At 38.2% G+C, this 72,089-nt stretch overlaps 1 protein-coding gene and 1 pseudogene across 2 annotated transcripts; both read left to right on the forward strand.

Annotated features, from left to right (window-relative positions):
* Nucleotides 1-10,625: 10,625 nt before the first annotated feature.
* LOC149243710 (organic cation/carnitine transporter 4 pseudogene) lies at nucleotides 10,626-11,502 on the forward strand (annotated as a pseudogene).
* Nucleotides 11,503-27,837: 16,335 nt separating this feature from the next.
* LOC149243711 (sugar transporter ERD6-like 16) lies at nucleotides 27,838-34,497 on the forward strand. 2 transcript variants are annotated; one of them, XM_089374602.1, is made up of 18 exons: nucleotides 27,841-28,497; nucleotides 29,242-29,304; nucleotides 29,554-29,643; nucleotides 29,811-29,870; nucleotides 30,067-30,132; nucleotides 30,250-30,315; nucleotides 30,505-30,580; nucleotides 30,782-30,846; nucleotides 31,220-31,312; nucleotides 31,518-31,598; nucleotides 31,693-31,777; nucleotides 31,887-31,933; nucleotides 32,207-32,269; nucleotides 32,376-32,435; nucleotides 32,978-33,040; nucleotides 33,164-33,223; nucleotides 33,375-33,489; nucleotides 33,693-34,497. In XM_089374602.1, the coding sequence occupies exons 1-18, from the start codon at nucleotides 28,282-28,284 to the stop codon at nucleotides 33,839-33,841; spliced, it is 1,518 nt and encodes a 505-aa protein (XP_089230728.1). In that variant the 5' UTR covers nucleotides 27,841-28,281; the 3' UTR covers nucleotides 33,842-34,497. The 2 variants fall into 2 exon arrangements, with proteins under 2 accessions (XP_089230729.1, XP_089230728.1); XM_089374603.1 differs by lacking the exons at nucleotides 30,505-30,580; nucleotides 30,782-30,846 and having other exon boundaries at nucleotides 27,838-28,497.
* The last annotated feature ends 37,592 nt before the right edge of the window (nucleotides 34,498-72,089 follow it).

The raw sequence follows: 72,089 nt of genomic DNA on the forward strand, positions 1-72,089 counted from the left end.
TTTTTGTAGATGATTTCAAAGTCATAACCCAACATCTTTGTGACCCATTTTTGTATTTCTTCAGAGGATAATCTTTGTTCTAAAAAGTATTTAAGGCTATCATGATCCGTTTTTACCTTGAAGTGTCTTCCCATTAGGTAGGGTCGCCATTTCTTAAGTGCATGTAGTATTTCCAACATTTCCTTCTCATAAATAGCTTTGTGTAAATACTTTCCCTTGATTGGATGACTTTTGAAAGCAATGGGTCTTTCATCTTGCATTAAAATAGCACCAATTCCATTTCCTGAAGCATCACATTCCACAATAAAGGTTTTTGTGAAGTTTGGTGTAGCTAAGACTGGTGCTTGGCACATTGCCTCTTTAAGATGTTCGAAGGCCTTTGTTGCTTCTGGAGTCCATGAAAATGCATCTGTCTTCAAAAATGTTGTTAGAGGTGCTGCTATTTTCCCATAATTCTTAACAAACTTGCGATAATACCCTGCCAACCTGAGAAATCCTCACAAATGATTTATGGATGTGGGGATTTTCCATTCCTTAATGGCTTTAATTTTTCTAGAGTCTACCTTAACTCCTTCATGAGATACAATATGACCCAGATATTCCACCTCTTGTAATCCAAAGGAACATTTTTTATCTTTTTGCATATAATTGTTTCTCCTCCAATAGTTGTAGCATCCTATCAACATGTTCAACATGATCCTTCCAAGACTTGTTGTAGATTAGTATATCATCAAAAAATACTGACACAAATTTTCTAAGGAAGGGTTTGAAAATGGAATTCATCAAACCTTGAAATGTAGAAGGTGCATTGGTAAGGCCAAAAGGCATGACCAAAAATTCATAGTGACCCTCATGAGTTCTAAATGCTGTTTTCGGAATGTCTTGAGTCTTCATTTCGATTTGATGATATCCTGAACGAAGATCTAACTTGGTGAAGTAAATTGATCCATGAAATTCATCCAATAATTCATCAATGACAGGAATGGGAACTTATCTTTAATAGTGAGCTTGTTGAGCTCCCTATAATATGGACACATGCGTCATGATCCATCCTTCTTGTGCACCAATACTACTGGAGTAGATAAAGAACTTTGGCTAGGTTGAATTATACCAGCCTCAAACATTTATGCAACCATACATTCAATTTCACTCTTTTGGGCATAGGGATATCTATACGGCCTGATGTTTGGAGGAACACTTCCTGGAATCAAATGAATAGCATGATCTTGATCACAAATAGGTGGGAGACCTTTGGGAGTCTCAAATACCTTGGAATGATTGTCCAACATTTTTTGGAGATCTGGAGAAATAGATGATTTCGATGTGGAAACATCTAGCGAACATAATTGTGCAATTACACCTCGTTGTTCCTTTTTTAGAAGCTTTTTCATACAGTTAGAGCTGATTATCTTTCCCAGTTTCCCTGCAATACCCCTTAATTCAACTTTCTTTCCTTTTGCATAAAATTTCATGAAAAGTTCTTGAAAGTTAAAAGCTATTGTTCCCAAGGATTGTAGCCATTGGACTCCTAGTACAACATCAGCACCTCCCATTGGAATGGAAAGCATTGGGCTATTCAATACATATTCTCCCATGGATAGCTTGATATTATGGCACTTTCCAGAGAAATTTATCATTCCTCCATTTGCAACCATCACTTGACACTTTGGTGCTAGTTATAGGAAGCAATTCAATTCTTTTGCTATCTTACAATGAATAAAATTGTGGGTACTTCCTGAATCAATCAACACTATTACCTTTTTCTTCTTGATATGTCCTTCTATCTTGATGGTTTGAGGAGTGGTAATTCTAGCCAATGCATTACAAGATATGGTCGGATTCATTTCTTCCTTATATAGGCTTTGTTCTTGGAGTATATCCTCTTTTTTTGACCTTTCTTGTTCATTTTCTTCTTTCTCTTCACAATCTATGTAGAATAATTTCTTCTCAGTACACTTATGACCTTTAGTGTATTTGCTATCACAATTGTAACAAAGCCCTTTTTCTCTTTTTTCTTCCAATTGTTGTGGTGTCAACCTTCTAGGTTGTGGAAAGCTAGGGGCAACAACACTCCCATCTTTATAGTTGTGAGTGGTAGCCTTCCTGGTTGCCATAATTTTGCTTTCCATTTTTCTTGCTAACCTGAATGCCTTCTCTAATGAATCAGGTTCCCAAAGGCGAACATCATGTTGGATATTATCCTTTAAAGTCCCTATGAACACATCAATCCTATGCTCCTCTGGAATATTTTTTACCCTTATGTTCAATTTTTGGAACTCCTCAATGTGCTCCATCATTGAACCCTTTTGTTTGAGACTTATCAATTGGCTAAAAAAGGTGTTTCTTTTTGTATCCTCATAGTGTGTTTTCATTTCTTCCGTAAAAATTGCCCAAGTGACAATTTGTTTACGAGAGCAAAGCCATTGGTACCATACAAACTGATTTGATTCCAAATATAAAGTTGCAATATGTACCTTTTGTGTGTTTTGCACATTATTGAGATCGAAAAATTGCTCTATCTGTAGTATCCATGTTGCGGGATCCTTGCCATCAAACTTCCTCATATATATTTTTGGAATATGGTGGGTCTTCGATCCAACATTAGAGTCTATGAAATCATATTAACATTTCTTTTTTTCTCATCATGAGTTTCCTTTACTACCCTTTCACCATTAGTGACCATTTCTTGTAGTAGCTTATTCAAATTTATCTTCAATTCTTCCATCTTAGCATCCATGCCATCCATCTTAGCATCCATGCCATTCATCTTAGCTTCCATGTCATCCATATTAGCTTGTACGCCTTTCTTTAAACCATCCATCTTAGCTTCCACACCATATATCTTAGCTTCTACATCTTTCTTTAAACCATCCATCTTAGATTTTGTTACTTTTTGTGCGAGTGACATTTCTTGCACTTGGTCTCATAATTTTGATATATCATGTTTCATTTCTTCCTCTTCTTCATGAGTCATGCTAGAGCTTTCAGGTTGCTTACTAGGTGTTTGCATTTTCTTTCCTCGGGGCATCAATTACCGATAATAATACTTTACTATGCCCTTTGAATTCCTTCAAACTAATTTTCCAAACCAAGCTTATGCAAAATTTTAAAAAAAACCTACACACCTTTCTTCCCTTGTAGGAGCTCGATATTGAATCTGATGTATCTCTGTAATTTTGGATCATCCAATTCTGAAATTGCGATCTGCAGTAGCCCTCTGTGTCCTCTTTCCAATGCCACTAGTCTGATTGAATTTAGATTCTCCAAGGCAGAGTTATGCACAATCTCCCAAGATGACCTGATTATAGACATTTCCAGAAGAGCGAACTTGTATGAAGTGCCACGTGTCACTATTTTGATTTTAGTAGCTGAAAAATATACACAGGAAACTACAGTTTGTCCTCTTTCTGTGAACTTTTACGAAATGTCATTCTAATACTCAAAACAAAAGTTATGATGATTTTCCCTAGGTCACCTGTTTGGAATGAAATTTAGGAGTCTGCAAAAAGACCAACTTCCTCGGATCATATCTCTGCAAATATTGCGCGAAAAGCTCTGAAATTCGGACCCAAGGTTCAACACGATTTCACCTCAAATGGTTTTTTTTCTCTTCTGAAATTTTGTTGAATTATTTTTTTAGCGAAAAATGCCATGATGACCTATTTGGAGTAGCGAAACCCTAGAATCCAAAGCTTTGATACCAAATGTTATGAAACCAGCTCACAAAAAGATAGAAAAGATAGTTGAACGCCTTAGAATTCAGCCTCTTCGAGGGGGCAACCTCCTTTACATTACACAAATGAATAATTCTTTGATGATACAAATGACAAAACCTCCTTTCTATATATAGGAGTCTAAAGGTCACAATATAACCAAGCCGATTTAACAATAATAATATAAAGGCACAAAAATAACAATAGAGGGATTCTATGGGGCACAGTAATAACAATATGGGGACAATAGGGGCACAACAATACTAATAGGGGATACAACTACAATAGTAATGGGGCATCACTAGTATTATAGGGACCTAACATATGATATGATTTGGAGGTGTTTGAATACCCCAAGAAGATACACTTACGACTCCTTGCACCACGTTGGTTTCTATGTACTTTTGGTATCAATGCATATTAGGAGGAATCAAAGACCCTTAGATGCTTTACCGAAGGAATGTGGCCATACCACATTTCATAAGGAGTCTTGTTTCTAATAGCATTATATGGACATCTTTTCTTTACATATACAACACATAGAACTGCATCAGCCCAAAACATCAATTTTACATTCTTGAAAAACATCATGGAACGTACCATATTTAAGATTGTCTATTCTTTCTTTCAGCTACTCCGTTCTATTGGGGATTATAAGGCACAGTTGTTTGATGTTTGATCCCCTGCTAGCGAAGATAGTTTTCAAATTCATTTGAAGTGTATTCTTTTCCATTATCAATGTGAATAGAGCCAATATGAGATTGTGCATAATTTTCAATCCATGTATGAAAGTTCTTGAATGTTTGAAAAACATCATATTTGTTCTTCAATAAATAAACCCAACACATTCTGGTGTAGTCATCAATAAATGTCATCTTATATTTATTCCCATTTGCAGAAGGAACAAGTATTGGACCACATAAATCTGAATGAATGAGTTCAAGTTTTCTATGTGCTCTGGAATGTGAATCATGAAAAGACTGTTTTCTATGCTTTCCTAGAATGAAAGCATCACATTGCTTAAGTTTCCTAGGAATTGTAGGCAAACCAGTGACACCATTTTTCTTCAACAAGCGAAGGCTATCATAGTTCAAGTGTCCAAATCTAGCATATCATAATAAACTTGATGGAAATGTACCTTCATCATATTGAGAATTGTATGAGAAATTGTGTGCACAAGCAGAGGTACCTTGCAGCTTGAGAAGCCTTTATTCTTCTATCCCCATCATGACAAGTGACTGATCTAATGCTTTTCTCACCTCAACCTTTCCATCAAACATATGAATAGAGTGTCCTTGCTGGCAGATGTGGACCAAGGACAACAAGTTTCTCCTCAGTTGTGGGAGATGTAAAACATCATGCAGAACAAAGTCTGGAAGACCAGGCAATTTGAGTCTAATTGTGCCAAGCCTTGATGCCTTGAGTTTTGATTTGTCTGCAAAATATACTACTCCATCAACATTGTCAGTAAATTCTTCAAAAAAATCTCTTCTAAAAGTCATGTGGCAAGTTGCTCTTGAATCAAGCAACCAATCATTTTTCCAAGAAGCAAGTGAAGCATTAAACAAGTCTCCATTTACTCCAATATTACAATGTGCCACAACATAGTGAGTGGATTCAAGTGCTTTACCTTTCTCTTTGTCATTGGTTTTACCTTTGGGCTGATTTCTTTCTTGCTCAATTTTATCCCAAGGAAACTTGCATGTCGATGCATCATGTGATCCATCTCTATTACATCTCTGCCATGCTCCTGAGGCCTGAACCCACCTTCCATACACTGCCATATGCGTTTTCTATTCCCTGCCTGAACGTTGGCCCAAATGTTTTTGGGTAAACGACTCATCTCCACCCATATTCCACGAACAATCGGCCTCCATACTCATATCCTCTGCATACTCTGTGCATCATTGACGTAAAACGTTGTGGTGTTGAATGTGTTGAATGCTGTCGACTCTATTGAATGTTGGTGACTCCACTCCATTGTGCGTCCCTCCAAACAATCGACCCTTCGACCCTCCATTGGCACAAACAGTCAGCCCTCCGAATAGTTGACCATTCGTCAATGGTGCATACCTTCTTCTATGTGATATTTAAACAATTAAATGCTTTGGTTTGGCTATTGAAGTCGTTGCTGCATTCAATAGTGCATTAAACTTTGGTCCCATTTCCGGGATACCATGAAATTCTTTACTAGTTATATGCATTAGACTCTGCTTCTGTTGTCGTTGAAGTTTAAGAGCTGTGGAAGATGGTGGAAGATGAAAACCACTTCCTTTTAGATTGCCCAACTCTTACTCACATCACTTCTCAATTCCCTAACATTTGTCACACTTCCAATATTCTTGACTTGTTAAGTCAACACAATTATAGCGATTTCAGAGTGCTTATTTCCCTTCTTTTTGATCATAGAAACAAGATTTTGAAGAATCACAATAAGTTTCGTTTTCTTTTCTTGAGGTTTGATAGATCGCATTGGTCTTAGTGGACGTTAATCATCATCATCATCAATAAATTCGTTTTCTATTATTAAATATTTATTTTATTTTATTTTATTTATTTATAAAAATAAAATAAAATAAATAAATAAATATTCTTCTAAAAAGTAATTCATATAGCTATTCCTAATAGCTAGTTCACCCAATGACTAGTTCTTATTCTATGATTAAATTTTTTTTGTAAGCTTGGTAGGACTACATCTTCATCATGTCCAACTTGTCACCCTGATTGGGGAGATAGTACAAGATTTGAACCCAAGACTTCGGGTTTAGTGAGACTTAATTTCCACCACCATTACCAATCGAACTACCCCAAGGAGACATTCTATGATTAAATATTAATTTAATCTATTTTAATTAATTTAATTTGATTTGATTTAATATTAATTTAATATCTAAAAAAATAGTAATAAAATATTTTTTCGGCTAATTTCTATCGACTAACATGAGGATTCATTTGTACTATTTAAACATTTGAAAAGATTGATTTTTTCACTAAACCATATTAGATGGTTAGAAATGTCAACTAAATCTCAACGATTTAATTAATTCGAAAAATAATCTTATTATCAATATAAATCATAAAAATCTTAAATCTTAAATATTAAATTTTTGTATATTTAATAAAGTTTGTATTTATCATTAATAAAATATTTATTACGCCGTAAGGCGTTCCCTCTGAGAGGAACTCCCCTCCGTGCCGCGGTGTCTCGTTATGGGCCCTTAGATCGATTGTTAAACGATGGAATAAACTCCAACCATTAGATCATCGGCCTTTTTAGAAACCAAGCGTTAGCGAAGAGAGGCCAAGCGTCTGTGGATGGATGAGAGAGGACAACAATCTGAGGCGCCTCGATCCCCTTCGATCTGAACATCAGGGAGCTCTATGAAGCGGATCATGTCCCTTGACGAAGATGGCAGGGTGTGGTGAGGAGAGCCGTCCATCCATTCGGCGGTGAAGAAGGTGACAGAAAAGCCATGGTACACAGTCAGCCGAATATTCACACCAGTTCTTCACTTGATCGCTCTACTTTGTGGTCACTCATTTCATGGCTCCTCGGCATTCTCGTTCTCTGTTGGCGAAAGCTTTCTTATTCTTTATTCTTATTCTTTCCCCCGTTGCAATTTCCACAGGGCTTTGCATTGCAATCAGCCATGCAATTCAAAGAAAAACCAAATATTCTTGCAGCAGATGTCTTCCCTGTACCTCTGGGCCCATGAAAAAGATAAAAGGGTGCAATCTTATCTTTGTTAATTGCACTGGAAAGAGCTTGAGCAATAATGCTCTGCCCAACCAGTTCCTCGAAAGACTTGGGACTGTACTTTTGACTCAAGCTTCTATTCACTAACATGTTTTCGTTAGTCCTCATCTGTAAGGATTCCTCTTCTGTCTCATATTCACTAATCCCTGACTTTCTGGTCCTGTGATGAGTTTTGATGAGAGGATGGAGATCTAGCTCACTGAAATGTCTGTTGTTTACATGGGGAGAATCACCATAATCGTCCAGAGGCGAGTCCAAGGTTAAAACATTCGTGTGGGGGGGGATCTGACCAATGGGGTTTCATCCTTTGAATAGGAGCAATCCGAGGAAGAAAAATCTGTAACATATTCAAATTGAATAGGTTCTTGATAGTGCAGAGTACTAGCAGAATCAGAGAGTGATTTTCTCCTATTGGCAACCAGCACACCACATGAAAACCTCTTCCCTCTGATGCCCTTCAATTTTTTACCTCTACCATTTCGCCTTCTAGACCAGGACCAAGGAAGTCTGCATCCATTTCTTGAAATTGTTTGACAACCCCCAAACTCTTCAACATTTCTTTGTATATCGATGTTGTTTTGCAGATTTTCCTCCCTTAAAGTTTTATGATCATAAGGCCCAATGTAAGGGTCTATAGTATAAGCCCCATTGTCATCTAAAACAAGTTCGAAGCTTTCTTCTTTGCAAGTATTAGCGGGAGAACTAATCAATGAAAAATCATCTTCATCTACAGGCAGTGTAAACTCATGGAAGGAATTCAGAGCTGCAGGATGGTTTTCATCGGTAAATCCCTGGTATATTTTGAATGATCTTGAAGATGTAGATTTGCTCTTTCCAGCAACAAGTTTTCTTTTCTGAAAGTACTTGGGATTTTTTCGGTTGCTTTTCCTTCTATGATATTTGAGTGCACCTTCAGCATCGAGATCCTCTACCAGAGTACTTCCACCAACAAATTCTCTTTTTGAACTCTTAATATTTTGTATGATTTTCTGTACTGTATCATGTATGCTGTTTTTATCAGAAGTTGTCAAGTTGGTATCAGACACTTTTCCTTCTTGTAAGGCCATGGAACTCATTTATATTGAAGCAGTTAAAGATAATTTTGCATAGGTTATTCACATTAAGGACTGTAGCCTTTCAATTGTTCATCACAGACCAACATTATCAGAATTCAGTCACAAGTCTGGTGTCGAGATAAATTTGCCACGTCACCTGATTTTCAAATACAAAAACAGATATCTTAGAATACCCAAAATAGGAAAGCTTATTTCCATTCCAAAATCTACTGTGCTTTTTGGCTTCTCTAAGCTCAGGTTTCTACTTTATGCCTGCAAGTTTCCTCATTCACTCAGTTTTATCTACGTTAAGATACCCATGAGTTCATGGACTCTCATTATGATGTTTTGATCTATTAATTCGTCGCAGAAATCCATCTTGTTTTATCTTACTTAGTGGTACAATTCCATCTTTACTTCGTAAAATTCCTGGATGTACCAATTTCAATGATTTTGAATAATTAAGACTGACACATCAAGGAGTTCTGGTTCAAAATCTCTCAAGTTAGACTCAGTTTCAGAATTCCAAGTCATATAATACGCACACCTAAACAGTTTAAAAGCATTAAAGTTTTATCGGAAATTTAAGGTTGAAAAGGCTTTCTGATGAGATTCTAGCTTTAGGAAAATCTGTGCAAAGATAGAATTTCAGTGCCATGGATGGAGAAAGTCAAAGTTATCCTCTACCGCCAGCTTAGACGCCATCAAATATTCCAAAAATTGAGGACTTCCTGTGAAAGTTCACGCTTTCCCTTCATCATTAATAGAGCAAGCAGCAAGAGCTTATCATTTCCCATGCACATGTACATATTATTCATAATGATCCCTATCCATGATTAATACATAGCAGTTACGATGACTCTACCACTCAATATAACTTCCAATTGCAGGGAATAGCACTAAGAAAAGAAAAGAAAAAAACCCTGCAACACAGAAATTGGATGAAAAATTCTATTATCTATAATAAACTCTTTGTGAGTTCATAACACACAGATTATCCTTGAAATGAGAAAAAACCAATAACTTCCCTTTTTGATTCGGAAAGAGTAGGCAGGTTGCCTACTTGAATTTTGAATTTGAATGATGATATTCTCAAAATCAATGCCCAAGCCAGCACCATTGAATTATAATTGCTAATGTGACTAACTATATATATATATATATATATATATATATATATATATATATATATATATATATATATATATATATATATATATATATATATATATATATATAGCACGATTTCCATCTCTACCACTTAATATAAGATTTGGAAATGGTGGCCATCAACTACTCCATCACCATTAGCAGGCATGCATTTAATAATATTCAAATTAAATTTTGTGCAGGCCTAATGGAGTCATGCAGTTTAAATAAACAAGAGAGAACTCTTGTTAAATTAATTAATAGAAAATGCTGGTTGGTGGCAGAATGCAAGGTCATTTTAAGATCAGGAAGGTGACTTTCGTTGTATTGTGGATTTGTGTTGGTTTATTAATCACTTATTCTGATTCATATATGTTGATCTCATTATCTATATGATCCGAATATAAAAAGCAGAGGATTCCTGAGAATAGAGAATATATTCATTAGTTTATAATTTATGTTCTAGCATTATTTGGCTAGCTGACCAAGTCATTTGGACATGGCTTTGCCCTGGTTGCAGGTATTCTTCAAAGTGATCCACTAGTGCAAGTGTTTATCATAGATCTCCACAAAAACAGTGAAGTGTTTATCATAGATCTTTATCATAGATCTCAACAAAAACAGTGAAGTGTTTATCATAGATCTTCACAAAAACTATTAACAGTTAATCCATATGGATATAATTTCGAAAACAGTTTGGGATACAAAATTCAATTCATTACGCCATAAGGCGTTTCCCTTTGAAATGAATTGCCCCAGCCGATGTCGTGTCTTATTGTTGACCAAGTTTGGGATACAAAATTCAATTCATTACGCCGTAAGGCGTTTCCCTTTGAAATGAATTGCCCCAGCCGATGCCGTGTCTTATTGTTGACCGTAGATTTGTGGTGTTAGACGATTGAAGGAAGTTTGGTCGTTGATCCTCACACTGTCCTTTTGTCTCCCAACCCAATGGCCTCTATGTCTTCTGAGTTATTGTTCGGGCGGTGGCAGATTAAGCATTTCTTTCTGTCGAGCCTCGCACGGACACTGGAGGCCTTTCCTACGATGGTCATGATTTTCGCCGACTATGAACCCCATTGGCATTGCAATGGAGGGAAAACCCCAGAGGATTTCCTTTCCGTGAAGCCAAGGTTCGAATCCTGCAGCCCGACGGGATCTATATGCTCCATGGACCGGGCCTCATGGGACTGGGACGGAGGCCCCGGGGTTTTGACGGTCTGCGGATGGGATCTCGTCTGCGGCCAGAAATACAAAGTTGGGTTTCTGCAGTCTGCGTTCTTTGTCGGGTGTTTGCTCGGTAATTGATATTTTCAGCCCCTGTGCGCTTTTATATTTGACGGCTGATCGCCATTAAGAGTTTCTTTCAGTTTCTGATTTATTTTTTTATACAGGTGCAGGGATATCTGGGCATCTATCGGATTCTTCGCTGGGGCGTGAGGGTGTCCTGAAGTTGGTCTGCATCTGCAATGCCATTTTTGGTTTCTTGACAGCAATGTCGCCGAATTTCTAGGTTTATTTAATTCTCCGTCTATTGATGGGAATTAGCAATGGTGGCCTGGGGTTGTCATCGTTCTTCTTGGCGATGGAAGCCGTCGGACCGTCCAAGAGAGCACCGGTTGGCATGTCGACTTTCTACTTCTTTTCTCTCGGCATAGCAGTGCTGCCGGCTCTGTCCTACTTTTCTAGCAACTGGAGATATCTGTACGTCGCGGGTTCGATTCCCTCGGCCGTGTATTGCATCTTCGTTCTGCCATTCGTTTGGGAGTCCCCGCAGTGGTACCTGGTGAAGGGCAGGCTGAAAGAAGCCATGGGCATCATGAGATAATAATCATCATCCCTCCATGATTCACATTATAGAAATAATAATTGACATTATCCACATACACAACTCTTGTGATGCATCTTTCTCATATGCTCAGGTCATTTTTTGAAATAAGTGTACTCATCCAATGATGGAGACTCAACACGCATGAGGTACATTAGTCATTTATTCATAAGAATATTTTTCATTTAGTATATTGGGATGTAAAGATTGTGGGTTGAAGTTGGAAATGAATCATGATGCTTGGAAGTTATACCACTACAACAAAACCAGCGATTAGCGTCCCTTTTTACTTCTTTTTTTGCATCTAGAGCCCATTTTTGGTGCTATTTGCATCCATTTATCAAATATGGTGCAAAACTTGACACAAAATTTGCATCAAGTTTTGCACCAAATCTTACACCAAGTTTAGCACCAGGTATTGCAATAGGTTTTGCACCACGTTTTGCACCAAATTTTATGCCAAGTTTTGCGTCATCCTTTGCACCAGGTTTTGTTCCAAGTTTTGCATCAATTTTGTCATCTATTTTTGTTTGACATACTTTTGCATCCTCATTTGCATCCACTTTTTGCACCTACACTTGCATCAACTTTTGCATCGACTTTTGCATCCTTTTTTGCATCCTTTTTTAAATCATTTTTTGCATCCATTTTTTCATCCATTTGTGCATCACTTTTGCGCCACGTTTTACATCGAGTTTTGTGTCTAGTTTTGCATATAATTTTGCATCTACTTTTGTTGCATCCACTTTTCCATCTTGTTTGGCATCCATATTTACATCCTCTTTTGCATCTATTATTGTACCCACTATTGCATCTAATATTTTTGTGCCACAATTGGCGCCTAGTTTGGCACCTCCTTTTGCACCCACTTTTGATTATAATTTTGCATCCACGTTTGCATCCTCATTTGCATCTAGGTTTTCATCAACTACTACATCTATTTTTGCATCCCTTTTTGTATCCATTTTTGGACCAGGATTTGCATCTACTTTTGCATCGACTTCTATTGCATCCACTTTTGCATACAATTTTGCATCCACTGTTACACCCATTTTAAATTTCACTTTTTGCATCCCTTTTTACATCTTCATTTGCATCATACTTTGATTCTTTTTTTTTCATCTATCATTACATCCACTTTTGTTATGCCATAATTTGCACCATGTTTTGCACTCACTATTGTATCCACGTTTGCTTCCAATTTTGCATCCATGTTCACATCCTCTTTTGCATCAAATATTGCATCTATTTTTGCATCCACTTTTGTGTCATGTTTATGCATTGGGTTTTGCATCTCGTTTTGTATCTACTTTTGCATCTACTTCCATTGTATCCATTTTTTTCATCCAATTTTGTTTTGCCTGTTGCATCAATGTTTGCTTCCACTTTTACATCCATTTTTGCATCTTATTTTGCATATTTTTTGTCTATTGTTACATCCACTTTTGTTGCACCATATCTTGCGCCTACCATTGCAACCACATTTGCTTCCACGTTTGCATCCACATTTGCATCCTCTTTTGTGTTCAAGTTTGCATCAGATATTGTGTATGTTTTTGCATCCCCTATTGTATCCACTTTTGTTTCATCCATTTTTGCATCTACTTTTGTGTCCGTTGTTGCATCCACATTTGTTTCACCACAGTTTGTGCCAAGTTTTACACCTACCATTGGACCCATGTTTGCTTCCACTTTTGCCTTCATGTTTGCATCCAAGTTTGCATTGACAACTGCATCTACTTTTGCATCCACTTTTGTGTTAGGTTTTTCATGTTGTTGTGCATCTACTTATGTTGTATCCACTTTTCATCCAATTTTACTTCTATTGTTGCCCCCATTTCTATGTTCGCTTTTGCATCCCTTTTCCAACACTCATCATATTTTCTGCATTGATGATATTCCTTATGGCATTGACAATTATGAACAATTGATGACAATGTCAATAATATTGACAATGATGAAAATGAAGATGATGGCGATGACATGAATTGTGATTATGATGATAAAGACGATAGTGGTTACAATGACATTAATGATGATGATGGCAATGATTATGATGATGACGACGCTAATGACCTTGGCGAATATTCCCAATTTTAGATGTTGTCATTGTCATAATCATAAGCATTATCTTTGGTGTCATCATCATCATTTTCATCTAGGTCATCATCAAAAACAATAATGGCATGAATGATGATGATGATTACAACAATGTTGATAGAAATTACATTAATGATGATGATGGGGATGATAAAAATGACAATGACTATGATAATGGTGGTGATGATGATGATCATCGATCATCTCTCAAAAATAGAGTTGTTATTTCTCTTACGTATATCAATGTGTCCTAAACAACCCTTTTCTAGCACTGATCACATTTTTTGGGTTGATGATATTTCTTACAACGTCTATAATTATAAACAATTGCAAACAATGTCCATAATGATGATGATGATGGAGCTGATGATGATGGCATGAATGGTGATTATGATGATAATGTAATGATGGCAATAACGATGACAAGGATGATGGTGATGATGATGACAATGATTATGATAATGAGAATGAACAATTACTAGTTTCACTACCATCTTCTGGATACATATTACTATCATACTTTTTAAATTTTCTGTCTCTCTTGAGGTATCTTACTATAATGGTGTTGTCAACACTAGAAAGATATCTTGTTGTAATGGTGGTTCTAATGTTAGCACTAGCAAAGTTTTTGTTAAATTTTGGTTAAAAAAAATCGATTTATGCAATTATTTTGACAATCTATGTAAAAAAGTAAATAACATCCAATTATTTTGACTGTAGTCCCATTGATTATCATGAATTCACCAGTCTGAAGACCATCTTCTACATACATATTATTATTAAACTTTTTGCATTATATCCCTCTTATATCTTGTTGTAATGGCAGTATTAGCACTAAAAAAATATCTTGTTGTAATGGTGATGTTAGTATTAGCACTAAAAAAATCACTAAATTTTGGTAAAAAAAAGTTTATCATTTATTTATTTTTAATTTGGGAAATTTTTGTTTTTATTTTTTTTGTTTTTAATTCTATTTTTATGCAGTAATATTTTTTTTGGTTGAATTTTGGTAGTAACTAGTTTTTGGTCGAATCATATGTATTAACCATGTTCTTTATGCTACAAGTCTAATTGTTGGGACAAAATTGCTCTTTCAAATAAGTTGCAAAAGCTATTTTACATCCATTGTTGCACCCATGTTTACACCCACTTTTACATCCCTTTTTGCATCCTATTTTTCATCTTCATTTGCTTCTTTTTTGCATCTATCATTACATCTACTTTTGTTGTGACAAAATTTGTTCCATGTTTTGCACATACTGTTGTACCCACGTTTGCTTCCAATTTTGCATCCATCTTCACATCCTCTTTTGCATAAAATATTTCATCTATTTTTGCATCCACTTTTGTGTTGGGTTTTGCATCTCATTTTGTATCTTCTTTTGCATGTACTTCCATTTCATCCATATTTTGCATCCAATTTTGTTTCTCATGTTGCACCCGTGTTTGCATCCACTTTTACATCCCTTATAGCATCTTGTCTTGCATCTAAGTTTGCATATTTTTTTGTGTCTATTATTACATCCACCTTTTTTGTGCTATTATTTGTGCCATATCTTATGCCTATCATTGCAACCCACATTTTCTTCCACTATTGCATCCTCTTTTGTGTCCAAGTTTGCATCAAATATTGTTTATGTTTTTTGCATCCCATTTCGAATTTACTTTTACATCCGCTTTTGATTTGTCTAGTTTTGCAACTAATTTTGTGTTCACTATTGCACCCATGTTTGGCCCATGTTTACATCCCTTTTTTCATCCAAGTTTTCCTCCTTTTTGCATTCAAGTTAGTGTCCCTTTTTTTTTACATTCATTGGAGTATCCACATTTGTTTCACCACAATTCATGCTAAGTTTTATGCCTACTATTGTGCCCATGTTTTCTTCCACTTTTTCATCCATGTTTGAGTCCTATTTTGTGTTCAAGTTTGTATGAACTATTGCATCTACTTTTTCATCCACTTTTGTTCAATTTTTTTGTCTTGTTCTGCATCTACTTATGTTGTGTCCACTCTTCATCCAAATTTACGTCTATTTTTACCCCCATTTTTTTGTTTACTTTTGCATCCATTTTCCAACACACATCATATCTTTTGCATTGATTATATTTCTTATGACATTGAAAATTATGAACAACTGATGACAATGTCAATAATTATAACGATGATGATAATGAAGATGATGACGATGACATGAATTGCGATTGTTATGATAATGACAATGATGATAAAGACGATGGGAGTTATAATGACAATGATGATGATGCTAATGACCTTGGCCATTCCTCCCAATTTTTAAATGTTATCATGGTAAAAATCATAATAATTATCTTTGGCGTCATCTTCCAAGTCATCATCATCTGATCATCATTATCATTATTTTCATCTTGGTCATAATCAAGAACAATAATGACATGAATGATGATTATGATGTTCATGATGAAGATGACAAAAATTATGATAAAACTTATATTAGTTATGATGATGGGGATGATGACAATTATAATGACGATGATAATGGTAGTGATGTTGATGATCATCAATCATTTCTAAAAAATAAAGTGGTTATTTTTCTTTCATATATCATGTGTCCTAAGGTTGGTGATATTTCTTATGATACCTATAATTATGAACAATTGACGACAATATACAAAATCATAATGATGATGATGATCATGAAGAAGACATGAATGGTGATTATGATGATAATGAAATGATGAAAATAATGATCACATTGATGGTGGTGATGATGGCAATAATGAAGATGATGACCCTCCCTCTAAACTAGCGAGGTACTCATAATGAGACAAAAAAGTACTCTCAAGTTGAAATATTCATATAAGAAGGGATCTAGATTGATAAGCATCAATGATGATTTACATCATCATAGCCAAAATTTTCAAAATAGTAAGGCCTTGACTAACAAGTTTATCTCTCCATTAGATCAGAGCACAATGTTGGGAGGCATAAATTTGGACACCACTGCCTTTCAAGGCACTTACCCCACCAAGATGTTTACCAGGTATGTCCTCACATGATCATTTCCTAATCCACTATCATAATATTTGACACCAGAAAATGTCAATCCTCATGACTATTCTTATCTTGGATTAATGTACTTGACTTATGGCGATTAGTCCTAGTCAATGTCCAAATTCTCAAAGAATATTGGTCCCAGATGTTTATCCAATCCACCATTATCCCTACTAGTGCCTTTACTAGGCTTACGATTGTTAATCCTAGCCATAGTACATGACACATGGATAACATGGTGTCTACCCTCACTCCCTCTCAACCAGGGAGGAAACATCCACAAGCATAAGATTTTCTCAAGAATACCCATCATTTCCGTAGAGAATAACATCATTAATTTGTTTTCATCACATGACGACTTTATGACTAAGCATTCATAGATTTGTGGCAAAATATTTCCCCTTTTGTATTTGTGATGAAATACAATAAAAAAGTGAAAGCCAAAATCATTAAACATACACTATATTGATTTATCTAAGTCTAAACTCTAAGGTTGAAGTGAAAATTCATGTAAATCTTATATCTATGAGTTGTGCCAAACTTATGAAAACCTTATTCCCTAAGTCCTATATATAAGAAAATGAAAAAGAAAGAAAAATAAGGGCCAATAAATGGTAACTCATGTATTCACTCCCTCTTTGGAAAATATATGAATATATACACTCCTAGTCACACTTGATCACATGTATGTGATGGTTAAATCATGAATTCTTCTTTTCTCCTTGCATTTTCACTTCATCATTTAAGCACCTAATTGAGGATCTAAGGAATATTTGTTTCCTAAGGCTTTCATGTCTACTCTTGGTTTACTTATGTCACACTACTGTCAATTTATGTGACAGAGTGAAATACATAAGTTTGTGGAGTTATTATAGAGGTGTATTGAGTTCGTAACCACACACACATGTATTACATCTCATTGATCCACATGTGTGGGTTGGAAACTCATTTCTTGACAACTTTAATGGAGACTACTTTGTGACTTTAATGGTATAGCTTACAAAATATCTTGTTAAACATTTCGATTCATTCTTTCTTTTCCTCGAGACACTTATAATATTGAAGTCTCTCCCAACAATCCATGGAGATGGGGAGTATAAATTACTTGTGCTAGAAATAGAATTGAGAAATAGAGGTTTTCCATTTGCGATATTGGAGTCATAGACATTGGATACATGGTAGTAGTCCTCAATGTCAATTAACTAAAATTGTATTGTCATAATGCGAAAAGAGGTAAACATATTGGTAACCTTGATGTCTTAATCATTTCAAATAATAACCATTCCACCCAAGTATCTCTAAGCATCAATCACTACTACTTGGAAATTCCTCCCCCATTTTCTAATTATATGAGGTTGAACCTCACTTAATATTTTTGCTTCTTATATCAACATTATTTATGGGTGCTTTGCATACCATTTTTCTTTTAGGAGTTTGTTTTCGCTTACTATTGACGCCCCTCATGTTCCAAGACTATTTTCATCAAAAATTTACATAGAAAGAAAGTATAAAGTGACTAAAAAGAAACATGTCTCAAGATTTAAGTGCTTGGACAATTCCACTTCATGACTCCTATATTTCCTTAACCTGGGACCAAATGGTGAACTTGATGGCCTTAAGGGAAATTGATCAATGAAAATCTAAAAAAGAGGTGATTTTTGACTTTATCACATACAATTTAATATACTAAAAAAAATATCCATAACAATTTCATCAATCAATGAATCATTAAAAAAAATATCCAAAACAATTTCATCAAGCAAAGAATCATTGCATTATAAAATACAATCTATAAACATTTTGGGAAAGTTTTGCTAAAACATGCTTAAAAATCAGCATATTTAATATTAATATTTAACAATAATATGGACAATAACACATTTTGATAAATTAAATAACATATTATCAAGCCTAAAAAATGTCACTAACTGAAAACTACAAAGCATGCAACTAATGGAAGTGACCACTCAAGGCCACCACAAGACAATTAATCTATTAAGACCAAGATTAATGGGGACAAAGATCTATAAAGGACAAAGGAAAACCTGTTTTAACTTTATTGTTTTATTAGCCTGGTTCAAGATGAACATTTCAAGATATCATGAAGAACATAATTAGTTTTATTGCATTAAGAAAACCCAAGCACATTCTATAACTTAGCAAGAAAGAGATGTATAACACCCATCTCAGCAACACGACACATGACATTAAGTTACTTTACTATATATAATTTAAACTCCTATCATAAAATCACAAATTTAGCATGAATGGAATGTTTAAAATCCATTTTTATAAAAACAAAATATAATTTTTCTTATAGAAAAATATACCAAAAACTAAATATATTTTTCTAGAAAAAAAAAATACTAAAACTAAATATATATTTAAAAAAAAACTAAAACATAAGCAAACTAGAATTTGAATTTGACATTCTTGGTCACTTTCGGAAACATATGGTGGAATGTATTCTCTTTATCCTCATCTTTAGCTTTTTCCTAAAAAATAAAAGCATACAAAAGTGGGAAAGAGCCATAAAGCATGGGGAAGCTTTTTCCTAAGCACAAAAGCATCTAAAAAGTGGAAAATTCCTTTTTTATATGAGGAAACATTATTCACCCAAAAGATTTTTCCCAAATTGAACTAATGAGGAATTTTGGAAATCTTCATAGCCTCCACTTTCCTATATATTAGAGGCTTGGCCATTGAAAAAATGATGGGAAAAATGATGGGAATTTTGTATTGTCACGCTCTTGAGATCTGTCTTAAGAGGGAGAGTTTTGGAGCTATGAGTTGGGGGAGGTGATGTTGCAACTATATCTGATTGTTGTAACTTTCCTCCAACTCCTTTATTCATATAGATCAGTTGTTCTTCCTTCCATATGTTTCTATTCATTCTTTACTTCTTCTATTTAACTAATTTATGCATGGGTTTTTGGTTTATATTTATTTATTCAATAATATTTATATGTTTTTTATAGTTTTGATTATTAAGATATTATGTTGTGAAGGTTGCTTTATTCTCTCTCTTATGTGTAGGACCAAGCTTTGGAGCTAGCTAGGAGTGCTTCTTGGTTATACGAAAAACTCCAAGAAGACCTGCATGCGAGGACTCACAAGAATTCATTCTAAGAAGACCTGCATGCGAGGACTCACAAGAATTCATTCTCTTTTTCTTAATCTATACTCTACATCTTGATCTACTAAGAATCCTAAGCCTTAGAACAACCTTTCTCTTAATTGGTTTGTCCTAGGTTTCTGAGATAAACTGAGAGGGTTTTGTTTTCATCTAACCATGCATTAAATCCTACAGCAAAATGATATTTATAAAATTTAATATATTTCACTATGTAAATGAGCTTAGTAAAATGAACCCATAGAGGTGGTCATAAATGGAAATAAAAGTAAAACTCTAAACAAGAAGCCAAAAGTGGATTTAACCATGGATGAAAAATTGGGAGTAGAATTAGATGTTAAACTAGCCATCAAAACAATATGCAAACAATGACACAAAAAGGTTTTTAAAGTAAAATTAAAAAAGGGTGCAACACTAGACACAAAGAAGGGAACAAAATAGGGCATATGAAAGGATACCGAATTGGGTGCAAACAAGGATGCAAAAATGGACACCAAAATGAGGATGCAAAGAATGGTGTAAAATTAGGATGCAAAAAGGATGTAAGAAAAGACACAAAACAAGATGCAAAATGGGACTAAAAAATGGTGAAACCAAGGATGTCAAAGATGATGCATAACTAGATGAAAATTCCAACTAAAATCTAGGTGCAAAATGAGATGCAAATGTGGACACAAAATGTGGTAGAAAAAAGGATGCAAATTTGGAAGCCAAAAAGGATGAAAAACTAGATACCAAAAAGGATGCAAATTTGGACATAAAAAATGGTGCAAAATTGGACACAAAAGAAGAAAAAATGGTGCAAAAATGGGCATAAAAATGGCTCAATTTTGGATGCAAATTGAGATGCAACATTGGATGTAAAATGATGCAACAAATCATTCAAAACTTGGTGCAAAAACAAATGCAAAAGTAGACGAAAAAATGGCTCAAAAGTGAACGTAACAATAGACACAAAATGGGATGCAAAGGTGGATGCAATATATGGTTCAACATAGGATGCAAATTTAGATGCTCAAAATGATGAAAAATTGGATGCAAGAAATGGTGTTAAAAATGATGCTAAATTGGATGCAACAAATGATGCAAAATATGGTGCAAAATAGGATGCAAAAAAGGGAGATAAATAAAATGCAAAAGTGGATGCAAAAAATGGTGCAAAAATGCATGTGAAATTTGGCACTAAATCAGATTCAACATATGGTGCAAAATTGGATGGAAAAGATGGTGTAAAAAAAGGCAGAAAAATTGGCACAAAAATAGATGTAAAAATAAGTACAAAATTAGAAGCAAAAGATGGCATAAGACCAGATGCAAAAATTGGCACAAATTGGATGTAAAAAAGGCGCTAAATAAGATTTCAAAGATGGTGTAAAAATCGATGCAAATTATGACACAAAAATAGAAGCAAAGAATTCCACAAAAGAGGAAGCAAAAAATGATGCAAAAATAGATGCAAAAAAAGGCACAAAACTAGAAGCAAAACCTGTTGTAAAACCAAATGAAAATCTTGGTGCAAAATATGATGCAGAAAATGATGGAAAATTTGGCGTAAAAAAGATGCAAAATTTGGTGCAAAAAAGGACGCTTTAAAAATTGTACAATAGAGCCAGATTTAGCACCAGGTTGCTCATCCCAATTGAGAAAAAAATGCACTAGAATCTGGTGCTAAATCTGGCGCAAATTGCCTGTTTTGTTGTAGTGTACTTGTTGCATTATTTCATTTTTGTGGTTATATCCTCCTTCTAGTGAAGTGTAACCATATAGGGACTTGTCCAACCTCATTAAGAATAATAAGACTAAATAAATTAAAATAGAGTGGCTATATCATTTCATACTCAACACCTTCCATGCATCCCTTTTTTCCATTCTCCTGTCTTTTAACCTACTTAGTGTCATTAGTTTGCAAGTTTCTTACTTGTCTCATTAAACCGATCGAGTATGATGTGTAAGGGTGTCCCTCCATCATCAAAGTTGAAATTTTGCTCATATCCACCAAAATAAAATAAAAAATAAAACTTTACAAAAACAAAAATAAAAAAAATAACCACACAAAACATTAAAATAATATTTGTTAAATAAATTAAATCCCTCTAAACTCATGTTAGATTTATATTTAAAATTTATCTAAATTAATTCTATTGGAAAAAATGGTGTCCATTTTCCCTGCAGTTCAACCTCGCACTTTATTTCATTTCATAAAAAATGAACACCACTCCATTCAAGTACAGCCTTTGACATGTTACAAAAATTGAAAGATCCATATAACCAGCATCCATATGCTCTTAATCTGTGCTGCTATGAAGCCTTCACATGGGTCCCCTCGACCTAAAATTATTTAATGAGAAAGTTCAAAGGGGAGGTGCATTTTCGAACGGGCTCGCCTTTTAACAACCTGCGGATCCTCACTTGATTGTCCGTGCTGCACTAATTTGTTTATCCTGTCGCACAAAAATTCTGTTTTCAATGACAAATTTTACAAGTAATAATAATGTTTTAAGATACAGTGAGCGTTTACAATGATTCAGTGCATGCTTTAACGACGTTTTAGGAGCTAGCCATGGGAGATTTCAGAAGACTATGCTGCTGCTGATGCCTAGAGAGGTTTGTCTATTTTGTTCATGTGTGAAGTCTCGAGGAGACTGCATTTGTAGTTGGGACACTGTTGCCTGCACCTTAAAGGCCTGCTTAGACCTTCATAAACAAAGTTACATTCAAATGAAGCATGCCAACCGAGCCAACATACTAAATAAGTAGCTTCCACTAGGTATTTAGTCATATATTCTCTGTTTGATATGTACTTATTTATTTTTTATTTTTCAACTTGAAAGGGTGTACCTAATGTCTGTGCATATCCTTCTTACTTCCAGAACACCTAGAATAGGTTACATCATTTGCATTATCAAAAGTAGAATCACAACACACGCAAACAAATACATACGCCCACCAAGCACAAGAAAATAGTGTGATGGCTATCAACTTTTTTAAATCAAACTTGTAATAATCTCAATAATAAATCTAATGTTCTTTAGAGAAGACCTGCTACTCTAGTTTTCGTTGGGTTTCGTACAGTTTATAGTGTATCATAAGGAAATACATTTCTTGAAGGGATTGCATCAGAAGGCTCAACGGACCTTTGAGCATTTTTGTAGGGGTTTATGTTATCCAATCATTAAAATTTTTGATAAAATTAGTCTGGACTATCCACATGCCTATTTTTTTCAATAAATTTGAAGAAGTGCATGTTTTTGCTTTAATAATATGTATACTCCTAAATTTTCTGAACTGTAGTTTTGTGGGCCAATTGTTTTCTGTATTGTACGGTATCCACATTTGAATTCAGATTCTATCTTGATAACTATCATTTCTTAGTATGTTTTTATGAATATATTGCATTGTAAGTGTTTTCTCTTCTTACATTGGACAAGAGAATACGACTGTCTTTGACAATGTGAAGTTGTGGAAGATGCAAAACTTCCCTTGCTTTACATGAGCCAACTTGACCTTCAATAGAAATGTTGCTGAACACAATGAGAAGTTTCATGCTTCTTTAGAGAGCATCCCGAAAGGCTTGTGTAATTCCTGCTTTGTTTTGGTTGATGCCTTGCTGAGGAATCATTGAGACTCATCATGGTTTTGTGGTCCAATCAGAACCTATTCAATACTCACCTTCGTTGACTATATTAGTCGAACACAAACCCTGTCAAAACTCTCAAGCCAGTAGGGCTCGGGCACAATGTTAGTTCCTCAATATGGTGATCAAAGTCTGTCTTCAACATTACAATTGTCTTCACGCATCCTTTTTCTAAATGAATCTATATTACATGCGCTTGAAGAACTAGCTTTGAAGTCTCTATTCTCAGGCAATGTTCAGGTCTAAGTTCATGTAGGCAATTCTATGTTGAAATTATACTTGCATACCAGAATCTTATATTGGCGGAAGACCATTACTCAAATGTTTGCCAAAAAGAGAACCCATTTTGACACACCACCTATGCAGGGGAAGAAGCTTCACAAGTGTTTGGGCTCCTTTTCTCTATCATGGCTGGGGAAGTAGCCAAGAGTAAATATCTCTACAGGCATGAAGTCCAATAAAAATAATGTATAAGACATATTTGACAACCAACAATTGCATCTAAAATGAAAAATATGTTCCCGGCCTTTCAGAAAATGTGGAGTCTAGCAGAATGTGAGGCCGTCATTATCATCGAAATTCCAACCAGATATGAATCTTTCAGTCTTATGGTATTATGGGACAATAACATCACTGATATATGAACTATATATCAAGCTTTTAATCCTAAAATATAAGTGATGGATGCTTCATTACAAAGCCTAGAAGTCTTCTTTCAAATGTAACAATTGGATGATGCACAGAAGTTGATGCTAATAGAAGTCCGTATGGAGTGACCAACCCATAACATGGTGGTGGGCTCTTGTATGAGAAGCCTTCTTTCAAATATAACAACTGAATGATGCACAGAAGTTGATGCTAAAAGAAGTCAGTATGGAGCGACCAACCCTTAACATGGCGGTGGGCTCTTGTACGAGACTTAGTCAACTCAAATTCACCTCCTACACAAACTTTGATATGCTTCAAGCAAGAAATGCAAGATAGGTTATACCTGAAGGGGAAAGCAGAGGAAATCATGAAGCAATGGATTCATGTAAGGCAAGTACCTAGTCAAAGGCATCAAACAATATTTTTGATGGCTTCAAGTCCATGGTGACGAATTGGAAGTTTCTCGACTCACTTCTCAGAGGACTCTCAACCAAAATATCCAAAGAAAAATGGACCTGCTTAGTATAAATGCTTTGGAGAATGCTTTACAAGTAGCTTTCGAGTTTGAGGCCAAAGCTTCAGAAGAAAATGTACTAAGCCTCCACCAACTAAAGTAAGGTTCTCGAAGCCTTATCTTTTAGAACCGTCTCTATTAGTAACTCAGAGTAGCCTTTAAATCAGGGAAATGATTACACAATAGATAAAATTGGCCAGCGCTTATCAAAAATTCCATCCAGCCAGATAGTCGATGCTCAATCCTACTTTATATTTTCTAAGTGCAACCAATAACTCCATGAGGATAACATGATCCCTATTTAGCAAATACACCCCCTGCCTGCTCAAATGGTTGGTACCTATAATCATAGCCCTGTATGGATAAAAATGATGACTACGAGTTACATTGGCTCGATACATTGATGGCAGTTTCTTTAGCTTTGCCAACAATCATTGTACTCTAGTATAGACTAAATGGACACTGGAATTTCCGTTATCCAGAAGATCGAATCTTACCCAAGGAATTCACAAAAGTTGTTGCCAACCCACAACTGGTTGAAAATAATCTCCATCATCATAACCAACTTTATGCCCATAATATGCACAAATGGTAACACATGATACATCTCCCAAACCAATGGAGTCCAACTAAAGTCTAATCCGAGATCCTCCATTCTCAACACTTTATACATAAAAAAACTTGTTTGTAATCGACCTCTCTTTGCACTTTTTGGGGCAATTGCTAGTTATATTAAGTTACTTGAAAAATCGGTCTCCTACAATGTATTTTAGGTATTAGAGGAGGGAAATGGTTATTTCCATTAATTGAGGAATCATTTAGGCAATTTCAGTCTTGTAGAAAAGATTTGTGTTGGTTCAACCTGGGCTTGAAACTTTTTTGTTGTCATCTAATTAATGAATGCATTAGGTTGACCATAACAAAATATCCATTTTCAGAATACACATTATCGTCCACCCTTGCTTTCAACAATGCCCATTCACATGTCGCTATTCTTCCCCACTCTATGCCTTACCACTCTATGCCTTACGGCGTTTCCTTTGCAACATAAGGTGCAAATGCTAATATAAATTTTATTTTAAAAATAAATTTATTATATATAAATTATTTAAAAATAAAAAATCTAAGCCATGAGTATTCTCAACATTTTTTTTCGTGTCCCTAATAAATTATATTACATTGTAATGACACTCACTGCTCCGACTACACTAATTATCACTTCAAAACACTCTTGAGTACAATAATTATCACTTTAATTTTTTGGAATATCCTTGCTATGTCGGTTTTACGAAAATGATGAAGGTTTATGTAAGTATAATTTTACATTGTACCGCCGCTCACTATCCTGAGTGCAATAATTATCGCTTCATTTTTTTGTAATGTTCCTATTATATCTATTTTACCAATGATGAAGCATATCTGTTTTACCAATGATGAAGGTTTACCTAAATTGAATTTGCTGGAAGAACATATTGATCATCACTGTCCAGCGCACAATTAACACGCGGAAGGATTCACTTGCCCCATTTAATCGGAGTCCTCTAAGGAGAGGAGGAATTGTCTCCTCTAAGGAGAGGAGGAATTGTCTGGACCACCAAAAATGGTAGGAATTTGGACAAATTTTTTTTAAAAATTTATAGTGTTTTTGATGTTGGCAATGGATTCAGCACCATCAAAAACTTCTAAAACACCTAAAATTTTGAAGTTTAACGACCATAACTTGAATTTATAAAAATCCTTGCCGAATTTTTTTTAAATATATCCAAAATTTCCATCTTTCCAAACCTAGTTAAACTACGGCCCTTTATCAATTGGTTGGCAGTATGACACGGTACATTTCAATTATTCAGCACCTACCCCTTCCTAAAATATATTTTCAACTCAACACCATATTCAGCACCCCACTAGTTCCGCTCTGACATCAGATATTATATATTCAAAGCGACGGTGCCGAGGCACTTTGGAAAGGTGAGGGAATCGTCATATTATTGGATTGAGAATTGGACTTTACATTAAATGGTTTGTCATTTTTATCCTGATAGTAGATGTTGGTGGAATAGAATATTTTTGAAGTCCCGTGAATTTTAACAAAATTAAATAGTTAACTTCAATTGTTGTTAATCAAATTTTAAACAGGTAACTTTGATTCTTATTTATTTATTTTTAATCAATTTTAAAATATCGTTAATTATATTTTGAAATTATAAAATTAGTATAGATTTATTTTAATCACGGATTTGATATGAGTTTAGAAGAATTAAATTATTTCAACAGTAAATTTGTTTTAATAGAGTGCAAAAAAACAATGTGTAATTTTTTATTGTTTAAATTTTTCAATATTCATAATAATTTTTTCTTTTTTTCTTTTTTATTATAGTAAATATTTCATTTTTTATTTAAAGAATATTTTATTTTTATGGTAAGCGAGACACTTATCAACTCCAAGTAAGGTAAAGACATAATTACACAAAGATTCAACATAGATGATAGGTTAGATATAGATGATGGTAACCTTGTAGGAATTTCAAACCTGAAACATTATTAAATTTGACAATTTCTGCAACTTTTATTTGACTAATTTTTTCTCTACATTTGATAAATAAATCACCCCACACAATTTTTACCTATCAACTTTAAAAAAAAAATTATTATATTTAAAATTATTATTTTAATAATTTTAATAAAAAATATAAAAAATACAAAGAATTTACCCGTCAAATTCCATTTCCATCTACCCATCAAATTCCATTTCCATCTGCTGGTTGGTTGGGAAAATGTTAGACTCTTCCATTTTTTACTGTGACATTGTGTGTTTTTTAATCATTCCATAATACTTTCCTTGTGCCATACAATATGAGCAGAATACACGCTAGCACCCATTGGGATGAGCAGATCAGATATTTTTGCTGGTCATTATCCTGTCTTATGTCATGTCAATTAACAGGAACCAACAAGTTGAAGTTATGAGAATCTAAATCTAATTTCTTGGTGCCAATGGAAACTTTAAAGCCCATCGGCATTTATAATTTGAAGTCATAAGTTGAAATGATGAAAATCTAAATCTAAATCTAATTCATTGAGACTTGTTACAACTAGCTGCGAATAGAATTCCCAAATCCAATCTCCAATCGCTTTGCATATTTTAGTTGAGTAGATTGATGTGGAATTTAATTTTCATTACTGGTCAAAATCATGTACGTACCTTTATGACAAATCAACTTTCGTGAAGCATCAATTGCTTAAAAACCAACTGGAAGCCATTAGAATTCTCTGTATTTCAAATACCGGACCAAATCAGATTTGGGCTTTTTAATGTCTTTGAATTCTATTGCGTGTACTTATACAATATATTAATGTGAAACTTCGTCTACTTCTGAACAAGGCGGGCCGTTACCAATAATATACATCGTCTCGAACAGGTTTCAAAATACTTGTAGGCTCCAGGCTGTGATATATATCTGGTGCTTTAAGCAGAGACGGACGTGATATTTACTCAGACAGCTGAGCTGGATTCCAGTGCCTTTATTCATATTCTATGTGGGAACCATACTATAAATCAAGGGTCATTCAGAGCTTTCCATGGGTTTTCCCTCCTTGAAACGACGTTGGGTTCTAAGTATACCTGGCCTCATTTCTCTACCAGAATTGTCAGGCTTTTCTGGTTCAATAAGTTCATTTTGTTTTGAAGATCAGCTGTGAGGCTGAGTGTGATCGCTGCAATGACGATCAGAATAGATTTAGAGGATGGAAAATTGAGCGAACAAGGAGATATCAGCAAGCCACTGATTCCATCCGAGGAGAAGACTGAAGGCAGAAAGAAGGACAAGACCGAAGAAACAAAGAGTTTCACTGCGAGAAGCGATGGAGGGTCGATTGCGACTGTGTTGTTCAGCACATTTGTTGTTGTGATGGGCTCCCTGGAGTTTGGATATTGTGTAAGTACATTCTTATTAGTGCATGAACATGGTGTAATCTCATTTGGATATTAAAATAGCACAAACGCATTTGAAAATTATAGTAGCACAAAACCATCTAAACCTAGGTCTTATATGCAGCTTCAAGGTGCCAAGTTCAGGGTTGGGTGTCTCCAATTTTGATATTTCATGCCCAAGTCTGATATGCCCCAAGGTGACCAAACTAAGATGAGCCACAACCTCAATCCTTGCAAAGGTGTTCATCACATCAGGATTCAGGCTTGCATGGGGTGTGCTAGTTTTGATAATCAATGCACCCAATGCACAGTTTGAATTCAATCCAAAAATACAGACATAACTGTTGATGGATCCCAAACTCCACTCATGCTAAAGAGCACCAACATGGGGATTTACATAGAAATATCTAGAGTAGAAATTGATATTGCAGAAGCCTAATGGTGAGAAATTAAGAAATAAGGTTGATGGTTTGAAGGTTAAGAGTAGAGCTTGATGGTATGAATTTGTGTCGGTAGTTTGTCTGCTGAGAATAATGCATCTTCATATATTTAGAGGAGGCATTATAATGAGTTAAAAGTAGCAAATGTATCACCCATTAACAGATACAGAGGTCATAGAGTTGGGGAGACAGAGGACACCCATGACATTGGAGATTGATTTATTAACTCTTATTGAGCAATTATGGGTTCATGTGATATGCTAAGGATGATATGGGCTTACATTGTAATGCTTCTTGGTGCTATGCAGGTGGGCTTCTCTTCTCCCACTCAGTCTGCAATGATAGAAGAACTTGGCTTAACCCTGTCTCAGGTGCCTTTTACTGACCCAAATCCCTTCATCTTTTTCTCTTTTCTATTTTTTAAGAAATTATAAAACTATAATGAATATGGTACTGTATCTTGACATGGTAGCTAAACTAGATATAACCCATGAAATTGGTAGTTTACCGTAGTCCCTACAGCTTATTGAACCATTATCTCAAATCTTCTCAGATCTGTAAATGCTGCTGCTACTACAATGCATTTTGGTCTAAAATAATCTTTTGACCTTTTTATGCAGTATTCTACCTTTGGTTCCCTACTGACTATAGGTGCCATGGTAGGCGCCATTGTGAGTGGTCGCATTGCAGACTACTTGGGTCGGAAAGGGGTAAGTTCTTTGGTTACCGTTATAACTCCTAACCATCATGGCGATCAGATATTAAGAGATACCTTTCAGGATTGTTCTGGTTCGAAGCGATGAAATTGGTAGTGGAGTCCCATTAATATTCTATAGCTGCGTTTCAGAACTAAACTCCTAATGACTTCTGAGTGCAGGCATTGAGGGTCTGTTCAGTCTCATATATCGTTGGGTGGCTCATTATATTCTTTTCAAAGGTTTGTTAGGATCCCTATTCAGCTTAATAGTTCTTTCATTCACTATTTCTTTATGAATAATGATATTTAACAGTTCATAACTTTCTTCACGCGTGTGCTTTCAAAGGGCAGGATACCAGGACAATATTGAAATTAGGACTATTATCTTCTCTTAGGAAATATGCTTTCTAAGAACTTATATTCTATTCTTATACAGGAGGCGTTCCAATTAGACATTGGAAGACTGATTGTGGGATATGGAGTTGGCCTTACTTCCTTTACTGTATGTTCCTGAACTTGATTAAATGTGCCATATTCTCATAAGTATGGATAAGTTGACAGTTTTAGCTTTTTCAGACAGATCAATCACAACTCATCCATTTTTTTATTCTTTTGACAGGTTCCAGTCTATATAGCTGAAATAACTCCCAAAAACTTGAGGGGAGGGCTGACAACTACAAATCAGGTTTGAACATTTCATCCACTTTAACTTGTTTAGTTCAATGTAAAGAGGTCAAAAAACTGTCAAAATGGACACCATTTTGCTAATGAGAATTTGGAAGTAAAATGCAACAGTTCATCATGGAAAAAAAGGAAGACGGCTAAATCAGAAAATATAAAATTGAGCATCATTTTCTTCTCGCTTTTGTGGCAGTTATCCATTACCACTGGTACTTTGGTAGTATATTTGCTTGGGATGCTGGTTGAATGGCGCCTTCTTGCCATCATGGGTATATATCCTTGACCATCTTCTTCCTATGAAACAGAGCAATATAGTATGGCAAATAAAGGTCTCTGAGATGTAGGTTAGACTTTGATAGATCTATGATCCACATAGCCCTAAAACAATATCTAAGAGACTCTGAAAAGAGGGCCCTCACAATTTGGAGAAGGACAAGACTGGTGTACTCATATTTGATTTGTGTCGGCAGGAATTATCCCATGTGTTCTTGTAATATTGGGCCTTTTCTTTATTCCGGAGTCCCCAAGGTGGTTGGTGAGTACTTTTATTTCCTATGGTTGGATTATGGCAAGCAATGATGTTAAAGTGCATTGCAATGTACTGTTTCAGATTGGTCACTTTGTATGGTTTTACCATACTTTTGTTCCATCTAAAATGGATGATTAATTATACTACAAGCTATGCTACATTTATGTAACAAATACTTAGAAACGTGACATGTCAATTTATTTATCGAGGAAAATGCACAATAGCAAAGGATCCAATACACACGTGACAGTACATAACCGATAAAATGGCGCATCTGAGAAAGTTCACCAATTCAGTTGTACTTTGTACTTGGGATTTACATAACAATTTTTTGTGTCTATGCTAATTAGAGTATTTGATTATTTTTGGTCTATTGCAGGCTAAGGTTGGCAAGAACGAAGAGTTTGAAGCAGCATTGCAAGCCCTTCGTGGAAAGGATTGTGATGTTTCAAGCGAAGCAGCTGAAATCAGGGTGCTTACTTTACTTTAAGTGTTACATTTATAAATTGTTGTTCGTCAGTCAGCTTAGAAAATTCAACAAAAATATGCTAATCTTGATTGAAGTGAGTGGTCACGGAATAAGCTTGGAGGTAATTAATTTCACACAAATCCGAAATTGGGAAATGATTTTAAACACGTTTTATTCATTCCTCTTAGAATACTGCTCTATTGTTCAGGAATTTGTGGCAGAGTTAGAGAGACTCCCTAAGGCCAGCATAAAGGACTTATTCCAACGCAGATATGCACATTCTATTATTGTGAGTAGAATTCCTCTTAACAATATAGTTTGCAAAATTTGTGACTAATGATTTATCAGAGTTATCTTAGTCATTATCAACACTTTATGTACAGGTTGGAGTTGGTTTGATGGTGTTCCAGCAATTGGCGGGAATCAATGCAATCATTTTTTATGCCAGTGAAATTTTCCAAGCTGCTGGTAAGAAATTACAACTGGCTGTTGGTTTTGCTGTGAATTTAAGATATGTATGCTTAGTTCTATAGGTACCATTCTTCAGTTTCTTGATTGTTTATGATTTGTATTATAGGCTTTTCATCGGGTCATGCCGCATCTGTTGCTGTAGCTGCCCTCCAGGTGACTAGCTTCTCCTTCACATTTTTTGGATAGATTTTGTTTTAGTATGAGCTAAAACTTCCTTCTTCAGATGAAATAGTTCTGAATATAGCTTTGTTTCCAAACCATATTTTTTCCATATCGATTATTTGGCACGTTTTCTGTCTATGCTACCGCCGGATCAATAGAAAAGACACAGGAATACTTCAAGATGCTACATTGAGTTATGCTGTTTGTACATGCAACATATGCTTGAATAGTGGTCTAATAAATTGGTACCCTTCAATTTTCTAGGTTCCAATGACAGCAGTGGGTGCACTACTGTTAGATAAATCAGGAAGACGACCACTTTTGATGGTATGTACTGACATGGTGACTAAAGTCTAATATCAACGTTCCAAAGACTGAATACTAAATATATTCTTTTCTTTCAAACAATAAACTGAAGATAATGTATTTTTAGGTCTCTGCTGGAGGGATGAGCATAGCTTGCTTCCTGGTAGGATTGTCATTCTATGTACAGGTCTGTCTCAAACTTTTCATCTCTTTTACACAGAGTGAATGCCATTTTCTTTTATGCAAGTCTTTCATAGGCCAAACCTGTAACCTTTGTGCTGTGTGAATTTAACTTCAGAGATACATCCATTTTCTAATTTTAAGAAAGTAATAAGCTATCTTTCTGTGCCAATATCCCCTGAGAAACTGAAATAACAACATATCTTGCATGCTCTGCAATAATGAAACTAACATAAAAAATAATCTAAACAGGGGTGGTATTAGAGGAAACTATACAATGTTGTAAAATGGCATGAGACTTGCCTTTCATGTAAGGAATGACCTCAAACATTTTACATGTCCTTAAAAAGTTAATTAAGGAAGTGTTCCTGTTCTATCTGAAAAATATCTTTTCCAATATAAGGTTCCTTTCTAAAAATAAAATCTATGTCAATCGAGCATCCTAGATAGTTGATGAACGGCATCGTTGTAACTGAGTCATTTATCTGAGTTAAAAGATATCTAGATGATTGATAAGAATTCTTCGGCCTTTCATTCTATCTGTAACAGGATCATGGAGTAAGCACACATCTTGCAACCATCGTGAGTACATTGGCCCTAGGTGGCCTCCTGGTGAGTTCAGGCTTAGGCTAATAGGCCATGACAGGTGGAATTCTTCTTTTAATACATTTTCTCTTGCTGATATAACAGTATGTTTAGCAGCTCCTTATTCTATGTTTCGTTTACTTTGATCAGTCTTATATTGCAACATACTCTTTGGGCATGGGCGGAATTCCTTGGATCATAATGTCCGAGGTGAGCACCGAAAGGAACCGAAACTAATAAACTGGAGAATAAACACGAGTAAAAATAGACATTCTGCTATGTTTTATTTGCCAATACTGTATTTACAACTTAATCTCATTTCTGTCATGTACTCGATTGTGTTTGTTTTGGATGGGTTCAGATATTTCCAATAAATATGAAGGGCATCGCTGGAAGTTTGGTGACCCTTGTCAGTTGGCTTGGCTCCTGGGTTATTACCATCACCTTCAACTCTTTTCTTTCCTGGAGTGCAGCAGGTAATCAGGATTCTTCCATGATATCCTCCAATTATTTGCAGTAAGAGCCACTTAAAAGTTAAAATGTTAAGAAACACTCTCCTTTTGTATATGTCAAATACATGGATATGTTTATATATGTCTGCGTTTGTTTTGGGGTTTGAGTTATAATAACGATGAAATTTTAGAATATACTGAATTTGTCTTCGTTGGTGTCTTTGTAGGTTCATTCTTCATCTTCTCTGTGATGTCTGCCTGTACAGTTTTCTTCGTTGCATATCTTTTACCAGAGACGAAGGGGCAAACATTAGAAGAAATACAGATCTCATTCCGATCATTTTTCAGAAGAGGAGCTATTGAAGCGATTGTGTAATCTGCAATCAATCTCTTCCACCATTCTTTTTATCAGTTGGAGAACATAATAACATCTTGCCAAGAAATACTATAGACAAACATGTATAGTGACCATATGAGATGATCAAATCGGAAATTGGTCTCACAGAAAAGTGGCTTTTGAGGTCCAGAGACCCTCATTTCAGTCTCCTATATAAGGTCAGCACCGTTTGAATTCCATACCTACAACCTAGGTTCTGTTACCTCCTTGATTGTTTCTTTGAATCATAATATCGCCATCGGTTGTACTTGCACGAAGTGAGTTTCAATGAAGATTATAAGGAAAGAACCTTCATATTCCAATCAAAAGAAAGATGTGCAAAATATATTTCTCTTCAAAGAGTTTGAGATGGTTTTACATTCCTGAATAAAAAAAATGTTTGGATTGGATCAAGTACACTAATTCTAACCATGGACCCCTATACAAGTGTTGGCGCTTACAGGCTTTGGAAGATGGAGGGGATTCATGTCATATGATTGAGGGGTAAACCAAAGTATTGATGTAAAAGCTGGTGGAAGGTTAAAAATTGTGATCTTCATAATTCATAATAGTAAGACTCGATCTCACCTTCTGAATGCTACAAAGATCCCATATGCAAAGAAACTCCTTTTCTTCAGATACTGAAGAGTTTTCAATTCTTGGCGTCTGGATATCTCTTAATGCTAGGTTTTAACTAGGAAGGTGAATTGGAATAACTATCAGTTTTCTAGGTTCCATTATTCAAGTTCAGATGTCTTGTACTCATTTTGTTCTTCATTTGGGTTCCTGCACCATTTCAACTACACATAAAACTACCTGGGTTAAATTTCTTAACTACCCATCCCCAATATCTTGGTCTGGCATTTTAGTTAAAAAAACCCATACACAGGTTGTTCGTATTGTACCATCCCAATCATGTTTGCAAGAATTTTTTATGGGGTTACGACCCTTCTAGTTGAGAGTCCAGAGAGGCTCCTGTGTATCCATTTGTGTAAGAAGCTCCTAACCTTGTTTGCAGTTCTGACACGTCTGTCGTTTATACACTGGTTCAACTAACTTTTCCACAGCATCATGGTATTAACTTTTATTCATGGCTACGGTTTCAGGAGGGCAAGGCCGAGGCTCCTTTGGGAAACCCTCTGCGTCACCCCCTTCATCGTCTAATCCAACGGTCTCTTACATCATCAACCCTTGACTTGTTATCCCATTCCTCCATTTCGCAATGATAAACGTGCAGGATAGCTGACACCATATGCTTTACGATGCCATTTTATTGGACTCACTTAGCTTTTAACATTATGCAATGGTAGAGTACTAAATGTTGTAAACGTGGATAATAATTGCTGTTTAAAGTGAATCTATAAGAAAACTCAATTTCTAAGGAACGTTTAATCATGTGGATTTTTCAAAAATGTATAAAAATATCTTATGCCAAAGTCTTGGGAAAATAAATTGTTCACGAAATGATTTAAGCTAAACTCCTTTGACCAATAAATTTCAAGTTGATAGCTATAATGATTTGGGTTTCTTAAAATGTACAAAAACAACTTATGACAAAATTTAATGACCAAAGTTTTTATTATTCAATATAACTAAAAAATAAAATAATGAAAATCTAATTTATTGCAAGTTATTACTAGTTATTTATCAATTCACACTGGCAAAGTGTTATGAATTCCAAGAATATGATGGCTAACAAAGTTTTTTGAGGAAAGAAAAATCAACAATTTTCTATTAAATAAAAATATGCTTACATATAGTATGCATATATAGAATATGTGTAAGAAAAATCTCCATATTACATATGATTGATATTAAGATACAAGGCTTCCAGGCCCCTCAAAGAAATTCCATAGGGAGCACCATATATAGCTCAACAATGGGAAGTCATATATCATTCGAGCAACACTGGAAGACACTGACAGTTAAACAAGTAGGAAGATACTTTGACCGACAATATAATCAACGTCGGAAGATACTCTGATCGACAAGAACATATTGACGTCAATAAATACTTTGACCGACAAGAAAAGCTTGAAGATGCTCTGACATGCTTGTGAAAATTTCAGGCATCCAGGCCTACAGGAAAAACACCCATTACAATGTAGGTTAAAAAAACCTCAGCTCACAAGCATAAAATAAAAAGGTCTTAAGGCGTGTCATCAAAATCTTGAAGGTATAAACAACAAGGCCAAACCCTAGACAGAGCAAGAGAGAGTCCTGAATGTTTCATAGCCCACAAAGTCAACAACATCCCTGAACACCCATGATCGGAGAGTACAACGTCCCTGTCGGAAAAAAACACCACTAGTATCCCTTGCACCAACACGTCCAGAAACATGCACTCGATGCATCCCAAAGGTGACACGAATCGACAACATGAGAACAAGGGAATGGCGGCAACTCGAGCCACCCCCAACCACATAGCGAGACAAAGGGTGACTCTGAAACAAACAAGCATTAGAATGGCAGCCGCGACGTCAAATTACCCAAGCCGAAAAAGAATGACGGGATCCACTCCAACAAAGCGTATATGTGACAACAACAATGACCCATGGCGCACCAGATTCAACACCCTGCAAAATGGCGACAAGAGACAGGGTACATTCGTGGCTAGGGTTCCCCAACCGCCTCGAGCCGACTTCCCGTGATGGCTAAAAAGGTTTGCTAATGTTAATGCTTTTAAGACTAGCATATACCAAGAATATAAAATAAAATAAAATTTAGGTTGCAAAACTAACATGAATATAAGAGAATGAATTTCATTATATTTTTTCACAATATCAATCATATTGATCATTAATATTGATATAAAAGTTCATTGAAGTTTAATCTATTTAAATGACATTTAGCATATATAATTTTTTATCGGTCTTAAATTATGTTGTTACTAGTGTTAGTTTATGATAAAATTCAAAATACTTTTAATGATCCAAGTCTATTAGAATTGGACAAAATCCCTAATATCATTAGTCAACTATGCATAGAGCATGAATAAGCATCAATCAATTATGCATAGAACTTGAATAGTATTGAGACTCTAATCATAAGTGATTTTTTCTGTCATATTGTTATCAAATTTGTGACCATAAATGTTTTCTAAATAATAGATGACTTTGTAATACCATTACTCACATAATTTATATAAATAAATCACAAAGTTGACTATGGAATATATCTTACCTAATCAGAGCGAGTTAAAATTACCTACAAATATAAGAGAGTGGTTAAAGAGTCTTGAGCATGCCATGGACATACAAAGTGCATTCAAATTTAAGAGAGGTCCAAAGAATAGTTAATTAATTCCAAATTTTAATGCAAATCCATGTATTTGCGATATTAATATTTAAATTATATATCCTTTAACTTTTATAAACGCTACTAATCTATAAAGGTTCTATATATGCTTGTTGGCATCCCGTTTTGCCAATTTGGGATTTCTACATGACATTGGAGGTTGCATGCCCCGTTTTCGAGCTACACATTATGTTGGTAAATAATGCACAAGTTGTTTGTGCATTACACATAGGGGTGTCTTGGATGTCTTCACATAAATGAGTTTTGCAATTGTTGTGCCACTTTATATATATATATATATATATATATATATATATATATATATATATATATATATATAGGCTATTACAAAGTGGCACAACTATTGCAAAGCACATTTATTTGAAAGCATGCAAGAAATCTTTGTGTGTAATAATGAACAAGTAGCTTGTGTATTGTTTACCAACATAATGTGTAGTTCAAAAATGAGGCCTGCAACCTTAGTTGGGGTCACTAGTTGTTGTTACTAGGTGCTAAATGCGATTATGGATAATGATAGATATTGATATAGTTGTAGATAAGGAGTGATAAGGAGAAATGTATGTAATGTTTCTCTTAGAAAGAAATGGAATAGGCTATGTGTTGGTTTCCTCTTTCAAAAATTTTGAGAATTTTTATTTCTATGCATTATTTCTATTGAGTATTATCTTTATGAATAATGAATGAATGTCTAATGTAGGTTTATGGTTCATGTTTGGTTTCTTTTTTTATTTTTTTCTTTTTCGCATGTGGTTCACGACCACCCTGGTCAGTGAGTGATCGCTACGTCCATGGGAAAATCTGGGTGATTAATTTGGGCTAATCGCCCCTCGGCCTACTGGCAAGACCTGACCCCAAGGGCTTCGAGCGGATTCGACCCTGTGACCTCCCGATGGCGAGGCACGATTTTTTACCAACTAAGCTAACCCTTGGGGCTCATGTTTGGTTTTTTTATCCATTATATGTATCTCTTTTGATGTTCGCTAGTCTCTCAGGTGAGACCTTGTTCTTTTTAGGATATTGAAAATGATGATACTAGTGAATTCTATTGTTAGTATGTGTGTTGAAATTTGTGTCTAGTGTTTTGGTGCCAACAATTGGTTTTGTTGCTAGGACATAATGGCTTGTTGCAAGAAGAAACAAGGACATGTTATGGAAACCCTCAGGGTGGGAGATCCAAGACTGGATGAATGAGGAAGAAGTTGAGTTCACTTAGAAAAGGAATTAGAACATGCATTCAAACCTTGAATGGTGGAAAGACCAGGATATTTAGTCAAATCACAAGAAGATTTTCTAAAGGACATGAACATAAATTATGGAAACATGTGAAATCCTTGTATGGCCTCAAACAAGCACTGCGAGCTTGGTATGAAAACTAACTGACCATCTTCTGAAACTCAATTTCAAACATTATGATCATTATGATGCAACTTTGTTTGTAAAGAAAGTTGGAAAAACAGTTGTACATCTTGTGGTATATGTGAATGATCTTTTGATGACAGGGAATAATGGGAGATACATTGCATCCATAAAGAAGGAATTGAGGAAAGGTTTTGAAATGACTAATTTTGGCTATGTTCATTACTATCTTGGTATTGAAGTAACTTAACATTCGAACTCCATATTCCTTTCTCAAAAGAAGTACATTGGAGATCTGTTGAACATGTTTGGCATGGTTGAATGCAATCCTCTAACTACTCTAATGGAACAAAACTTAAAGCTCACATCCATTGAAAGAAAAGAATTTGAGGATGCAACAAAATATAGACATCTTGTAGGAAGTCTCAACTACCTCACTACTACCAGACCAAACATTTCGTTTGTTATTGGAATCCTCCCTAGGCTTATGTAAAAGCCTTGTGAGGGACATTGGTCTGTTGCAAAAAATAGTTCTAAAGTACTTGAAGAGAACTCAAGACTTTGGACTCAAGTATACACAGGTGGGCAACTTCAGCTTGATTGGATACTCTAATTTAGACTTCGATGGAGACAAAGAAACTAGGGTTTCTACTTCCAGTTATGCTATGAGTCTTGGATCAGGAGTTGTCTCTTGGAGATCATGCAAAAAATCAGTTCCAGTAGATTCCACAACAGAGGCAGAATATGTGGCTGCAGTTGAGGCAACAAAAGAAATTGTGTGGCTCAGTAAAATTCTGGAAGATTTGCAAGTAAACAAGTACATTCGACTCCACTCATGATTGACAATACCTTTGCAATAAAGTTGGCCAAGAACCCAAAGTTCCATGATCGAATGAAGCATGTCAATACAAAATATCATCTGATTCAACATCATGTTGAAGCAAAAACAATCCATCTTCGCCATTGTTCCACTAATGAGCATATTGCAAACATATTCACCAAAGCGCTTGGAAGAGAAAAGCTTGAAAGGTTCAAAACGATGATTAGACTCACCAACATCCCTTCAGATTAAGGGGGGGGAATGTTGACACCTAATCATAGGGATTGGATGAACAATTGTAAATAGTGTAAATAATTAATAAGAGAAAATGGATAGTCATCGGGAGATGAAACTCATCAATGAATCCCTCATGTATATAACTATGAACAACCCAAATGAATAAACATAATCTCATTTGGCGAGTTACATCCTGGCCTAACACATCAGTTATCCAAGGCCCTTTGGTTTTTAATTTACTCCTCAGTCGTGACTATGTTTATGTCAAAGGAGATATTGTCTCTTCTCTGTTTCGAGTAATGTGTTTCCCGCATGAAGGAAGAATTGTGACCATTGATCATCTTTCATTTTTTGGTCCTAATTTGGCTCCCAAAAAACCAACATCCCTAAATGGTCCTTATATGAAAGTGGTATCACCCTCGCCACAGGTTAATTATGTGGCCACATGTTCCATGCTCATGTCTACTAATGATATAGTCAGTGATATAGTGCATCATGTAATGGGGGCATTGGAGCCTGACCTTTCCATTATATCCCTTGATATGTATCCCTTCCAGAGTGTTGTTCTCCCATCTAATGAGAACCTCTTGGAAACCATGTCCTCTTATGGTCTATGATCAAGGTTCCTCGAGCAGAGTACCTTGTCTTGTGTCAAGCTCCTTAAAAAATGAATCAAGGTTCTCGGAGCAGATTTTCTTGTCTTGTGTCAAGATCCTTAAAAAATGAATCAGCATTCTCGAAGCAGAGCTCCTTTTCTTGTGTCAATCTCGTTAAAAAATGAAACAAGGTATACGGAGCATAGTTCCTTGTCTTATGTCAAGCTCCTTAAAAAATGAAACAAGGTGTTGGAGCAGAGTTCCTGAACTTGTCTCAAGCTTGCTAAAAAATAAAACAAATCCCCTTATAATTTGAGTCTTTGATTAGATTTCGTAAATTCCCAGTCGATTCTTTCACTTGATCTCATAAATGAGTCTTCATTCCATCCACCTGTTAGTAACTAGTAGTCTACTTAGGTGAATGAGATGAAGCTTTGGGGGCATGTACCCCGGATTGAGTCATTATTCTAGAGGCATGCGCACTTATCTCAAACATAGTTTTTCTCTTTCTGAAGCTTGTGTAAAAATTAAACCAATCTCAGGCATGCTTTTTTTTCATGCTTGTGTAAGAATCAAACTAATATCAAGCATATTTTGTCTTCATTTCAATCTTGTGTAAAAATGAAACCGAATCAAAGCATAGTTTTTTCTCATGTTTCAATCTTGTGAAAAAATGAAACGATCTTCAAGTATCCTCAAGCATAGTTTTCCATGTTTCAAGACTGTGTAAAAGTGAAACCATTCCTACTTTTATATCTCGTGATTGTCATTTTTTTCAGCCTATTTTTGTGAGAAGAGCCTTGGTTTCTTCATTTCATCGTTACAATCTCTTTTGCTAATCATATGCTTTCACTTGGTTGTTTCACCCTTTCCTGAGGAAAATCTGTGGTGAGTGGTCTTATTAGCCATCCTCTTGACCTTTACATGTTTTGAGTAGTTCCATTGTCATTAGAACCAGTTGTTATCCTTTTATACCACTTGTTCCTCTATTTGGAGTCCTTTTTTAGCTTTTTTAAGACTCCAAAAAAGTGAAAATATTGTCGAGCACTTGTCTTTTCAAACACGCAAAAGTAAATGAAAAGACATTTACTTAGTATAAGTTTAACCCTTTTCCGAAATGAGATAGACTAGCTACGAAAAAGGAATACCTTAGTCAAACATGGCTAAGAGGTTCTCTTGAGTATTGTTTTATACCTTTTGATTTAAGAGACTATATACAAAAAGGGACATCTGGAGTTTTCTTTTCCTCCTCTTTTTCAAACTCTCTAAAGATGAAAAGATGTCGAGTTACCCCTCTGTTGGACTCGTAAAACTAAAATGAAAAATGACTTTTCACCATCACAAGACCAAGCTACTTCTTTATAGGGCTTGTTATGAATACTAGGATGGATTTATCCGAAGGATGAAATTATATGACAAGCATATGGTATCCTCTTCAACCTTGAGATTAAAAATAAAGAGATACTCGCTAGAAATAATGGGGGAAAATGGAAAGAAACATATATCCTATATTTTTTGTGAAAGGAAGTATGTCTCTCTTGAACATGACACTTAGTCATATCTCGTGTCGAGTTTGGGACATCCTCACTTTATCACTTGTCTTCCTTGGTTTTGGAAATCCATTTGCCTCTTATTTGATTATTTATTGTCACCATGACCTCACATCCTATTTTGAGTCAAATGCTGCCAAATTAAGGAGTCGTTTCGCTAATATGTTCAAGAGAAGTCCCGTATGCAATTCAAACCACTTAGTCCCTATTTGAATTTTCTGCAACAATCTTGAATCACTCTTCTCAACTCTGCAAAATCCTATGTTTCATGTCAATGATGTGGGAAACATTATTTCCCTCCTTCGATGCATCACTTCATTTCAACTCCAACTCATTATCCAGGAAGATGATATAAGAACTCCCTTTTAGTACCTTGGAGCTTGCATACCTCAATGTTAGGTTCTTCGCATTTGACGATAGGTTCACATCACTAGCCTTCGATCGAATGATTCTGCGAGTGTTTGATTTCATCTTCATTGTTCATGCTTTTGGATTGTGCTATTGTACCTTGAGCACTATCGTCATCATTGGTGGTTTATCTCATGCCTGTTAATGGTTTACATCATTGACTAGTAATCAGGTGGTTTCTACCATGTTCGACTACAACCCATTTATTTGCATGGTGAGACTCGTACTTTGGCTGGATCAAGAAAGAGATGAATACACTGGGTTTCATTTGATAAATACAAGTTGTGTGGATTTATTACATATTAATGATTGTAAACATGATCCTTTCTAAATGGATGGTTGCATCCATGATATGGATCCATGTATTGTTATATGCCTACTCAGAGATGAATTGTCAAGCATACTTACATCATAGATGTCAGATATATTGTACATCATATTTTATTTGCAGGTCTCCTAATGGTGGTTCTCTAAGTCCTTTCCTTTGCTTATAAATCACTTCAGCCACCACTTCCCATTCTAACTTCATGCTTTAGGAGGCATCTAATCTACAATATTTTGTCACACTCCCAGTCTCATATCCTGAAGTATGAATTTTGTGTCATCAATGTCGCAAGTGTCTCAAAGTGATGAAAGTTGTCACAAATAATGTATTCACCATGAAACCTATTTAGAACACCCCTGATGAAGAGGAAGAAAACTTGCCTTGAAAGAATTCTGAACAGTTTGTCAAAACCTTATTTTGCAAGACTAGCGCTACTTTTATCAAGAAAATCCGTGCTAGTAACCTTTTTCATAACTAGTGACTAGTGCTGCTAGCACTACTTTTACCTGGAAAATCTACATTGGTCCTCTTCAGGAAGTTTTTCCCAAACTGGAGGAGAAGCTTCACTTACTAGAAATCTCAAGAACAACGAGTTGGTTACAGTTGAATGAAGATTGGAACGAGACCTCCCATTCGTGGTCCTTGATCCTACTTTAATGGATCTTTCCCTTCATATGGGGAACTTCTCCCTCCTTTCATGGATCCTCAACTCACTGTCCTTCCCTATAAATGAGATCCCTACTACTCACTAATGGTTGACTAATGATTGGTTGCCTTCCTAGTGCTGAACTATGCCCAATTGCTACCCATTTTTCTAAGGAGAAAGGAGTGCTTGAATGTTAAGGCTATGACTTGGAAACTCACATAAAAGAGGCTTTCAACATCAAGGCTTAAGTGGTTGTAATGCTCCATTTACCATCTATTAATAATACATTATGTGTTTGATTTCCATAAATGTGTCAATTATTTTTCATTTAGTGTAATACTCCTTGATCTGTTTCTCCACAAATAAAAGGAATTGGGTTTGGGAAATCCATTTTCCTCTCATTTGATTATATCCTATTGTCACCATGACCTGTGGTCCTATTTTGAGTCAAATGCTGCCAAATTCCGGAGTTGTGTCACCCATATGTTCAAGAGAAATCCCACTTGCAAATTCAAACCAGTTATATCATGTTTGAATTTTTCTGCATCGATCTTGAATTACTCTTGCCAACTTTACAAAATCCTATATTTTGAGTCGATGATGTGGGAAACATTATGGCCGTTCTTCGATGGATCACTTCTTTCCGACTCCAACTCATTATCCGAGAAGGTAATCTAGGAACTCCCTTTCACTACCCTAGAGCTTGCATGCCTCAATGGTAGGTTCTTCACATTTGACAATAGGTTCACATCGTTGGCCTTCGATCAAATGATTCTACGAGTGTTTGACTTCAACTTCGTTGTTCACACATACAGATTGTGTTGTTGTACCATGAGAGCCATCATCATCATTGGTGGTTTCTCTTGTGCCTATTAACGGTTTACATCATTAGCCAATAATGAGGTGGTTTCTGTTAGGTTCCTATACCAATAGGTATCATTTCTCATGATTGACTATGGAAATGCCAAATATGATCATCCTTTCCATGCTGCAAAGGTTCCATATTTTGTATATAGATAAAGAAAATTAAAAAATGAAAAGAGGGTATGCCCTAAAAGAAAAATCAAAGGGCAAGAAGAATGAATTGGTCGACAAAAGAAAAAGAAAATGAACCCCAAAGAAAGACCAGGAAAGTGGCCAGTCAAAATGCCACTACTATCTTATTTGTGCAAAGCAAGTTCACAAGGTGCAAACATTGTTTCATCACACCTAATGGATGGCCCAACAGCTCAATCTGGGCCAGTCCATATTTAAATTTCCTGCTGTAGAATAGAGAATAAAGATCTGTCCAAACAGTTCAAGCTTGGCAGATGAGTAGACAGGTAGAGAAACAAAGGAGCCCAACTACTTAATCTGGGCCCTTGGAAGAGATAAGGGTAGATTTAGATAGGAGGGCATTCAAAAGAAAAAGAGGAAAATCAGGGTTTGCTAGTCCAAATGCACCCAATCAAAAGGAAGAAAAAATGCTAGGTGTATTAGGCTGGGTAGGTAGTTTGAGGTTGCAGAAACAAGTTTGTGATCTTTTTGCCTTGTCAAGAAGGACTCATCTCATCAATGACACTAGTACCATGGCAGTTGTTTGGTTGCAGAACAGTGGAAGCATGACTAATTCCCCTATCATTCCCCCAGAAATCATTTGCTAACATCCCCTCAAGGACCTTGGGATCTGCCCAATAGTCCTATTTCACTTCATTTTATGAGAAATGCTAAGTTAAACTCTGAGTTTACTTGGTCAAAACAAGCCACATTTCTTGTGTAAAAATCATCATTCCATACTCCCTTCATTTCCCTAGGCCTAAGTTTTCACTCTATCAACTTACTATGCATTCATCTAATTTCATTCCATATATGCATATTGACATCTTAACTTATTTTATAGCTCCTTTATCAATATCCCCACCCCTATTTTACAAGAAACTATATGAAAACCCAAAAAAGTATTTAATATTCCCACCATGGCACCTATAGCCGTATTAACAGTTTCGGGAATTATTAAGTCCATTTGGGACTTTAATAAGAACCCTTCTGCGTCCATAAACCTCGGGATTTATTTAACTCCAGGTTAAATAAATAACCATGCTAAACCCTCCCACCCATACCATACATTCAAACTTTGGTGCGCATGCAAATACCTTGGGATTAGTTTGATATTTGGTTAAACTAATAAGCATACCCGCCCACATAACCACAAAAACCCATAAATCCAAAGTTTTAAACCCCCGCAACATTATAAAATTTTAAAATATGGGCGGGTCCCCACACCGTATCGTACCAGCACCTGCGCTTCCCGTCAACCGTTGGATCGCGCCCGGTAGATCCAATGGCCTGCATTGATATCGGAGCCGCCCCGTTGTACGAGAGTTAGCTCCCGATGGAAAGCGGTTTTGCCATCGTACATGGGGACGCGTGGCCCATTTCTATTGCATCGGGCCCGCTCTGACAGAAACCGCCCCCGTACCAAAAGCGGTCCGATGCAAACCATTTACCGCTTGTTCTCCCCGCCGCGCACGTCATACACCGCACCAGCGCCTGCACTACTGTACAGTCCGCCGTGTCCGCCCCGTCACCCATCCACATCAGCTGCCACGTCACCTTGCATACCATGCTATAGGACAAGGTGACGTCATGCTGATGTCAGCACAAAAAGCGCCAAAAACTCCGAAAAAAACCCAAATTTTCCTTAAAAGTCATGAAAGTGATGTTTTTTGTTTATTTTTATGCGACCAATAGTGGAGACCGTGCATGAAGAATTACATCGAATTCACCATTAACATCCCAATCTGCCACCCAGGCACATTCGTACTGTGAACCTGACTCCCCAGCTCACTCTGCAACCGCATTTCGTAGCAAAGTCTCCTAAAAACAGGTATTTACCCGTGAATCACCCATAAACCCTGTTTTTTCATAATTTCTCTGTGAAAGATTACCAAGACAGCTAAATTCAACTCAAAGACACTATTGCCCGCAAGATCCTGTGCTCTGCCTCACTGTGTAATCGTATTTTTGGGCAAAACCTGCTAATACCGTGACCCTCTGATAAATTGTCCATTAAAACTCAAAGTCGAGCTCATGTTTGCCTACAAAACCATTGGAACACCTACAAAATCCGCGCTCTTTCCACTGTTTTTTAAGCTTCCTCGTTAAAGAATCCTGCAGACTATGTATTCCCTTTGAGTTTTACTCAATAAGCCCATTTTCATAAAAAACTCAAACTGCAAAATTCCTGCTAAAAATCCCTATGTCAGAACTCTGCTCCCTGTTGAAACACAGACTCAAATCTAATAATAAGCACAGTAAATCATGGAGGCTCCAGTGGCCCTAAACATTGCACCGTTGAATGCACCTCATAGGCAGTTGGAGTGGTTACCTCTAGCTGATAGAGATTTCCAGATTGATGACATGGAGGGTCAAAAGCCTCACCTACAGGCTTTTTGTGAAATAAGGAATAGTCATAAAAACAACACTGACATATTCAGAATCTGGGAGTCTAATATGCCTATATACTACCTGCCTTCAGTCAATGTCTTCCCTGACCTCATCCATCAGTGTTGTGCTAATTATGAGCCTTCTCAAAGGGCAGTGATGGACCCTGCTGGAAATGTCCTCTTTTATATCACCCCTCAGTCTATAAATGAGATGTTGCACTTCGAGCCAACTCAGCCTTTGGTCCCTCTCACCATGAAAAAATTGCTGGACCAAGCCTCCAATTTGTCCTCTGCAGAAATTGACTGAATTTCCAAGCTGTTTATGCCACCATATTGCTACTCCAGATACAAAATTCCCTACCATCATGCCTGGTTTAGTGAAGTTGGAAAAATTATCATAGACATGATTTCCTACATTTTGGGATTCAGAACAAGTGAAATTGTAGATGAAAATGTCTTTGCTTTAATGTCCATGTTTGCTCCAGGACAGCCCCCTGCTGTCAAGTATGACTATGCCACCTTCATAGCCAACAAAATTCATGAGCAGTTCATGAACTTAGAGAGGGAGAGAGTGTTCAAATACACTGCATATATATACCATTTGATGTTGTACTATCAACCTGATAGTTTCCTAGTCCCCCTTAAAAATTTGGATGCTAAGGGGGAGCGAAGGTCTGTAATATTTTGGTCCTCAGTATTCCATCATGTTGGCATCTCCCCATATACATATTGTGAATTTATTGACCTTTTCATATATCCAGCCACCTGTTTATTGTCAATAACTCCTCTTGCCAAGCTCTCTGCTGAAATGCAGAAAATCTTACACCTATCAAAGGAATATAGCATTGGTGATTGGTACTTTTACCAAAACCATACAGTGATCAGGATCTATGGCTATCAAATGGCTCCCTTCAAACTACCAAAATATGTCCCTATGAGACTCTTCACCCTGGAATACTACAGGCATTTCAGTAGTTCAGATTTGACCCATTTCTATGGTGCTAGGAAAAAGGCACAGCTTAAGATAAGGCACCAACTGGGCCCTTTTATCTTTAATAAAAGGGAAGAAGCATGAAAGGAAGCTGACACCATTCTGAGAGATAAACTCAAGCTAAAACAAAGTTTTCTTTGGGCACCATATGACCCTGAACATTTCATAAGCTTTAGGAGAGTCAAACACAAGCTTATAGGATATGTGCACTATAGTATCCCTCAAATTGAACAATATGCTAATCAACAGGAGTGGATAGAAGGCACACTAGTAGAGGAACTCACTGAAGAAGAGAGATTAGAAAAAGAAATGAAGGAGTTTGAAAAGACACTTGACCTAGACTCTGTTGGACAGGTTTTTTTCACATCTCCTCGACACCTTGGAGCAGGCACCTCATCTACCACGACTTCCCAACAACCTGCCCAAGTAAGTTCTCCACCTGCAGGGACATCTAAAGGAAAAGAGGTGCAACATTCAGAGCAGTAGGTGCAACATTCAGAGCAGTAGGAGATAATGGCAGACCAGCCAAACACAAGCAAAGAACAAAGTCAAGGGCAAGCCCCTCCAACACAAGCAAAAGCACCTGAGGTCCCTATTTTACAAACTCCTCTCAATGAGGAAAGAGCAAAGAAAATGGGCAGGTAGGAAGAGACACCCACAAGGGCCTCCGCAGAACAACCAGGAGAGAAAAGGCAGAGGCTAAACCCCTATTCTGAGGAAGAGTTTACAGAGGAGACAGCAGGCAATCAAAGGGGTGAGGAAACAACCGAACATCGGATTCCTCCGAGCATGGAAACATCAGCTAGCTCCTTTCAGCAGGAGCAAGAGAGACAACAAGGTGTGGAGGTTACCTCAACCTCCACCAAGCAGCAGAGCCAGAAAGGCTCTGACATAAAGAAGGCATTCACAGAAATCAAGGCCAGAAATGAGCCAGTAAGGTTCCAGCTCTACAACCAATTACTAAGAATGGATCCCACTAATCAACAGAGGCTAATGGTAGCCTATGACATCCAAGAAGGGAAAATCACCCTCAGTCATTTCAGACCTACAGTATAGCAGCCCCAATCCGCTGCTGATTATATTAGGACCAATCTGGAAGTGCTTGCTAAAGACATCCATCCAATGGACTAGATTGAGTTACACAAAAAAACTGGAGAAATGGTGTACTCCACCCTGGCAGATAAGGCAATATTGGCCCACAGACTGCAAAATTCACTTCACAACACTTCTACCCAATTAGAATTGGAGAAAGCTTCATCACAAGCCAAGGACAATAGAATCAAATCCTTGGAGGAGATCATTATGGAGCTGGGACATGATCCCAACGATCCCAAGGGTGTGCAAGCTTTGATTAAGAAGAAAGAAGAAGACATAGCAGCCCTTAGAAAACAACTCAGGCTGCCACCTACAATTCATCCTCAAACCACAGAAGTAGCACAACAAAAAGAAGAGGAGGATGTAGTTAGTTTGCTTATGAGGATGCATAAAATACTAATAGAAACATAGAGTGCCTTGTAGGCATCACTGCAAGGAAGACAGGGAGAGTTGGCCTCTCAGCCAGCTCAAACAGCTCTAACTCTTGAGACTGCTCCTCCTACAGTCACCACAACAGTCCCTCCTACTGATCCTGGATCAACAGCAGGTACCTCAACTCCAGCCTCAACTTCAGCAATAGTTTCAGCAACAACTACAGCAGCAACAGAGCAAGAGGCCAGCCTGAGTATGGAGGAGATGATGAAAGAAATAAAGGCTCTGGAACTGTAGATGGCAGAATTAAAAGAAGCCAAAGAAAAGCTGGCCAAAATTGAGGTAAGATATGACAAATCATAGATGGATGTAGCTGAGAAGACAAGGGAAGTAAAAACCTTGGAGAAAAGAATAAAGGAGCTAGAGAAGGACCTTACTTTAGACAAAACTCTAGTTGAAATCAAGAAAATTTTGTGGGCCAAAATTGGCCAATCCATTACTGACCAATGGCAATCCATCTAGACTATACATGAGCAGATAGAATTGATAGGCTTAGCTCAATTCGAAACTCAAAAGGCTAGAGCATCATTGGGAAATATGCCTGAGCAAGCCAACAGAATGATTCAATTCTTGAACACTCATACCAAAGAGAAATTAGCAGCACTAGGTATCAGGAACAGGACAGATACCATCTTACTAGTGAAATAGGTGCTGAATCTAAGGAATTTTGTGCAGACTCTTGAAAGAAAATGCCAAGAAATGCAGGCAGAGATAAATGACTTCAAAATAAAGTTTGCAGCATTACAGAGCAGAGGGCTACCCAGTTTATTAACCGGAAGACTGCTATCACATGAGCAGTATGCCAACAGGGTAAATAATTATGCCTCCAATCAAATTACAGCATCCTCAAGCACCTCAGAAGAAATAGGGCCTCCATCTGGACAGAGTCTGTATGACAAATTGGAAAATATGTTCTACATTAAACATGAGATAAACCATATTTTTGAAGTCCAGCCCAAATTTTATAGATACACTAAAGTTGATGAAACACTGATAAAAATACAAAGACATCAGTTGCCTAGAGAGGACTGGTGGCAAGGAATGCTGGAGATATTACTCAGGTAATTTTGTTTTTATTTTCCTTTTGTTCAGCTACAGGTCATCAAACTATAAAGTATGGGCCACCTGTCAAAGGGTAAAAAACAGCAAAAAGCAAAAATTGAATTATGACTACAGCTCGTTAATGAAAAACCGAGCACTGATGACAAGGCTAGCACAACAACACAGCAAGGCATCAAGGCAGCAAATGCAGAGTAAAGATGCAGCTACCAGCCGACTCACTCAGTCCAGAAAGTCAAATATCTCTGACAAATTGGACAGCCAGCACATTCACATTTACTGCAGCATTTATTTCCCTCATCTACTTCTTCTAAAGAGTGGGTAAACGAAGTTATGGCTTCAGAACTTATCTTCACGATATTTTGTATCTCCCTGTTTGTATAAATACCTCCCCATAATATGTGTTTGGGGTTGGTGATTTTCTCTCTGGACTGTGCTGTAAATTTTGAGACTGTCTAATACAAATGGCCATTCAAGTTCACTGTTGCTGCACCGTCTGAATGTGGATTTAATGTTCTGGGAACCACTACAGAATTCCTGTGTCTTTCTATGGATCAATAAGTTGCTTTAACCTATGTTTATGTCTTCTGTGTTTGCAAATGTCATATATGTTTCATAGGCTTAGTAACAGAGAAAAGGAATATCCCAGGATTTTTTTAAATGCACCCTGTGTTCAATCTCTGCTATTAATTATGTTTTCTTCAGAATTAGTCATAAATATGAATTCTTCACTGCTCATGTTAACACTAATTCTTTCATTTTGAATACTATTTAGGAATTCTTAACTGCTCCTGGATAATATTCAAGCACCTTCCCTCTGCCAGCATGATTAAGGATTCTTGATTGCCCTTCATCCACTGGCCTACATTCCACCAGTTTCCAAATTTGAAAATTGTTTTAAAACTGCCTATCTTGCTCTGTAGCATTACCATTTACCCAAGAAACACTTTCAATAGTACACCATCATTGACTCCATTGCCCAATAGTATAAATTGTTTTGGACCTGCATCCTAGCTCTATTTGAGATCACCATCCAACAAACTAAAAACCAAATTCTGTGCATCATAACTAGCCTAAAATACTCCAAAAACAAAGCTAAATTACAAAGAGAGAGCCCTCTCTGGTTGCAGGTAGGCTAGAACCTGCAGCTAAAAGATTGGTTAGTGGTTACCTCAGCCGTATTCCCTCCTGGAGGCAGGGAACAACCTGAGTGATAACAGTTTCTACCATGTTCAACTAAAACCCATTTGTTCGCTTGGTGAGATTCGTACTTTGGTTGGATCGAGATAGAGATGAAGACCCCAGGTTTCATTTGATAAATCTAGGCTACGTGGAGTTATTAAGTATTCATGATTGTAAAAATGATCCTTTCTATATGGATGGTTGTGTCCGTGTCATGGATCCATGTATTGTTAGATTCTTACACTTTAAGCATACTTGTTAAAATTTAGGTACCAGAGGACACGTGGTTCCCTAAGGCTTTGATCTTTGGCCTAGGGAAAAGTGTCCAAATTTATTTTTTTACTTTTCTCCTTAAGTGACTTTATAAGTGGTAAAGTCAATTTAATTTAAAAGTGACTTTATAAGTGGTAAAGCTACATTCTAATTCAAAAGTTACTTCATAAGTGGTAAAGTTACTTCTAATTTAAATGTAACTTTATTAAAGTCAATGAAGAATTATGAAGTGAAAAAGTGACTATGGAAATAAAAGGCTAAGTGGGTATTTATTTAAGTGGGTGAGTTAAAAAATAGAAAGTGAGAATTAAATGCACATGTATTCTTATCCTTGGATCTAAATGAATCTTAGCCATTAGATCTTAGGGTAATCCAAAAGGTCAATTAGAGAATAAAAGGAGAAGAGATGAAAAGATCAATTCATTCTTTCATGAGCATTTGAGAGAAAGAGAAGAGAGAGCAAGAAGAAAATTTCTGAGTAGTGAGGAAGTGAAGGAAAGTAGCAAGAAGACATTTCAGCAAATCTAGGCAGCAACATTTATTGTCAGGCATCCCAAGGCAAAATCATACACCAAGAGAAAGGCATAGATATCGAGGGAGAGGGACAACGCAGAAATCGAGGAAGAGGGATAAGAGCAAGGGCACAAATTTTGAGGTAGGCATACTGCTGAAATCCGTACGATATGTACAGTCCATACAACAAGTTCTGGGCACATTTTTTGAGGCAATTCGTACAACATTTAATGTTGCTTTATTGCTAGAAAATTTTATGTTTTGGTTGTTTGCTGATTGGCACAATTTTCGAGGTAGAGTTCAAGCATGAAAGTTGAGATAAGTTGTAATTTGTGGTTGCTGGAATTTTTACTGTGCATTTCAGTTTCTCTATAAAAGCATTTTCAAAAATAACAAAGAGCTCTCAAACTAGTTTTCCACAAGATTTGTAGGGGGTTTTTCCAGAGTCACATTGACCAAAAATCACTGTGTTATTTTCGGTGTGTAGCTGTCATAATTTTGTTGTGTTTTATTTCTGCAATTTCACCAGTTGTGAAATCTCTAAATTTGTATTTTCAGAAAAATATTTTCATTTCCAGATTTTAGAATTTTTATCATGCTTGGATTTAAAACTAAATGCATGGAGTTATAAGGAAACTGATAACTAGAGTGGGGGTTGAAATTTCTTCATGGTATCAGAGCTTGGTTGGCTGAAAAGTGCAGTTTGGAACAACAAAGTGAAAATTACAGTAAGCTGATTTTTACATAGAAAACAAAAACCTTTACCACAGATTTGAAAATTTCAGTTTGGTATGACAGTGAAACATGTCTTTGGGTTTGAGAGTTGAAGACAGGTTCGATGGGCAGAACAACTACAGTGCATAGAAGGAGAGAAGCCAGAGCATCTTTGAGGAAGCAGAAGTCTGGGACATTGTGACAAATACCACTCAGAACCCAGTATTAGTAACTGCTAACCCTGTATAGTTGGTAGAGTTTAGCAAAAAGAATGCTAAGGAAAAAGATTAATTCTAGAAGGAATCAAAGACCATGTCATTCCTCATATGAGAGGAAAGACTTATGCACATGAGATGTGGACAGCCTTGACCAGTCTTTACCAGAGCTCAAATGAAAACAGAAAAATGGTCCTAAAGGAGAAACTGAAGGCCTTTAAAATGGCTAAGACTGACAATGCTACAACATACCTCACAAAGATCACTTTAGTTAGTGATGAGTTGGCAGCGGTAGGTGAGATCATTGCACCCACTAAATTGGTGAGGATTTCTTTGAATGGCCTACCCAACACTTGGGAGAATTTTGTGGATGGAATTGTTGCACAGAAAAACCTTCCCAATTGGCAAAGTTTATGGGATGATTGCATTCAGAATGAGATCAGAAAGAACCATCTTGGGGCTATCAAACAGGTGGAGGAGGATGACAATGTGGCATTGTTAGCAAGAGGCAAGAAGGGCAGAGCAAAGAAGCAAGCTTCCAACAGTGGAGGCAAAGGCAAAGTCAAAGGCAAAGTCAAATGTTGGAGTTGTCAAAATTTGGGACACTATGTTGTTGTGTGCCCAGAGAAGAAGAATAAGAAAGGGAAAGACAAACCTATGATAGCTTTTGTAGAGATAGAGAGATTCTTAGAGAGCTTTGATTGGTAGTTTGGGTTCATAGCTTGTGAGACCACTATTTCAGGATCACCTACCATACAGGTTCAGCGGGAGTGTGCATTCCCCGCTACCAGTAGAGCATCTTCTAGCATTTGGTATGTTGACAATGGCACTTCCCGCCACATGACAGGAGTTAGAGAGTACTTCTCAGAGCTTTCAGTGAGTGATACTAATTTGGAGGTAATACTTGGTGATGACAACATTGTTAGAGCAGTCGGTGTGGAGACATTGACATTTGATAAGGGATCCAAACCTCCCTTGAAAGTGTTAGATGTTCTATATGTGCCTGGAATGAAGAATAACATGATATCCGTCTCAACACTTGAGGACAGAGGGTATGATGAGTTGTTTAGGAGAGGGTAGGTGCTTATATATCCTAGGGGAACTCCAAATTCTTCAACTAGAGATATTGGTGTGTGCCATGCCAAGGCGTACAAGTTCTCATTCCAGCCCCTGATGTCATTGAGTAGCAGCACCAGAGACATGACCGACAGCAGATCTAACAGTTCAGAGTTGTGTGATATTTGGCACCGTAGGATGGGGCACATGTATCATGGGGCCTTGAGTAAATTGCAGGAGATCACCACTGGTGTGCCATATTTTAGTTCTTATCACCTTGATGTATGCAGAGGATGTGCTATGGGGAAGTTTTCCAGATCCCCTTCTCCCAGCAGTGACAGCAAAGCGACCGAGATCCTTAACTTGATTCATACCGATGTGAGTGGTTAGATGTATGATGTATCCTTGAGTGGCTATGAGTACTATGTTTTATTCATTGATGACCACTCCAGAAAGACCTAGATTTATTTCTTGATGACCAAGAGTGAGGTCTTCAAGCGGTTTCAAGAGTTCAAATCTGTTGTGGAGATCCAGACAGGTAGGAATATCAAGGTCCTCAGGTCGGACAATGGAGGGGAGTATACCCTTGATGAATTTGTTTATTTTTTTGCTGAGGCAGGAATTAGGGGGGAGTCACAGTGCCTTACTACCCCCAACAGAATGGGGTTGCAGACAGGAAGAATAGATCCATTGCAAGGGTTGCCAAAGCCATGCTTCATGGTCAAGGGTTACCTTTATTTTTGTGGGCAGAGGCATGCAACACTGTTGTGTACTTGCAGAACAGGAGTCCACATTGTGCCTTGGGGAATGTGACTCCGGAGGAGGCTTTTTCTGGGAAGAAGCCTGATGTTGGGCACTTTCGTATCTTTCGGTTCCTTACATATTCCTATGTCCCCAAGGAGAACATGACCATGCTAGATCCCACTACAGACAAGGGCATCTTCGTCAATTATAGTGAGACCTTGAAAGCTTATCGGATTTATATTCTTGCACAAAGGAAAGTGGTTGTCAAGTGGGAAGTGAAGTTCGAGGAGGAGAGAGCTTTCAAGAGGTCATGGGAGTTAGAGTATCCAGAGTCACCAGACCCTTAGGAGCATTTGAGTTAGTCACAGGGATCCAGTGGTCAGGGATTAGGAGGCACATCAATTACAGTGTCAGGTCCATCAGTGAACAGTAGCTCTTAGAGTCAGGTGGGTGGTTCTTCAGGCAGCATATAGGGCAATCCAGAGAGCAGTTCATAGGGTGGTCCACTAATGGATAATTTGCATTGTACTTCAGCATCTACAGGCACACATTCAGGCAGGAGGTTAGCTGGTAGGCCTTCAAGATTTCATGCTTCTAATGATGATGAGGATTCTTTCACTTCATTGGGAGAAGTATGCTCAAGGAAGAGGAAGCCCAAGTGGCTTCAAGATACCTTGCACAAGACCACATCAGTTGCTCGGCCAAAGAGACAAGTTAGAGAGAGTAAACCACCTGAGTGGTTCTATAGTTACATGGCATTGGTAATAAGCCTTGTTGACTTTGAGCCTTCTAGTTATGAGGAGGCAGCCTGCAAGCAAGGTCTGGAGAGAGGCCATGATGGAGAAGTATTCTTCTATTATGAAGAACGATGTTTGGGAGGTAGTGTCGAGGCTTGAAGGTAAATCAGTTGTTACTTCCAGATGGCTCTATAAGATAAAGCATGTTGCAGATGGTAGCATTGAGAAGTTCAATGCTCGATTTGTGGCAAGAGGGTTCTCACAGGTAGAGGGAGTTGACTATGAGGAGACCTTCATTCCCGTAGCTCGATATACATATATTCACTCCATTATACGATTGCAGCAGAGATGGGTTGGAAGATCCACCAGATGGATGTGACGACCACATTTCTCAATGGCTTCATTCAGGAGGAGGTTTATATTGAGCAGTGGTAGGGCTTTGAGGTGCATGGGAAGGAGTCCCATGTATGCAGATTGAAAAAGGAACTCTATGGCCTAAATAAAGCTCCTAGAGCTTGGTACTCGAGGATTGATACATACTTGCAGCAATTGTGTTTCACAAAGAGTGAGGCTAATCTAAACCTATACTTCATTGTGGTGGGTGAGAAGCCTCTCGTTCTAGTGTTGTATGTTGATGACTTGATCATCACTGGTGCAGAGAGACTCATTAAGGGTTGTAAGAGAGATCTTTCCAGAGTTTGAGATGAAGGATATCAGCTTGATGCATTATTTTCTTGGATTGGAGGTGTGGCAGGAGGAGGGGCATTTCTTCCTAGGACAAATAAAGTACATTGTGGATATTCTTAGCAGATTTCACATGGAGGACTGCAAACCCATATATACACCTATGATCACTAACTGGAAGAAGCTTCATGCTTCTGATTCCGAGTTGGTGGATCCTACTCTATACAAACAATTGATTGGTTGTTTGATGTATTTGTTCAACACTCGACCAGATATATGTTTCTCAATTAACACTATGAGTCAGTTCATGTGTGAGCCTAGGAGAGTGCACTAGGTGGCTGAAAAACACATTCTTTATTACTTGCATTGGAGTGTGGATTTTGGTCTAGATTATAGACAGGGTGATAGAGTGAGACTGGCAAGGTATAGAGATTCAGATTGGGTACGTTGTGCTTCAGATAGGAAGAGTACTTTTGGGTGCTATTTTGGATTGGGTTCAGCAGTTGTGTCATGGATCAGCTGGAAACAATAGTGAGTTGCATTGAACTCAGCTGAGGCAGAGCATATGGCTGCTAGTTTGGCTAGTTGTGAGGCCATATGGCTTCGCAAGATGTTGTTTGGTCTATTTGGTCAAGCATTGAGACCTTCAGTAATTTACTATGATAATTAGAGTTTCATAAAACTCAAGGAGAATCTAGTTTTTCATGATACGTCAAAGCATATTGAGATCAAGTATCACTTCATTAGAGACTATGTCCAAAAGGGAGTTGTCAAGCTTGAGTACATTTCTACAAATGAGCAGGTAGTGGATATTTTCACCAAAGCCTTACCACATGGCAAGCATGTCTACTTCAGAGACAAGATGGGAGTGGTGAGGAACACTTTCCTTAGTAAGGGGGAGTGTTAAAATTTGGGTACCAAAGGACAAGTGGTTCCCTAAGGCTTTGACCTTTGGCCTAGGGAAAAGTGTCCAAATTTATTCTTTTCCTTTTCTCTTAAAGTGACTTTATAAGTGGTAAAGTTACATTCTAATTTAAAAGTGACTTTATAAGTGGTAAACTTACATTCCAATTTAAAGGTGACTTTATTAAAGTTAATGAAGAATTATAAAGTGAAAAAGAGATTATGGAAATAAAAGGCTAAGTGGGTCTTTATTTAAGTGGGTGAGCTATAAAATAGAAAGTGAGAACTAAATGCACATTTATTTCTCATCCTTAGATATAAATGAATCTCAGCCATTAGATCTTAGGGTAACCAAAAAGGTCATTTAGAGAATAAAAGGAGAAGAGAAGAGGAAAAGATTAATTCATTCATTCATGAGCATTTGAAAGAAAGAGAAGAGAAAGCAAGAAGAAAATTTCTGAGGAGTGAGGAAGTGAAGGAGCAGCAAGAAGACATTTCAGCAAATCTGGGTAGCAACATTTATTGGCATGCATCCCAAAGAAAAATCGTACAGTAGGAGAAAGGCATAGATATCGAGGAAGAGGGACAACACAAAAATCAAGGAAGAGGGACAGTAGCAAGGGCACAAATTTTGAGGTAGATTTGGGCACAAATTTGGAGGTAGGCATACTACTGAAATCCATATGGTCTGTAACAAGTTCTAGGCACATTTTTCGAGGTAGGCTATGTTATAGACATTTTTGTGCCTTACAGCATAGAGCATGAAATGTCAATAATCTAAAGGATCCAAAGTCCCTAAACATGTTGTTCCTACCCCTAGAGGAACAAGGTCAGCAAACCACAACACTTCAGATCAGTTCTCCACTGAAAAACACTGAAAAACAGGTCAATTTTGGATCAAAGCAGCTGCTCCACTAAGCATCTGCGCTGAATGTCAAAAGCTCTATGGTGTACCTGCGCTGCATAGCAAGTGCAACAAAGGCTACCTGCGCTGGGCGTACTTTGACATGTGGAGGAATCTTTTCTCAATGTGCCAGTGCCCAGGAAGCTTCCAAAATGACACTTGGATCAGAAGATTCGCCTAATGATGAGTTAAGAGCTTCTAAAACTCCAAGTGGAAGGTAGAAACTCCGAGTGGACTCAAGGACTGAAGAACAACTGGAGTTGAAGAGGACAACAAGTCACACATCAAGCTGACTTATCTTCACTCCAAAACTCTATATAAGGATCTCATCCCATGGGATCTGGAGGCCGGAATTTTGTGCAAAGAATTGCTGTTGGTTTACAGTTGTGAGTATTGGGTGATTGCTTGAGGGAGGTGAAGAGGAGATTTCTTTCCGTCGGGAAGGTGATGCTGGATTGGACCTCTCACGGTTGTATCACCAACAGAACTTCCTCCTTAATGGTTCACAAGTTACGGGAAGCATTCCCATGATCCATGAAAGCAACCATTCAATTCAAGATATAGGAGTAGGCCTGCTGAAAGACCCCACGATGATGGGGACTTTCTCGCTACCAAATCATATGTACATAGGAAATGTACCATTGGTGGCTACCTGCAACATGATATCCTCCACGAAGTCGCAAAAGACAAAGTCGTCATGGATCGGGCAATGGTCTTGCACCCGAGCCCAATCGAAATATTGTAGCAATCAATGTTTCAGGCATGGGAGGCGAGCCCAAATCAATGCTCGTCAAGCATTTGGGTAGACAGGACAGGAGAATGTGGTACCCCTTTGGATCCTTGGTCACGAGTGCATGCAAGTGACGAAGGAATCCTACAGTCAATGTTGATTGAGGGGGCACCATGGGATGATAACCACCATCGTTCCCTTCCTCAGGAAGATACTCAAGGCGACCTATATCACCCTTCAGTATTTGAATTCCTAGCAAATACTGTAAATACGGTGGATTCCGAGAGAAACCTATCCAATATAGAAGAGACTATAGCCATAAATATCTTGACCAAAACAGACATTGTAGAGAATATTTATGTCGGCAAAGGTTGTTCCCCTTCAGAACAAGAAATATATAAAGCTCTTTTCCGCGAATTTAGAGATGTCTTTGCTTGGTCATATGATGAAATGCCAGGCATCGACTCGAGTATCGTTGAACATGAAATTAAGATGTATCCTGATGTCAAACCAGTAAGACAACGGCTTCGGCAGGTGCACCCCAAGAAAGCCACTGCTATTAAGGCAGAAGTTGAAAAACTCCTCCATGCTGGTTTCGTCTACCCGGTTCCTCTAACTGACTGGGTATCGAATATTGTCCCTGTTATGAAAAAACAAGGAACAATACGAGTGTGCGTCGATTATAGGGATGTAAATCAAGCTTGTCCAAAGGACAACTACCCTACACCCTTCATCGACCAAATAATTGATGAATGCGCCGGATGTGAAATCTTTTCGTTTATGGACGGATTTTCCGGGTATAATCAAATTAATATCCGCCCACAGGACCAGTCAAAGACTGCATTTATTTGTCCGTGGGGCACATTCGCTTATCGAAAATTACCCTTTGGTTTAAAGAACGCAGGGGCGACGTTTCAGAGAGCAATGAATTATGCTTTCCATGACATCAAGAACATCGTTCAACCTTATCTCGACGATCTCCCGGCTCATTCGCAAAAGCGGACTGATCATCCGCAACATTTAAGAGCGATATTTCTACGTTGCCGACACTACAAGATAAGACTCAATCCGCACAAATGTGTGTTTTGCGTCGGTTCTGGTCGTTTACTTGGCTTTATAGTCTCCAAGGATGGGATTCGTCTCGACCCTTGCAAGGTGCAGGCAATCATTAATTTGCCTCCACCTTCGAACTTGCTTCAGATTCAGAAACTCCAAGGGAAAGCAAACTTTCTGAGGAGGTTCATTCCGAATTACGCAGAACTTGCTAAAGGTTATACCCGTCTCTTGAAAAAGGATGTACCTTTCGTCTGGGGCCAGGTTGCGCAAGCTTCCTTTGATGCTCTGAAAGAAGCGCTAGTAAAAGCATCATTAATGTACGCCCCGGACTATCAAAGAGACTTTAACCTGTATCTGGCTGCAGCAGATACGACCATTGCAATGGTTTTAGTTCAAGAAGTCGACGGAATTGAACACCCTATATATTATTTAAGTAAAAACTTAAATGATACAGAAAGTAAATATTCTCATGTTGAAAAGCTAGCACTAGCTGCTGTTCAAGCGATACAAAGGTTTCGGCATTATGTCCTCTTCAGGAAGACCACCGTATTGTCAGATTGCAACCCCATGACTTATATATTGTCGTGACAGTTTCTTGGGGGTAAATATTCAAAGTGGATAGCTATCCTTCAAGAGTTTGATCTGGAATTTGTGAAATCCAAATCAAAGAAAGCCTTAGCATCAAGGGTACCTGCGCTGCATAGCAAGTGCACCCTAAGGGTACCTGCGCTGCATAGCAAGTGCACCCTTTGACTGGTCCTGTGGGTGCAGGTAGCCTTTGTTGCACTTGCTATGCAGCGCAGGTACACCATAGAGCTTTTGACATTCAGCGCAGATGCTTAGTGGAGCAGCTGCTTTGATCCAAAATTGACCTGTTTTTGAGTGTTTTTCAGTGGAGAACTGATCTGAAGTGCTGTGGTTTGCTGACCTTGTTCCTCTAGGGGTAGGAACAACATGTTTAGGGACTTTGGATCCCTTAGATTATTGACATTTCATGCTCTATGTTGTAAGGCACAAAAATGTCTATAACAGTTGCCCCCTAAAGCATGAGGTCGTTTATCGGGTGAAATGCTTTATTAGGAGGATCCGAAGTTCATTCAATCGTCGGGAGGTGACCTGTAACAAAATACAATACAATACATTATCTTTTCATACTTTCTTTTCATGATCTAGCTGATGCGGGCATTTCCCATGCTCAGCTTTATAAATACATTTGCTGTACATAGACAGACGATCGTCTGATAATAGACTGATAATTCTCTGCTTTTAATTATCATCCTTTTAGTAGGATGATCATCTGCTGCACATGTCTATGTTTTTTATCTCCTGAATATATATCGCAGCCCGGATGGATGAAACTAGATCTGGGGTCTTCAAACTTGTCCGATCTTCACTCTAGTACAAGTCGATCCATGTGAGAATTTCTTGAAGTCGAACATGGAAAGACATCGCTTGATTACCAGTCAATAATGTAAACTGCTAACAAGCGCGAGAGGAATCACCGATAATGATGATGACCCTCAAGGTACTGCAGCACAATTCACGTGGCGTGAATATAGGATCTGACGTCGAACACCACGCAAAGTCTCCTGGTCGAAGGTCATTAATGTATACCTATCGCCGGAAGTGAGAAACTTGCCATTGAGGCATGCAAACTTCAAAGTACTGAGGGGGTGTTCCTAGATCAACTTCTTGGATAATGAGCTGATGTCGACAAGAAGTGATCCGTCAAAGGAGGGCCTTAATGAATCCCACATCAGTGACACGGAACGGAGCTAGTGATGATGGTGAAAACGATCTGTGAAATATGATTCAGGGTGGCGGTCATGGAAGGATGAAAGATGATGTATGGTAGTGGATGGGACCCGGTTGACACTTTCTGAATGACATCTCTTGAACATATAACGACACTGATGTGATGGATCGGTAGCATTACCCCATGTATGGATGGTATGGCGAGACCATGGTGAAGGGACCGGTGAATGATAATAACCCAACCCGATATTTACGGAGGCAAAAGTGTCATGTTCAAGAGCAACTTGCTACCATTAAGCTTTGAGGTTCTCCCAATTTTTCCCCAGTCATTTCTGACCAGTACCTCTTTATTTTTGTCAAGCTTGAGGAGGATAACATATGCTTGTTCTATAACCTTCCCTTCGGGCAAGCCCATCGCTATGTTTTAACGAGCCTAGCGATAGGGAAACTCGTTCTCATCTAAAGACAAGTTTGTCGCTATTCAATATTTTTAACGAGCCTAGCGACAAAGACAACTCGGTCCTTTTCATTTTTAGAGAGTCTGAAAAGCGTACATAAAGTGGACTCCAGGGGTCCTTTTTCGTCATCTAATCCCTTAAGTTTGAAAAAGTATAAAACAATACAGAAGGGATGAATGTTCGATATCTTTATCGAGCCGAACTAGACAAGCGCTCGATCTTTTTGTGCAATAATCCCTCAGGTCCAAAAAGATTAAAATCTAGAGGAGGGATAGCTCTTCTGGTCCTTTTAACGAGCTGGAAGGCCAAAACTCGGCAAACTTTTCATATTTTACGAGTCAGTGAAAAGAGCTCAAGGAAGACTCGTCTTTTAAGGAACGAGTGATAAACAGGGATAGCAGCAGATTCCAGGTACAGGTTGGAATTTTCCAATCACGGCAGTATTACAAGGATGGCTAAGTGAAATCACTCTTCGCAGCTGTTCCTCAAAATAGGTAAACAATCAAGTGGATGTGAATGATCGGCCAAATGAAAAGTGGAGGTGACGATGCATAAACACGACCAAGGCTTTTATGGCTGATGAATTTACGGTCTCAAATGGTTATTTACCAGTTCATTTTTTTTCTGGATGAGCTTGAACTCTGGGGGAAAGCTTGCTCACATGCTTATGTTTATTTTTTAACGAGCATGAAGTCCGCGTTAAAACTGCTCGGTTTTGCGTTTATTTTTTAACGAGCATGAACTCTGCCAAAACTGCTCGTTTGATAAGGTCAAATTCATATTTTACCATGACTAGTTTTTCTTTTCCAGAGATAGTACTGTTTCATCAATTGCTGCAACAAACTTGTTAGAAATGGATAACATGAAGTAAAAATAATAATATTTTACTTTGAACTACGTAAAAAGCAATTAAAAGATGTTTTTACCTTCCATTTTACCATTTCATGTGCATTTGGTTTGTTGGAGCTTTGGAGGTGCCTCTTCCTCTCGATTTTTCACCAGCTGATTTCGGGAGATTCTGTGGACGATTTTCAGCGCCGTTTCCACCAGGTAGGAGCTAAACCCTAGCTCTATCTTTTCATGGTCTTATTTCTCAGTTTTATGCTTGTTTTCCTGCCCCCATGAGCCCCTGGGGTTTCTCTGCCATCAGCGCAGGTGCCCCATATCGAAACCTGCGTTGGGGGTTTTCATTTTCAAAGGCAGTTTGTCTCCCAACGCAGGTGAGACCCTTCCCTACCTGCGTTGGGCGTAGAAAACTTTTTGGTTGCATACTTTTTCATGATAATTTTGCCATTTTCTTTACCGAGTCAGGGATCTTACTCCTCCTCTTGTTTGTTTTGCAGAGTTTATTGGAGCAGAATGACTCTTACGTGGCGAGAACGAGAGCATGAAGAGGAGGACATGATTGCCCTCCATGATCCTGTTACCATGAGCGCGTTGCGGAACTGTGGCTTGCTAAAATTCTTCCGTATATCTAGCATGAGGGCACAGATACGTTTACTGCAGTACCTGCTTGATGCTTGGGATCCTATTAACCAAGTGTTCCAGATTAGGGGCAAGTCCATCCCTTTGACCATAGTGGACATTTACTTCTTGACTGGGTTGTCAAGGCGGGGTGCCCCCATTTCCTTGTCCGGTTCGGCCCGAGGGAGCGATTCCGTGAAAGATTATATCTGTCAGTATTGTAGGGAGGGATCCCAGCCGAGCAGAGACGGCAAGGTTTCTATCCGTGATATCACTGACAGGTCTCTCAGGTCTATTCTGTACACGATTTGTAGGATGGCCGGCAGCGCATCCCCTCATGTTGCCAACAGGTCTTATGTGCAGCACGCCCTGGAATGTCTTCAGCCGAAAGTTTTTAACTGGTGTGACGCAGTACTAGTTCAGATGAAAAACCAGTTGACCAAAGTAAAGGACGGGAAACTGAAGAATTTTGGCTTCGGTTCATTTTTGACTGCCTTCGCTTTGGAGAAGATACCCCTGATGCAACCTCAGTACATTGTTCTCGACTTGCCATCTCCTACTGAGCCACGCATGCAGAGGTGGGTCGACCACATGGCTAGACATGCAGGTCAATCTCAGATTACTTTTACTGATGCCTTCTTTAGGTGGTTCGAGCGGCAGGATATGGCTTTTTCCGAGTATCCATATATTGGTATGGATTTCCGAGGTGATCCGGATTTGGTACTATCGGATGGCGAGCAGCGGGGTGATCTTGGTAAATATTTTGACCTTATCACTGTTTACTGTTTTTTATTTATAATGTCCTTGTGCTTTACTCTATCAAGACTCTAATCAAACTCATGTGTGCATGCAGATGTTGGTCCCATCCGTCCAGCAGTTCGTCCGAGAGCTCCGGCCGCTGCCCCAGCAGGGGAGGCTCCAGGGAGAGCTATTCTCCGTGACCTTGACTTGGCCGAGACTCTTGCAGCTGTGCAGGAACAGGTCGAGGGTCTTACCCTTGGGATTCCGGATGTACGGATTGACGAGTTGCCTCTGCGATTGCAGCGACATACTGCTGGTGTTCCTAGACGATGGTCTCGTCTTCTGCGCATGATCGCACAGGCCGTGGCATGTTATCATGAGCATCACTAGGCTAGGGTGCCCCCCAGCCATTTTGAGTTTTGGGGTCGTATGACCAATTTTGTCTTGGTTACAGAACATTATATGTAAACCATAAACAGTTATATATATTTTTGATTTTCGGGGTTTATTCCAGTTTTTATGTGATCCATGTATGAAACATCGACGATGCTTCTCTTTTTATCAATTTTGCAAATGTCTATCTAACACATAGTTTGCTAATGAGTCGGTTAATGTGTTTAAGTTTCTGGAAATGTGTTGATATTGGATAAAATCAAACTGTCTTTCCAAGATTTTAACTCTTAGGAACTTGCGATAAATAGCTGGATTTCGGACAGAGTAGGTACCATTGAGTTGTAGTACCACGAGCTGTGAGTCTAACCTGACGACTAGCCGGCGTATGCCATGGGTGATGGCATCAGAGAGGAGCTCTATCAACGTGCTATACTCAACGATGTTATTCATTGATTGGCCAATACATACCCCCCTGAAACTCACTAACTCGCCGCTTGGGTCAAAAATGGCCCATGCTGCAGAGGATAGGTTCCTCGAACTACGACTCGCTCCGTCAGCATATCCAACCCACGGTTCCAATGGATTTGACATCTGCAATAAGTTTAAAAAGCGGATTACTTAAACCGGAACAAACGCTTTAGCGAAAACAAAAATGTAACAAAAGCATACAGGTTACTATCAGGCATAGTAACGCTTAAGGTACAACCCGTTGCGGGGTTGCGCCAGTGGAATTCCGTCATAATCTACCAACTCGTAGGCACCTTTTGCTAACACACTTTTAACAATATAAGGGCCCATCCATAAGGACTTGAATTTCCCAGCTCCCAATTTATCGGATTCTTGGTCATAAAGCAAGACCAAATCACCTTCCGAGAAGACACGGGGTTTGACATTTTTGTCGAACTGCGCTTTGACTCGTTTCTTATGGGCTTCGTTGGCCAAGGCGGCATCACGACGGGTTTCATCCAACTGGATTAACTCCAAGAAACGAGCTTCTTCTTCTGAGGTTCCGGGGAGGAGATCAATTGCGAGTTTAAGGGACGAAATTTCACACTGGATTGGTAGGATTGCTTCTAGGCCATATACCAGTTGAAACGGTGTGAACCCAGTGGCATTCCTTACCGATGTTCGGCAGGCCCACAAAGCCGAGTACAGGATCAAATGCCATCTTCTTTTGTGAACCCCAACCATCCTTTGCAGCATGCTCTTCAGGACCTTGTTGATTGCTTCAACTTGTCCGTTAGCTTGCGGATAGTACGGAGTAGAGCTGTCGTGAGACAATCCTAGTTTGGCAATTAATTCAACCATCATGTGATTGCGAAAATGCGATCCATGATCTGTTACTATGGCCTGTGGTACGCCGAATCTGGCGACTACATGATTAAAAAAGAATAGGGCTGCTGTTTCACCAGTGTTATCCAATGTAGGCATCGCCTCGGCCCATTTGGTAAAATAGTCAACTGCGACTATAATATACCCATGCCCCCCGGTCGAGGTGGGGTTACATTGCATGAAATCGATGCCCCACTTGGCGAAAGGCCCCACAGCTATTATTGGTTGTAAAGGAGCGGGGGGTCTTCTGGTTTTGCTATCAAAAATCTGACATGCATGGTACCTTCTAACTGCGGTTATGCAATCTTTGAACATGGTTGGCCAGAAGTATCCTACTCATAAGATTCTTTGTGCTGTAGCATATCCAGATTGATGCCCCCCACAGGTGCCTGAATGACATTCATTCAGGGCTTTTTCGGCCTCCTCATGGGTTAGACACCTTCTCAGGACCGTATCGACACCACGACGGTAAAGCGTATCACCGACGATCATGTAGTCTTTTGCTTGGTATCGAATGCGTTTTTGTTCTGAGTGAGAGGTGTCTGGCCGAAAATTTTGGGTTTGGAGATAAACTATTATATCTCCATACCACTCATCACTTGCTGATATCATAAACAAACCTTCGTCCACGATCGATTCTTTGGACGTTTCATCGTTGGACGATGATGGGAGATCGCATAATAATTCTGCGAAAACTAAAGCTTTCTTTGATTTGGATTTCACAAATTCCAGATCAAACTCTTGAAGGATAGCTATCCACTTTGAATATTTGCCCCCAAGCAACTGTCGCGACAGTATATAAGTCATGGGGTTGCAATCTGAAAATACGGTGGTCTTCCTGAAGAGGACATAATGCCGAAACCTTTGTATCGCTTGAACAGCAGCTAGTGCTAGCTTTTCAACATGAGAATATTTACTTTCTGTATCATTTAAGTTTTTACTTAAATAATATATAGGGTGTTCAATTCCGTCGACTTCTTGAACTAAAACCATTGCAATGGTCGTATCTGCTGCAGCCAGATACAGGTTAAAGTCTCTTTGATAGTCTGGGGCGTACATTAATGATGCTTTTACTAGCGCTTCTTTCAGAGCATCAAAGGAAGCTTGCGCAACCTGGTCCCAGACGAAAGGTACATCCTTTTTCAAGAGACGGGTATAACCTTTAGCAAGTTCTGCGTAATTCGGAATGAACCTCCTCAGAAAGTTTGCTTTCCCTTGGAGTTTCTGAATCTGAAGCAAGTTCGAAGGTGGAGGCAAATTAATGATTGCCTGCACCTTGCAAGGGTCGAGACGAATCCCATCCTTGGAGACTATAAAGCCAAGTAAACAACCAGAACCGACGCAAAACACACATTTGTGCGGATTGAGTCTTATCTTGTAGTGTCGGCAACGTAGAAATATTGCTCTTAAATGTTGCGGATGATCAGTCCGCTTTTGCGAATGAGCCGGGAGATCGTCGAGATAAGGTTGAATGATGTTCTTGATGTCATGGAAAGCATAATTCATTGCTCTCTGAAACGTCGCCCCTGCGTTCTTTAAACCAAAGGGTAATTTTCGATAAGCGAATGTGCCCCACGGACAAATAAATGCAGTCTTTGACTGGTCCTGTGGGCAGATATTAATTTGATTATACGAGCACAAAGAATCTTACGAGCAGGATACTTCTGGCCAACCATGTTCAAAGATTGCATAACCGCAGTTAGAAGTTGCCATGCATGTCAGATTTTTGATAGCAAAACCAGAAGACCCCCCGCTCCTTTACAGCCAATAATAGCTGTGGGGCCTTTCGCCAAGTGGGGCATCGATTTCATGCAATGTAACCCCACCTCGACCGGGGGGAATGGGTATATTATAGTCGCAGTTGACTATTTTACCAAATGGGCCGAGGCGATGCCTACATTGGATAACACTGGTGAAACAGCAGCCCTATTCTTTTTTAATCATGTAGTCGCCAGATTCGGCGTACCACAGGCCATAGTAACAGATCATGGATCGCATTTTCGCAATCACATGATGGTTGAATTAACTGCCAAACTAGGATTGTCTCACGACAGCTCTACTCCGTACTATCCGCAAGCTAACGGACAAGTTGAAGCAATCAACAAGGTCCTGAAGCGCATGCTGCAAAGGATGGTTGGGGTTCACAAAAGAAGATGGCATTTGATCCTGTACTTGGCTTTGTGGGCCTACCGAACATCGGTAAGGAATGCCACTGGGTTCACACTGTTTCAACTGGTATATGGCCTGGAAGCAATCCTACCGATCCAGTGTGAAATTTCATCCCTTAAACTCGCAATTGATCTCCTCCCTGGAACCTCAGAAGAAGAAGCTCGTTTCTTGGAGTTAATCCAGTTGGATGAAACCCGTCGTGATGCCGCCTTGGCCAACGAAGCCCATAAGAAACGAGTCAAAGCGCAGTTCGACAAAAATGTCAAACCCCGTGTCTTCTCGGAAGGTGATTTGGTCTTGCTTTATGACCAAGAATCAGATAAATTGGGAGCTGGGAAATTCAAGTCCTTATGGATGGGCCCTTATATTGTTAAAAGTGTGTTAGCAAAAGGTGCCTACGAGTTGGTAGATTATGACGGAATTGCACTGGCGCAACCCCGCAACGGGTTGTACCTTAAGCGTTACTATGCCTGATAGTAACCTGTATGCTTTTGTTACATTTTTGTTTTCGCTAAAGCGTTTGTTCCGGTTTAAGTAATCCGCTTTTTAAACTTATTGCAGATGTCAAATCCATTGGAACCGTGGGTTGGATATGCTGACGGAGCGAGTCGTAGTTCGAGGAACCTATCCTCTGCAGCATGGGCCATTTTTGACCCAAGCGGCGAGTTAGTGAGTTTCAGGGGGGTATGTATTGGCCAATCAACGAATAACATCGCTGAGTATAGCGCGTTGATAGAGCTCCTCTCTGATGCCATCACCCATGGCATACGCCGGCTAGTCGTCAGGTTAGACTCACAGCTCGTGGTACTACAACTCAATGGTACCTACTCTGTCCGAAATCCAGCTATTTATCGCAAGTTCCTAAGAGTTAAAATCTTGGAAAGACAGTTTGATTTTATCCAATATCAACACATTTCCAGAAACTTAAACACATTAACCGGCTCATTAGCAAACTATGTGTTAGATAGACATTTGCAAAATTGATAAAAAGAGAAGCATCGTCGATGTTTCATACATGGATCACATAAAAACTGGAATAAACCCCGAAAATCAAAAATATATATAACTGTTTACGGTTTACATATAATGTTCTGTAACCAAGACAAAATCGGTCATACGACCCCAAAACTCAAAATGGCTGGGGGGCACCCTAGCCTAGTGATGCTCATGATAACATGCCACGGCCTGTGCGATCATGCGCAGAAGACGAGACCATCGTCTAGGAACACCAGCAGTATGTCGCTGCAATCGCAGAGGCAACTCGTCAATCCGTACATCCGGAATCCCAAGGGTAAGACCCTCGACCTGTTCCTGCACAGCTGCAAGAGTCTCGGCCAAGTCAAGGTCACGGAGAATAGCTCTCCCTGGAGCCTCCCCTGCTGGGGCAGCGGCCGGAGCTCTCGGACGAACTGCTGGACGGACGGGACCAACATCTGCATGCACACATGAGTTTGATTAGAGTCTTGATAGAGTAAAGCACAAGGAAATTATAAATAAAAAACAGTAAAAAGTGATAAGGTCAAAATATTTACCAAGATCACCCCACTGCTCGCCATCCGATAGTACCGAATCCGGATCACCTCGGAAATCCATACCAATATATGGATGCTCGGAAAAAGCCATATCCTGCCGCTCGAACCACCTAAAGAAGGCATCAGTAAAAGTAATCTGAGATTGACCTGCATGTCTAGCCATGTGGTCGACCCACCTCTGCATGCGTGGCTCAGTAGGAGATGGCAAGTCGAGAACAATGTACTGAGGTTGCATCAGGGGTATCTTCTCCAAAGCGAAGGCAGTCAAAACTGAACCGAAGCCAAAATTCTTCAGTTTCCCGTCCTTTACTTTGGTCAACTGGTTTTTCATCTGAACCAGTACTGCGTCACACCAGTTAAAAACTTTCAGCTGAAGACATTCCAGGGCGTGCTGCACATAAGACCTGTTGGCAACATGAGGGGATGCGCTGCCGGCCATCCTACAAATCGTGTACAGAATAGACCTGAGAGACCTGTCAGTGATATCACGGATAGAAACCTTGCCGTCTCTGCTCGGCTGGGATCCCTCCCTACAATACTGACGGATATAATCTTTCACGGAATCGCTCCCTCGGGCCGAACCGGACAAGGAAATGGGGGCACCCCGCCTTGACAACCCAGTCAAGAAGTAAATGTCCACTATGGTCAAAGGGATGGACTTGCCCCTAATCTGGAACACTTGGTTAACAGGATCCCAAGCATCAAGCAGGTACTGCAGTAAACGTATCTGTGCCCTCATGCTAGATATACGGAAGAATTTTAGCAAGCCACAGTTTCGCAACGCGCTCACGGTAACAGGATCATGGAGGGAAATCATGTCCTCCTCCTCATGCTCTCGTTCTCGCCACGTAAGAGTCATTCTGCTCCAATAAACTCTGCAAAACAAACAAGAGGAGGAGTAAGATCCCTGACTCGGTAAAGAAAATGGCAAAATTCTCATGAAAAAGTATGCAACCAAAAAGTTTTCTGCGCCCAACGCAGGTAGGGAAGGGTCTCACCTGCGTTGGGAGAAAAACTGCCTTTGAAAATGAAAACCCCCAACGCAGGTTTCGATATGGGGCACCTGCGTTGATGGCAGAGCGCCCTAGAGAAACCCCAGGGGCTCATGGGGGCAGGAAAACAAGCATAAAACTGAGAAATAAGACCATGAAAAGATAGAGCTAGGGTTTAGCTCCTACCTGGTGGAAACGACGCTGAAAATCGTCCACAGAATCTCCCGAAATCAGCTGGTGAAAAATTGAGAGGAAGAGGCACCTCCAAAGCTCCAACAAACCAAATGCACATGAAATGGTAAAATGGAAGGTAAAAACATCTTTTAATTGCTTTTTACATAGTTCAAAGTAAAATATTAGTATTTTTACTTCATGTTATCCGTTTCTAACAAGTTTGTTGCAGCAATTGATGAAACAGTACTATCTCTGGAAAAGAAAAACTAGTCATGGTAAAATATGAATTTGACCTTATCAAACGAGCAGTTTTGGCAGAGTTCATGCTCGTTAAAAAATAAACGCAAAACCGAGCAGTTTTAACGCGGACTTCATGCTCGTTAAAAAATAAACATAAGCATGTGAGCAAGCTTTCCCCCAGAGTTCAAGCTCATCCAGAAAAAAATGAACTGGTAAATAACCATTTGAGACCGTAAATTCATCAGCCATAAAAGTCTTGGTCGTGTTTATGCACCGTCACCTCCACTTTTCATTTGGCCGATCATTCACATCCACTTGATTGTTTACCTATTTTGAGGAACAGCTGCGAAGAGTGATTTCACTTAGCCATCCTTGTAATACTGCCGTGATTGGAAAATTCCAACCTGTACCTGGAATCTGCTGCTATCCCTGTTTATCACTCGTTCCTCAAAAGACGAGTCTTCTTTGAGCTCTTTTCACTGACTCGTAAAATATGAAAAGTTTGCCGAGTTTTGGCCTTCCAGCTCGTTAAAAGGACCGGAAGAGCTATCCCTCCTCTAGATTTTAATCTTTTTGGACCTGAGGGATTATTGCACAAAAAGATCGAGCGCTTGTCTAGTTCGGCTCGATAAAGATATCGAACATTCATCCCTTCTGTATTGTTTTATACTTTTTCGGACTTAAGGGATTAGATGACGAAAAAGGACCCCTGGAGTCCACTTTATGTACGCTTTTCAGACTCTCTAAAAATGAAAAGGACCGAGTTGTCTTTGTCGCTAGGCTCGTTAAAATTATTGAATAGTGACAAACTTGTCTTTAGACGAGAACGAGTTTCCCTATCGCTAGGCTCGTTAAAACATAGCGATGGGCTTGCCCGAAGGGCAGGTTATAGAACAAGCATATGTTATCCTCCTCAAGCTTGACAAAAATAAAGAGGTACTGGTCAGAAATGACTGGGGAAAAATTGGGAGAACCTCAAAGCTTAATGGTAGCAAGTCGCTCTTGAACATGACACTTTTGCCTCCGTAA

Source organism: Pinus tabuliformis, chromosome 8 (genome assembly GCF_031772625.1).
Source record: "Pinus tabuliformis cultivar Carrire ecotype Pingquan chromosome 8, CPIR1, whole genome shotgun sequence".
Lineage (NCBI taxonomy): Eukaryota > Viridiplantae > Streptophyta > Pinopsida > Pinales > Pinaceae > Pinus > Pinus tabuliformis.

Excerpts from the sequence above, each read along its gene's own strand:
- LOC149243711 (XM_089374602.1), top strand. The coding sequence starts at position 28,282 with ATGACGATCAGAATAGATTTAGAGGATGGAAAATTGAGCGAACAAGGA. Across the intron at positions 30,133-30,249 it reads TTGGCCTTACTTCCTTTACT|GTTCCAGTCTATATAGCTGA; the intron begins GTATGTTCCTGA and ends TTCTTTTGACAG. Across the intron at positions 30,316-30,504 it reads GGCTGACAACTACAAATCAG|TTATCCATTACCACTGGTAC; the intron begins GTTTGAACATTT and ends CTTTTGTGGCAG.